The 71,081-nt window shown below is 40.9% G+C and overlaps 1 protein-coding gene across 4 annotated transcripts; it reads left to right on the forward strand.

Moving 5' to 3' along the window:
- Positions 1-1,131: 1,131 nt before the first annotated feature.
- Positions 1,132-55,678, forward strand: ZNF143 (zinc finger protein 143; the record flags this gene model as incomplete). Of its 4 annotated transcripts, none has more annotated exons than XM_084235630.1 (16): positions 1,132-1,254; positions 15,661-15,775; positions 16,090-16,182; positions 16,921-17,004; positions 17,493-17,576; positions 19,184-19,380; positions 20,511-20,585; positions 31,921-32,040; positions 33,511-33,586; positions 36,618-36,743; positions 38,455-38,634; positions 42,864-43,091; positions 46,031-46,179; positions 49,377-49,538; positions 54,298-54,444; positions 55,595-55,678. In XM_084235630.1, 16 exons carry the CDS (start codon positions 1,132-1,134, stop codon positions 55,676-55,678), a joined length of 2,043 nt encoding a protein of 680 aa, XP_084091756.1. The 4 variants fall into 4 exon arrangements, with proteins under 4 accessions (XP_084091756.1, XP_084091757.1, XP_084091758.1 ...); XM_084235631.1 differs by having other exon boundaries at positions 1,163-1,258; XM_084235632.1 differs by lacking the exon at positions 1,132-1,254 and having other exon boundaries at positions 15,664-15,775; positions 17,496-17,576.
- Positions 55,679-71,081: the final 15,403 nt, after the last annotated feature.

Raw genomic sequence — 71,081 nt, forward strand, 5'->3', positions numbered from 1 at the left:
GATTTAACCTCTTGGCCATTGTAAATAATTCCATAACCACCTGAACTGCAAAAAAACAGTACGTCATCCAGCTCTCTCCAGTTCTTCTAGAAAACTAGGACACAAATTTGTCTACAACGAGCCAGCCTCCTCATTCTTAGTTATTCCCCAATTCTACACCTGTAAACAAATCTGGACTCTGCACACTTTATCTCATCTTTACTCAGCCTGGCCACCAAAGCAAACGAATACTCCTGAAATAACTACTGTCTCCAATGGTTCAGAAAAAGTTGGGAGGATAGCTGCAATAAACATTATCTAAACTTCACAGCTAATTTGTATCCATGCTTAATAGATTTGGGGACGCCGAATCTATGCTTTTCCTATTCTTTTCACTTTCCTTTAATTCGCGACACACACAAAAATAAAAAAGGCAACCACACCATTATTTTTGAACCTAAACATATCGCAAAAGCACCCGCGGGGTCTATCAGCGAAGCCTTAAGGCCACCGCCCAGGGGTTCACCCTCCCACCGCATGGAGATGCCGGGGCAGCAGGAGAAGCGCCGGCCGACTGGGCCGTCAACGATCGGCACCCTCGGGAAAGCGGAGGGCTCGACCGGGATCAAGGCCTCAGCAGGCACCCAGAGCCCCGGGGAGCGGTTAGGTGTCCCATCCTTTCCTATCCCCCCCTACCAGTTCCCTCCCAAAGGGTCGGCACTCGGCAATCTCTAGGAAAAGCCCAATCGGTCTCCAGAACGCGCTCCAGCAAGCCCACCGGGAGCGCCCGGGCCACCTCCTAGCCCCTGTGGGGAAAATGGCGCCCGTCACCCCCTTCTCCCTCCTGGCTAGTCACAAGGGCCAGCCTCCCTCCCTCGCCACAAAATGGCGCCTCCCGCTGGGGCCCCAGAACCGGCATAATTCACTTGTCAAAGAGGCGGTGTCGATCTGGGACGAGCGGTTGCATGACCCAGTCAGACGCAGGGCCTTGGACTCCGCACCTTGCACAAGCCACTCAGGCGCTGGCTGTCAGGGCCCGCGAAGTTGACGTCAAGAAAGAGGGTGGGGTTAGGGCGGTCTCCTTTCCGCATCACCTAAATGTGAGCCAATGGCAAGCAGGAAGCGTCTAGTGAGTGACGTAATGGCAGCCCAATGGAGGCTGGGGGCGGGCCTCAGACAAGCTATGCGGGTTGCGGGGCCTGGGGGCCGGGCGGCTGTTTCCTGTCCTGGTGCATGGTGGTCGGACGAAGGAATTGTTGGAAAATTTTCTCGGAGGTTCGTATATAAATGTGTTTTTACCCAGTGTGCATTATTCTCCGCCCGGCCGCCGCCCTCAGCGCGGCGGCGCGGGCCCACTCGGGCCCGGACTCTCACTCGGGCTGCTCAGCCTCTGCCGCAGGCCCCGCCGAGCCCACGGCCGGACGCGGCACCGGCGCCCGGGCAGAATCGGAGTTTATTAATAACCCGCGGCCGCCACTCTGGGCGGCGGAGCTTTTCTCGCTGAGGACGCTGCCCCCCCCCCCCCCGTGTCTTTGCTCGCCGCGCCCCGCCTGCTCCCTCAGGGGACCGCCGAGGGGAGGGAGTGAAGATGGGGAGGGTGGAGCCCTTGGGAGCCTGACGGCGCTTCTCGGCTTGACCTCGGAGCGGAGCGGCTCCCCAGGCGCCGCCGAGGCGGAGCTCCTCCGTCGGGGACGCCCGGGCCGCGGGCCGCACCGGGCCCCAGCTAAGGCGCCCGCGGCGGGCTTGGCCCAGGGCCCGCTAGGGACCCCTCCTGCAATCGCACCCAGACTTTCCTGCTGCCCGGATCGTGCACACATTGCTTGTTTACCTTTTTTTTTAACAAAAAAACAAAAAACACTGATGAGGTCTGATACCGAGTATTAGAAATTGTCGATTTTACTGCTTCCCATTTTCTCTCGGTTTTGGCCAAAGAGCGAAGAAATCTTTTAGTGGCTTTGGACTGTTTTGATGTGGAACGTGAACGAATTTTTAGTCCCTCAACTTTTGCTTTTTAACATTTTTTCTGCATTAATGAAGTTAGGCAAAAAGTAGGGAAGAATGAAATTGTTACTAAACCCATTATTTGCTTAAAATCAGTTTCATCCTTGGGTGTTTCTAAGCGGTTGGTATGATCAAGTGGGGCTATGGTGAAAAAGTATATTCTAGGTTGTGATTGAATTTGTCTTGAATCTGGAAGATGCATGTGTTTTTTCTGCAGTTAAAGTTTGTTTAGTATTTTATCTTGTTGAATATGCTAGTTTTAGTTCGTTGTTAAGTGTTTAGTGGAGAATGTGTGATGAGGTCACCCCGAAACTCATAACTAATGTTATCCCAAAGTATTTTGACTACTTTGGAAATTCACTAATTAGCTGTCTACAAATATTTGAATGTCTTTTCCTTAGCACCCTCCCTCCTATTTAAAAAAAAAGTAGCTTTGTTGGTATAATTGACATACCTGACAACTCACCCCTTTAAAAGTGTATGATTAGATGGGTTTAGCATTCACACAGTTGTGCAGTCACTACCACACAAGTTCATTGCTTCAGAAAGAATGCCATACCATTAATAGTTCCTCCCCAATTTCCCCTAGCATACCCCTTCCTCTGTCACTCATCTACAGTTTGCCCACTCTAAACAGTTCATATAAATTGATGACTTAGTATGTGGGCTTTTGTGATCGCCTTCCTTTAAGTTTCATTCATGTTATCACATATATCAGTACTTAATTTCTTTTTATTGCCAAGTAATATTTCATTGTACTGACATAACACCATCTTTTGATGGGCTTTTGGGTGGTTTTCACATTGTCCATTCTGCATCATGTTGCTATGAAGGTTCATGTACAAGTCCTTGTATGAATATTTTCATCTCTTGGATGTGTACTTGAAAGTAAAATTGCTCCGTGTGGTAGTAAGATCACTAACATTTGTGAAACTGTCAAACTTTTCCACAGTGAGGGCACCATTTTATATTACTGCAAGCAGTACATGAACATTACTACTTCTCCACAATCTTTTTTTTTTTTTTTTTTTTTTTTTTTTTGTGGGCGCCTCACCGGTAGCCGTGGCAGGGGATCGAACTGGCGCTGCAGAGGCTGTGGGCAGCCTTGCAACCCAGCGCTCAACCACTGCGCCACCAGGGGAGGCCCACCTAACTTCTCCACATTCTTGTCAACATTTATTTTCAATCTTTTTGATGGCTGCCATCCTAGTAGGCATGAAATGATATCTTTTGTGATTTTGATTTGTATTTCCCAGAGGCTTAATTATGTTGAGCATTTTCTCCTGTGCTTGTTGACTATTTGTATGTTTTCTTAGGAGAAATATCTATTTGGATCCTTTCCTCATTTTAAAATTAGATTAAATTTTTATTATTGAAATGTAAAAATCTTTCATATAAAAATCCCTTCTCGAATATATGATTTTAAAAAGTGTCTATAGCCTTTTGTGGCATGTTGGGGTATTGCTGTGCAGTAAGATTGATTGTGTTTATGGAAAGTTAAGCTAGCTATCAAGCAGTTCTTTCCCCCCTACTGTTACCTTAGCTGAATTAGAGTTATTTATAACATCTATGCAGTGTATGGTCATTGGAGGAGCACCTACTCAGTCCTGAGATTTTCATCATTATATTTTGAGATTCTTTTAATTTTTTTTTTTTTTAATCTGAAGTCTTACCTCCTCCTGTTTGCTCTCAGCTTTACTTCAGAACAGTGATGTTTTAAAAGTTGGGTTTGTCATTTTTCTTTTCTATGCTTAATTTGTATTTTAAGGAACAGCCTTTGTGAGATAGTTTTTGAACTTTATTTTACTGTCATACAAGCTGACTTTGTTTTTAAGATGTATTTAGACTGAGAAACTTGAGTCAGGGAAAATAAAAAATTGAAAACAGCATACGTGGCTCCCTTCTTTCCCATAAGTTTAATCCAGTTTTTTAAAAAAATGCTGTAGTGGGATCTGAGCCTGTAGGAATACTTTTCCATTAATATCTGTTCACAGGCATTTAACTCCAAACTACATTTTTGTGCTTAAAGTAATGCTTTATTCAGTTCTTAATTTTGGCTAGGCATTGAGTTAAGTGGTTTGTTCAGTGGTTTACATATATACCTAAGATTAGAATCTTCAGTACAAACCTATATCAAGTACTAGTTATCCCTGTTCTGCAGATGAAATTTAGAATACTTAGCCAACTATTCTATGGCAAAGTTGGAACTTGAGCCTGTGACTAGTTGTCAACTGAGTTATTCAATAAGCTACCAAGTATCTTCTTTAACTTTTAAAATACAGGATACATGTAGTTTGCAGAATGATGGAGTGTTTTGAATAATGTACCTAATGTGTCACAGCATGCTTGTTACTGTACTAATTGTACTCAACTTTAAGTTGATGAGTATATAAGCCAAATGATTAGTACATTCGGCTTTTCACTGAAAATACAGAGATTTATATAGTTATGGATGTAGTAGTCATAAGTTTAATCATTTAAATTAATGCATTATATACACAATACAGAATACAATGCAGAAGCATGTTGTAAAAAGTGAGGCACAATGAAAAGAGCATTGGGATAAATGAAAATCTGGTCTTGAATCTTCTCAGGCAATTAATTAGCTGTCATGTCAGACAAATTGTGTCCATTCATTTAATATTTAATAAACGTGTACAGTGTGCCAGACATTATTACAGGCACTGGGAATTCAAGGGTGAACAGGGCAGGTGACCCCTGCCATTATGGAACTTAGAGTTCAGTTAAAAATCCTGATAAGTAGGGCCTCCCCTGTGGCGCAGTGGTTGAGCGCTGGGTTGCGAAGCTGCCTGCAGCCTCTGCAGCGCCAGTTCGATCCCCGGCTGCTCCCTGGCCACCAGAGGAGGAGGGTCCTGCATGGCGCGCATACCTCTCCAGCGCCAGCTGCTCCCCTCAGCAGTGTACTTTGGTCCTTCTGCCTGCTCTGCTCCCGGCTCTGGCTCTGGTGAATTCTTTCACCCTCCCGCGCTTCTGACTGTACCCAGTGCTTGTATAAATAAACAAATAAATAAATCTTTAAAAAAAAATTCTGTAAGTGCTCTGAAGGAAATAGAGCTCTGTGACAGAGAATATGGGGATGGTGGTAGAATGTATATATTTTAGATAGTTGATGAAGAACAATATGTGCAAAAGTAGGAAGAGTTAGGTGTGTTTTAGGAACTAGAATGTCCGCATGACTGGATATATATAATGAATGACAAATGTAAGCACCTGCAGTATGATTTATGTTAAACTCATTTCTTGAACATAGACGCATAACTGTCAAGATCCAAAGACCAATAGGACACAGTATGTACATTAAAAGGCTCATGGTCTAGTTGGGCAGAGTGGATGTGGGCATTAAAGGACTGGTGAGAGGAGCATTTGAATATCAGAAACCTTTCAGCAAAAACAAGGTTCTGTAAACCTTGCTATCCTCACCCATAGAAAGAAAACTAGTATGCTTTGAGTGGATCTTGAGTAATGAGTGCTTTACCTACATTATTCTTCAAACAGCCCTATCAGGATCTGGGTAGCAAGGCAGAGGCACCATGAAAGAACCCTATGCCTGGATTACTCTTTCTACTCTCCTTACCCTAGCAAATATATAGTTTTATGCCCAAGCTCACATGTCATCATCTTTGCATCCCTGAGGCAAATTTAGGTGCTTCTTACTCTAGTAATGCTTCTGTTTGTGGTAATTTAAAAAAAAAAAAACCAAAACTAGTTTTATGGTAAAAAATTTTTTGACTTAAGGAATTTACATAATAAAATTTAAAATCCCTTTTCTACTCCACTCTCATCTCCAAGTTCTATTTCTGGGTGGTAACCCTTGAAATTTTTTTTTTAATTGAGGTAACACTGGTTTACGATACTGTATGATTCGGAGGTTTGGGCTCACATCTCTTCAGATCTGTGTTATTACACCACACCCACCATCAAGGCTCCCATAGTCTATTGGGCCTTCTACACTTTCCACCCTCCCATGCCCTTCTGTAACCTTAGTTCTACGGTCAAATACTTAGGGTTTATTATTGGTCTGGTTGTGTCTGACCTTTTGTGGCTTACCACTTGAATTTTTAAATGTATATTCAAGGTGAGGCTCTTATTTTCCATCCCTTGTTGGAACCCTACCCCTAAGACTAAACAGAAGGACAATCCAGAGAATGGAAGAAAATATTTACAAAGCCTGTATCTGACAAGGGATTAATGTCCAGAATATTTTAAGAACTCTTAGAATTGAACAATAAAAAGGCAGCCCTTTTTTTTTTTAAAATATGTAACGCTTCATGAATTTGCGTGCCATCCTTGCATAGGGACCATGCTAATCTTCTCTGTATCGTTCCAATTTTAGCATATGTGCTGCCGAAGCAAGCACGACAGCCCATTTTTTAAAAATTGGTATTTCTCCAGAGAAGGTATATCAAAGGTCAATAAGCACATGAAAAGATCTTCAACAATATTAGCCTGAGGGAAACACAGTTCAAAACCACAGAGATAGACCTCTTCATAGCCACTAATGACGATACTCAGAAAGATTGATAACACCATTAGCTAGAATATTGAAAAATTGGAACTCGCAGCCATTGTTAGTCGAATGTAAAATGGTGCAACTGCTTTGGAAAATAGTTTGATAGTTTCTCCAAAACCTAAGCATAGAGTTCCACTCCTTGGGTTCCTACCAAAGACAAGCGAAACATATCTACACAAAAACTTGTACACAAATGTTCATGGTAACATTATTCACGATTGCAAAAAATAAAAACAGCTCAAATGTCCATGAACAGATGAATAAATAATGTACATTCATAAAATGGTATCTTTTTAATTTTTAAAGATAATTTTTAAATTTTAATTTACATAATGGAATTTTATTTGGCAATAAAAAGGGATGAAGTATTGATACATTCTACAATGTGGATGAACCTTGACAACATTGTGCTTGAGCAAAAGAAACAAATCACAAAGGACCACATATTATATGATTTCATTTATATGAAATGAACAAAATAAACAATAAACAAATCTATAGAAATAGAAAACATGTAAGTGGTTGTCTAGGGCTTCGGAAAGAGGGACATGGGCCTTCTTTTGGAAAGTGATAAAAATGTTCTGAATTTAGATTGTAGTGAGGTTTGTACAATTCTGAATATACTAAAGCCTTTGAACTGTACCCCTTAAATGGGTAAATTGTATGGTATGTAATTTATATCTCAATAAAGACACGTTTTTAAAGAGTAGGCAAGAGGAAAATTCCTCTTGAATAACATACCGCCAAAGCCTGTTTTTGCTTGCTTTCTACTCAGTACCCTTTTATAGTAGAAGGAGAAAATAGTGAATAAGATAAGACATGGGACACTATAATCTCTTCTTAATTTGCTTTTTAAAATTCCTAAAAAGTTGTAAATATACATGTACTACCATGTGCTAGTCTAAGTGATTGATATTTATCCTCACAATAGCTCTGTGAAGTATACTCTGTTTACAGATTGGGAAACTAGAACAGTTGAGTAACTTACCCAAGGTCACACAGATAATATGGTAAAGGGGATTTTGAAGCAGATGTCTGACCTCAGAGTCCTCATACTAAAGTGTAATGTTATAACTACCTCTTTTAAGCATTCCTTTCCAGGTATAACCCACACTTCCTAATCTACCTAAAGGGGTATCCTCCTTAGATGCTTTGTTCTAGTAGTTATATATATAGCTTCTCTTGAGAAGAGCAAGTACAATAATTAAAGTAAATTGTGATAAGGGTATAGGCAATATCATGGGAAATATATCTAAATTCTGACCCAATTTGGGGAATTAAGGTAGAACTTTTTGATGGAATCTGAGACTACTGCAATAAAATATCTGAACATATATTTCTCCAGAGAAGGTATACCAAAGGTCAATAAGCACATGAAAAGATCTTCAACATAATTAGCCTGAGAATTTAGCCAAGTAAAGAGAAGAGGCAGAATAATGTAGATGGTTCAAGTAACAATGTTTAGAGGACCAGATCCCAGAGACACCTTGGACTATTTTGGGAGTGGCAAATAATTCAGTAGTTTGTATCAGATTATTGAGCCAAATATCAATGTCAAAAGGTAGGACCTCCCCGGTGGCGCAGCGCGTTGAGTGCAGCGCTGTGAAGCTGTCCGCAGCCTCTGCAGCGTGGGTTCGATTCCCAGCTGGCCAGGGAGATTCCCACATGGCGTGGCATACCTCTCCTCAGCAGTGTATTTCGGTTGTCTGCTTGTTCTGCTCCCCGTTTTGTCTCTGGTGAATCCTCTCACACTCCCACGCCTCTGGCCTGTACCCCAGCTCATATATATATAAAAAAAATCTTAAAAAAAATAATCAAAAGGTAGACTTCACCTATACTTCATGTTGTGTCATTTAGGGCAGCTTTTAACCTCAGTTTCATTTCCTCATCTACAAAATTGGGATAAAATAGTACTTAAGTCATAGAATTGCTAGGTGGATTACATGAACTAGTAGTAATGTGTGGGATATAGTATTATAGAAGATAGTGTTTTCCATTTATGCATCACTGCTCATTTTTTCATATAAATTTTATTATGAAATTATATTGGTATCATCAGCTGTTTAATTATGACCAAGATTACTGGGGTGTAGAATATGAAGAGGTTGTATCTAGAAGACTGAAGGGTTGAGTGACCAGCTTGTCTTGATTTTTCTTATATCCTAGTTTAAAAACAGAAAATTTCCCCCTTCCCTAACTTTCCCTCCCACCTCAAAAAAAAAAAAAAAAAAAAAAAAAAAAACCCTGAGAGTTTTGAAAAGGATTAATTAGGAAGTGGAAAGCACCAGGAACAAGTGAATGTCACAGAGACCAAGGCAAGAGAGTATTCCTAGAAGGACATAAAGGCTATAGGATATACACGTGTTGATTTTCAGTAATGCACACCTGAAACTTACATACATGCAATGTTACTTCAATTAAAAAAATAAAAAGGATATAAAAGAGGTATCAAAACAAGTAGATAATAGACTGAAAAATATCCATCACAATATTATAATGTTCAACTGTTGTCAACATTTGGTCTTTCAAGAAACTTTAAGCGGTGTAATCTTCAATGAGGTATATATAATCTTGAGGTATAATTTTCAGTGTTCAGTTGGGTTAGTTTGGGCAGTTGTATAAACCCAGATGCTCTTGACTCAAAAGAAGAAACAAAACATTTTCATCACTACAGAAAAGTTCCTTGTTCCCTTTGCTAGTCAGTCCGTCAACCTTGCAACCCACACATTGATTTCTGCTACTGTAGGTGGATTTTGCATGCTCTTGGAATAATATGTATATTTTGTGCTTGGCTTATTTCCCTTAGCATCTTTCTGAGATTCAGCAGTGTTATTGCATATACAGTAGTTTATTCCTCTTTACTGCTAGGTGATATTCTAGTGTATGAATTTATCGCAACTTCTTTTTTTTTTTTTTTTTAAGATTTATTTATTTATTTATACAAGCACTGGGTACAGTCAGAAGCGCGGGAGGGTGAGAGAATTCACCAGAGCCAGAGCAGGGAGCAGAGCAGGCAGAAGGACTGAAGTACACTGCTGAGGGGAGCAGCGGGCAGCAGGAGAGGTCTGCGCTCCATGTGGGACCCTCCTCCGGTGGCCGGGGAGCAGCTGGGGATTGAACCGGCGCTGCAGAGGCCGTGGGCAGCTTCGCAATCCAACGCTCAACCACTGCGCCACCGGGGAGGCCCTATCGCAACTTCTTTATCCATTCTTTTATTAATGTACATTTGGGTTCTTTCCAGTTCGGAACTATTATGAATAAAACTGCTATGAACATTCTTGTATTACAGGGTTTTTTTTGTAGATGTGTGCTTTCATTTCTCTTGGGTAAGTATCTATGAATAGCCTTTGAACCTTATGTTAAAGTGGAGATTCTTTGACCAGCCAAAGTCGTTTCAATAGAGGTAGGACAGAACTCAGATAGATGGTAGTGGGCAATTAGTAACAACTGTTAAGGCAATGTAGTTGTGATGAGGAAAGTAAGACTAGTAACTGAGTTGACGGTAAGATTTTGTACTAATTTGATACTATTTTTGTGTTAAATTGTTATTTTTATGTTAAGGAAATAAGAGAGAAAGGGGGGTTGTGTATATTGAAAGGTCCCTGAGACCCTTAAAGAGGATTGGCAAATGAAATGCAGAGAACAAGTTGGAGGGATTAGTCTTACCCTGTAAGAAGGTTATATGGTGGAAGAGAAGGAAGAAATAATTTGTGGAAATGCCATCAAGTGATGGGTTTCCTGACAGAGTTCCTCTCTGATGACTTTCTTATTTTCTGCGAAGTTGCCAACTGATTAACCTGCTGAAAATCAGGTGCTGAGGGCGGAGAAGGAGGATGGCAGGAGGAGTACAGGAGTGGGGGTAGAGATTGATACAAATGGAAAGTATTTTAAGTAGTCAGTATGAAGAAACAAAGCTGCTGAGCAGCTTTGGTAGATTGGAAGAGCCCAGAATATTATATGCCCTTTCAGGACTGTTCCATTTAATACTATCAAATAAATTATTAAATCTGAAGAATGCTTTGTCTATCTGAAACCTACACAAAGCTACCTACAAGAGGTGGCTCTCTCCAGGCTGACAAAAAGGGCACGCAGCAGAACTCAGTGCAGACACCAATGCTTTTTCAAACTTTGTTTCCATTCTCAGAAGTCTGCTAAGTAAGGTGGAAGTGTATGCTATCTGACCATGGCTTAACAATTTCTGCACATCTGGGCGTGAGGTTAATTTTGCAATCTTTGCAGCTCAGTTCAAGATGGAGAATGCAGTTTTTGTCCCCAGTATTCAAACTTAAAGTAGCTATAATTCTAGATTCAGAAACAGCACACTTTAACCTGATTGTCTGATGATTTTTTTTTTAAAGTGGGTTTTACAAAGAGAAAACAAAACCTTCCTGGTTGTCCCAAAAGATTTACAGTTAGTGTAAGTGTCCTGGCTTTTTTACATATGCCTGGCTTTTCTGTGTTTTAATTCAGGCAGGCATTTCTGAAAGGTAGAAGTAGGCAGATTGGGGTTTGCAGATTCTTTTCCTGAGTAGGCAAAGAGACCCCTGTCAGCCCAGCATTGGTATTGGAGGATTTAGCTACAGGAAGTTGTTGTTTTCTTGGGAGCTGTTTAGTCTCTCTGCTATTAGAAGTGAGACCCACAGGAATTGACATTATCCTATACTATGAGCTGGGTGAGCTCTCGTTTTATAACATGACTGAGAAATCTCATATATATACTTTTACTGAACCTCTTAGGCTTTCTTCCCCCGTAGAACCTGATTTTGAACCTCAGAATTTGTATAGGAACCAATTGTAAATGAAAATTTCTTGACAGATACAAAAAATTTGAGCATTTCAGGCCCAAAAAATAACCTACCAAGTCATACTAAATAGAAAAGTCCTGTTTTCAATTAGCGGGAGGGAACCTGTATTAAAAGACACTCACACTCCTACTAACTGTCACACAAGAACGTTTGGCTTTAGAGGCTCATTTGTATGAACTTTTTCAGGAAGCAGAATCCAGACTGCAGGTTTAAAGAGAACATGGCAAAAGAGCCCAAAGCAACCTAGAAAATATTTCCAATAAATACAAATGGAGGACTTTCCTTATATATAAAGGAAGGCCATGTTTATTAAAAAAGAAGAAGAATATCCTAGGAGAATACTAAGCAAAACACAATATATACAGTCACCAAGGATATATGAAGGGCCAAAGAATATTGGGGTGGGGGGAACCACTCAACTTCATTACTATTCAGAGAAACGTAATTTGAACAATGACTTTTTTTTAATCCATCAAATGGGCTAGGTTTAAATAGACTGCAATCCCTTCCTCCCCCCAATTGGTGAGAGTATGGAACAGCAAGCAATATAAATTGGTACAATCCCTTGGTAGTGGGGTTTCACATTTTTCTTAGCATTTTCAATATCATCAAGAAATAATGAGCTTTTGGGGCCTTCTTGGTGGCACAAGGGGTTAAGCACCGCACTGTTAAGCTATCCACAGTCTCTGAAGCACGAGTTCGATCCTTGGCCAGGGAGCTACACACATGGCGCAGCAGACCTCTCCTATCTCACCCTCTGCTCCCCTCAGCAGTATATTTCAGTCAGTCTACCTGTTCTGCTCCCCTTCAGTCTTTTTTTTTTTTTAATTTTTTTTTTATAGAGGCATGTTTTTATTTATTTATTTGTTTGTTTGTTTATACATGCACTGGGTACAGTCAGAAGCGCGGGAGGGTGAGAGAATTCACCAGAGCCAGAGCGGGAGGCAGAGCAGGCAGAAGGACCAAAGTACACTGCTGAGGGGAGCAGCGGGCGGCAGGAGAGGTCTGCGCGCCATGTGGGACCCTCCTCTGGTGGCCGGGGAGCAGCCGGGGATCGAACCGGCGCCGCAGAGGCCGCGGGCAGCCTCGCAACCCAGCACTCAACCGCTGCGCCACTGGGGAGGCCCAGTCTTTTTTTTTTTTTAATAAATTTTATTTTTATATTCCCCATACAATTGCAACCCCCTTATTTTGACCCCAATCCCTCCCCTCCCCGCACCCCCCCCCCATAAAGTGTCTCTGGTTCATAGTTTTTTGTTGATTTTGATTTTCACTTTCTTATTCATTTTCCGGGTCCTTTATTTAAGTTTTCTAGATTCCTGCTATGAGTGAGACCATCTCCCCTTCAGTCTTACCCTCCGCATCTCTGGCCTGTTCCCCAGTTTTTTTTTTTTTTTTTTTTTTAGGATTTATTTATTTATACAAGTACTGGGGTATAGGCCAGAGGCACGGAAGGATGAGAGGATTCACCAGAGACAGAACGGGGAGCAGAACAGGCAGACAGACAGATAGAAAACACTGCTGAGGGGAGCAGCGGGCAGACAGGAGAGGTCTGCCGCACCATGTGGGTATCTCCCTGGCTGGCCACAGATTGAACCCGTGCTGCAGAGGCAGTGGACAACTTTATAGCATTGTGCTCAATCCGCTGCGCCACCAGGGAGGCCCATTCCCCAATTCCTGTATGCATAAATGAAGAAATCTGTTTTTTAAAAAAGAAATAATGAGCTTTTAACTTAGACATGATGCTATTGTCATTTGAATAAAATCTCAGTGTGAACAATATGGAAATATATATACACATATGCACATAGTTTTCATAAAATATCACTGTATCTGCCCTAATTCAGGTCCATATGTTTCTGCTACCCATTTTCTTTCTTTCGTTTTTTTTTTTTTAAAGATTTACTTATGTATACAAGAATTGGGGTACAGGCCAGAGGTGTGAGGGGTGAGAGGAGAGGTGAGACAGTGAGAAACAGAACTGCTGAGGGGAGCAGTGGGCAAGGCAGGAGAGGTCTGCTGCGCCATGTGGGTTAGCTCCCTGGCCGGGGATCGAACTCCTGCTGCAGTGGCTGTGGATAGCTTCATAGTGCTGCATCTTAACCCCTTGCAACACCAGGGAGCCCCTGCCACCCATTTTCTCTTTACATTGCATTACAGTTGGATCCTTCTGAAACTAAAACCTACTGCCACTTTCTTGTTTAAAACCTTGAGGTTGGGGCCTCCCCTAGTGATTGAGCGCAGGGTTGTGAGGCTGCCCACAGCCTCTGCAGCGCCAGTTCGATCCCCGGCCACCGGCGAGGGTCCCACAAAAAAAAAAAAAAAAAAAAAAAAAAAAAAAAAAAACCTTGAGGTTGCTCCCATTCCAGTGTAGGCTCCTCAGTGAAGCATCAAAGCTCTCTGAGATCTGTCAATGCCCACCTCTCCTTCCATGTCCTTCCTGTGACACAGTTTTGGTTCATGTTATATTTAGTACTTGTGATCTTTTGTAGCTGTTTGCCTTATTTTTTTACTCGTTTGCTTGGAAGTCCTGAGCACCTGCCCTCCTGGGTACTCTGTGACCTGCAACCTTATACCTTGGATCTAGGATTTAGTGTCATTATTTCATTTAGCACAGAGTCTAGAAATCCTAATCTTCCCCCTCCTTAGAGTATAAACTACACATCAGGGTCTGTCTTAATTTTTGTATCCAGGATGCTAGCAAAGTATCTGCCTGGTGGATAGAATGCCTAACATTTAACTTTTTTTTTTTCTTCTTTTGTCTTACTTGTTCTGATCCTTAGTTTCTTTATCTTTTATTGTTTGAAATGTTCTAAATGCTTTTAGAAAAGAATTTTGGTAATTATACAGATAGTATACTCGTATCACAACTTGAGTATACTTTTGAACTATAGTTCATCCCATAAATCTTAGAGACTGACTGTAGATTCACACTGACTAAAAATACATAAGAATTTATCATTTAACGAATGATAGGAGAGGGATGTGATTTAACTTTTCCCTTGATTTCTGCATTTAGTTCAGAGCAGAAGCAGAGCGATCAGTTAAAATGCTGTTACATTAAAGTGAATGATACATGGAAGTAGCTTGGATCAGGAAAGTCATGATGAAGGTTGTAAGAAGTAGTCACAGTCAAGATAGATTTCTGGGGGCCTTCCTGGTGGCCTAGGGTTAAGTCTAAGTGCTATCACCAACACAGCCTGAGCTCATTCCCCGACTAGGGACCTAACCTGCATATGGTGTAACAGATCTCTCCTGTCTCACCCACTGCTCCCTTTAGCAGTGTATTTCAGTAAGTCTGCCTGTTCTGCTCCCTGCTCTGTCTTTGTTGAATCCACTCACCTCCCCACCTCTGCACCTCTGGCTTATACCCCAGCTCTTCTATGCATAAATAAATAAATCTTTTTTAAAAAAAGATTTTTGGGTCTCCCTGGTGGGTCAAGGAGTTAAGCATAACCTGTGAAGCTATCCACAGCCACTGCATCATGAGTTCGATCCCAGGCCAGGGAGCTACCCACATGGTGCAGCAGACCCTTTCCTGACTTGCCTGCTGCTCCTCTCAGCAGTGTATTTCAGTCGATCTGCCTGTTCTGTTCTCCACTCTGTCTCTGGTGAATCCTCTCTACCCGACCCCCCCATCTCTGGCCTGAACCCCAGTATGTGTAAATAAATAAATCTTTTTTGGGGCATCCCCGGTGGCGCAGCGGTTGAGCGCTGGGTTGCGAAGCTGCCCGCAGCCTCTGCGGCGCCGGTTCGATCCCCGGCTGCTCCCCGGCCACCGGCGGAGGGTCCCACATGGCTCGCAGACCTCTCCTGCCGCCCGCTGCTCCCCTCAGCAGTGTGCTTCGGTCCTTCTGCCTGCTCTGCTCCCTGCTCTGGCTCTGGTGAATTCTATCACCCTCCCACGCTTCTGACTGTACCCAGTGCTTGTATAAATAAACGAATAATAAATAAATAAATAAATAAATCTTAGTAAATAAATAAATAAATCTTTTTTTAAAAAAAGATATCTGAAGACTGAGTCAACTGAATTGCTGATGGGATCAGTGGACTCTTCAATCATGTTAAACCCAAAACCTTCTAATTATGAGGATTTTACACCGCACAAAGCTGAGTGATGGGCAAGAGTTGCCATTGTGCTCAGTGGTGCACAGATGCATGATGAAAAGAGCTGTCCTTGGAATTTGGGTTCACACCTTCCACCTTGCACATGGAATGAAATTTCATTTTATTACAAAGACTGTATACTTCCTAAGCAATTATGTTTCATAAATATTCTTTGTAGCTTTTATTTCTTATACATTATTCTTTGTTCTCAAGTGCCTACGTTTTTCTTCAAGGTAGAAAATGTTGTTAGCCCAAATAAATCGAGATTCTCAGGGAATGACAGAGTTTCCTGGAGGAGGAATGGAGGCTCAACATGTTACCCTGTGCCTGACAGAGGCAGTGACTGTGGCAGGTGAGTAGTCTTACAAGAAGAGATCCTGTGGGTTTGGAAATATCGTTTGTCTTAAGGGAAAAGGAAAACTTCCAATAATATGTTTGCTTCCCTCCTCCTCATTTAGCCAGAGGCAACACAAAGCTAAGCCTTTCTGTGAGCATTTCTACCCTATGCTAGATACAGTAGTGCAGGGAAATATTATTTTGTAAATACTGAAAGAAATCCTACTCAAATCTACATCTGAGACTTTTTGCCTAATCTTTATTTTAAAAATTAACAGCATGCACATGTGATAGTTACCTAAAGAGAGTAACTTTTTTTTTTTTAAATAGATGGTGACAACTTAGAAAATATGGAAGGTGTAAGCTTGCAAGCAGTAACACTTGCAGATGGTTCTACTGCTTATATACAGCACAACTCTAAAGGTATGTGACACTTACACAGCCCACTGATTAATGCCAACAGTTCATAGCCTCAGAGTTGGAGCACTCAGCAGCTATAGCCCTTCTCAATACCTCCTGAAGTTTTGCATGTGATAAGTTTGAAATTATTCACAATTAGTGGGGGGGGGAACTTCTTTTGTTTTTATACTTATTTACTTAAAATTATTATTTAATGCTTTTTTAAAATATGCGTAAAACTAAAGATACTTGGTTTTGCTTTTATAACATTGTCTCTGACTCAGTGTTTCACTTTGCTCCAAGAAATAGCCCAGTTCTCGAACTCCTTGTTTTTCTGGAAACCTACTGAGCATAGTAGGCAAGGGACTTGTATAGTCCCTGGGAAAGAGAATGACAACTGGTTTCAGCTGCACTGACATATCTCTCTTCCCAGTTTCAGTTTCCCTATAGTCAGGGGCACTGTTCCTCAGTGACTCTGAAGTGTCAGAGGCTTGACTTGCGTAGTCTGCTGTGATGAGCCACTCTTCCTCTTGATCTTGTGTAATTGAAAATTGGAGGGGAGGAAGGATGGCTGAGGGAGGATTTTCTGCTTTCTGTAGGACCACTGGATGTGTTATTGAATTGCCTCAGAACATTGAGGGAAGAATCAAGATGAACATGATCTTAAGTAGTGTATGTTTTTATAGTTGATATTATTTTGAAATTGTAAAGTTTTAAAAATTTTGCTTGTGCTGATTCATTGGCTTAAATCTTTTGTTCCAGATGGAAAACTCATAGATGGACAGGTCATTCAACTGGAGGATGGTTCTGCTGCCTATGTTCAACATGTACCCATACCTAAAAGTAGTAAGTATTTGATACTTACTTTCCATCCTGGTCTTCAAGCTTTAGGTCATGCTGCTTCCAGCTGCCTTTTACTCTCTAAACTTGGTCCTGGTCTCTATCCTCCTTCTGAGAAGATCTAGAGACCATGTTACCTTAATTGAGACTTTCTCTCAAAGATTATAGAAATTACTAGACTGTACACTGGAGATAAACAGGCAGCAGTTATCAATTCTGTTATTTGAGCTAAATCCTTCATGTCTCTCATTTCCTTCTCCCTCCCCTTACCCCTTCAATACTTATACCTGCTATGTATTCCTAAAACAAACATTCTAATATCTTATCTTTAAACACTTATCAGAGAACCCTTAATGAAATTACTTAAATGTTCAAGGACCCATAAAGCAAGTATAGATTTTTATGATGTGTTTAATGGTTTATTGACTGTGTGGTCAGAGTTATCAGAATGTTCTTAGAAGACATGGGATCTAAATGTAAGCCTTGTTCTTGAGCAGGGGACAGTTTGCGATTAGAAGATGGTCAAGCAGTGCAGTTAGAAGATGGAACTACAGCATTTATTCACCACACCTCCAAAGGTAAAATGGCTTTGGAAATAGGAATAAAATAAGGGAGAAGTGGGGCACAGGGAATAAAAAAGACCTGGGTTTTGTTTCTGAAGTGCTTTCATGTCAGAGGAGAATGATGCTTGTTCTCTGAAGTACAGGATGGCAGATTTTGGCTCAGGCTAAGGAAAAACATTCTAATCATTTCAGCTGTCCAATAGCAGGTTGGATAAACAAACCCCTAATTCCGGAAACTTCAAATGGAGGCTGCTTTTAAAATAAAATATTTAACATTTGAAGGTTAAATTGCAGATTTTCTTATCCTTATTATAATTTCTTTAGCAATTTCCTTTGCCTGTTATGTTGGTCTTTAATTAAAATGAAGTAAAAAGAATTTAGAAAAAGAAAAAAAACAATAACAACAAAAAAACAAAAAAAAGTTAAAACTATCTAAAGCAAATATGGCAAAATATTAATGTTTATTAACTTTGTGTAGGGAGGATCAGAGATTTGAGTGGAGTAACTAGGAATAATGAGAACAGCTCTGCAGACAAACTATCTGGGTTCAGATCTGGGTCGCCTGTTTTTAACTGTGTGACCTTAAACAACTTACTTAACCTCCCTGTGCTTCAATTTCATGATCTATAATGTGAAGATTATAATAAGTTTCCACTTCATAGGGTTATTGTGAGGACAGAATGTAAACCACTTTGAACAATTTTGTCACATAGCAAATGCTCAATAAATGGTAGCTATTGTTATTTATACAGTATTTTATTACAGAATGATGTAACATGGTTTAGAGTGATGTAACACATTTTTCAAGGGAGAAAGAATTAATTTAGAATATTCAAATTTGTAAATAAACATGTTTAAAGTTGGAAAAAGTTATGAATTTTTTTTCTTTAGCAGTGAAAGTTAATCATGGGTTCATTGCATTTAGATAAATTTATGATTTCACATAAATATCTGTATTTTGATATAGTTATCTATAGGGGAAAAAACATGGACTTCAGCATCATACCGACATGAAGTCAGATCTTGGTTTTTCTACATATTGACTTTAACTGTTAACTGATAGTTTTTTTTTTAATTTCCTGCATCCTAAGGAAAGTGACTTCACTTCCCCAAACCTCAGTTTCCCATTTGAACAATAGTTCATCCTTCTGTGGATGATAGCAGTCTTACATAACCTCACAGAATTGTTGTAAGAACTGAATTAAATAGCACCTGTAAAAACAAGTGTGCCACCACACCAATAACTACTGGATAAAAGTCAATTCCTTTTTTCTTTTAAGCATGTTACTGTGGGGCCTCCCTGGTGGTACAAGGGGTTAAGTGTTAGCAGCACTATGAAGCTGTCCGCAGCCACTGCAGCATGAATTTAATCCCCGGCCAGGGGACTGAACCCACATGGTGCAGTAGACCTCTCCTGTCTCGCCCACTGCTCCCCTCAGCAGTGTATTTCAGTCCCTCCGCCTGTTCTGTTCCTCACTCTGTCTCTGGTGATTCCTCTCACCCCCCCGCACCTCTGTCCTGTACCCCAGTTCTTGTATGCATAAATACATTTTTAAAAAACAAATATGTCACTGTGTATCACATTACCTTCAATTTTGTGCCATTCTCTTCCACTCCCTCAGATAGTTATGACCAGAGCGCGTTACAGGCAGTTCAGCTGGAAGATGGCACCACAGCTTACATCCACCACGCAGTGCAAGTCCCACAGTCTGACACCATCTTGGCTATTCAGGCCGATGGGACAGTGGCAGGTCTGCACACTGGAGATGCCACAATTGACCCCGATACCATCAGTGCTTTGGAACAGTATGCAGCAAAGGTATGGCATTTACCATCTCACAAATGTCCTTGATATAGCTTCTTTATTTTTTTACTAAAAGGAAAGAACAAAAGTGCATACTTTACCAAATAAGAAACTACTAATTCAAAGTAAAAATCAGACAGCAATAAGATCAGCATTTATCTGAAAAAAAGTATAGACAAAAATACCGGAAGGAAAAAAAAGACATAGGGTCAGAGCTTATAGAAAAGAATTGGAAAAGAGGGGCCTCCCCGGTGGCGCAGCGGTTGAGCGCTCGGTTGCGAAGCTGCCTGCGGCCTCTGCGGCGCCGGTTCGATCCCCGGCTGCTCCCCGGCCACCGGAGGAGGGTCCCGCATGGCGCGCAGACCTCTCCTGCCGCCCGCTGCTCCCCTCAGCAGTGTACTTCGGTCCTTCTGCCTGCTCTGCTCCCCGCTCTGGCTCTGGTGAATTCTCTCACCCTCCCGCGCTTCTGACTGTACCCAGTGCATGTATAAACAAACAAAACAAAATAAATAAATAAATAAAAACATGCCTCTATAAAAAAAAAAAAAATTAAAAAAAAAAGAAAAGAATTGGAAAAGATATTGGAAAAGGTGAACGGTGTCTAGTTAAGTTTTATATTTAAAAGGCTGGGTGTTACCCTCTGCTTTGAACGTATGTCTTGCATATGGTATTTTTTGTGATGAAAATTTTCACGTAAGTGATGAATCCTGAATCCCCTGTGTACTTATCACTCAGCCTAAAAACTATCAAATTGTAAAACTTTTTTTCTCTTTTATTAAATTTATATATTTTCTTACATTGTTAATTTTCGGGCAGTATATGATTTCTCCCCTCAGCTGTAGTCCTTGTTGTTCGCCCACTACTTTAGCACCTGTGATCCATCACCATAGTCCCCGTGCCCTTCCTTCTCTTTCCCTGCTGTGTGCTTCAGATCTATGGTAAACTTGTAAGTTTTATCTTTACCCTGACCCTTTGTTCGATGTCTCTATATTCCACATATCAGTAAAACCATCCAATATTTATCTTTTTTCTTTTGACTTATTTCACCAAGCATAATACCTTCCTGCTTCATCCATGTTGCCACAAATGGCATGAGTTTATCTTCAAAGTGTAAAACTTTTTTAAGCTTTATTTTACTCTTGTAGGTGTCTATTGATGGAAGTGAAAGTGTAACAGGTACTGGAATGATTGGAGAAAATGAGCAAGAGAAAAAAATGCAGGTATGTAAAGCTACCTTTTTTATATAAACTCTTTCTTAGCATTTGTGGACCTTCCTTGGATGATAGCAAAAAAAGTCAACTCATTACCTCTATAAAAAACTCTTACCAATTCAGAAAAAAAAAGTATGTAGTAGGCAGCAGCTTTCTCCAACTCCCTCAGGTCTCAGGATTCTTTTTATGGGTGCTGTGTAGCTCTAAAGAAATAGAAATAGCACAGAAATCCAGATAAAGCTTGTGTTCTGAAACCCAGGGCAGTTTTGGAGAACAGGTGATCTTCTGACTGCCCCCTGCCATGGTGGCTTGTGGATCCTTTTTCTCAGACTCTGTCATTACCATGACAAACTAACCTTCACTTGCAGTATTTTTTGCTACGTCTGTTTTTGTTTGTTTCCTCTGTTTCAAACTGATTTCCCTCCATATTTCCCTTTTCAACTTTGGAAAGATGGTCCAGCTAATAATCATTATTTCTACTAAGCAGAGCTTTTGTACTTTTTATATCAGATGCTTCTTGGGCTGCTATGTCCTGTGGATGCCTGCCCGTCATTCATATGCTCACCCTGGTCTGGTCATTGACTTTTCTGTAACCCAACAATAGCCTAGAGCAGCAGTGCCTCTCAGAGTGTTACAATAAGTCCAAAGTAGTTGCAGATGCATTCTGGAAGATAAACATTTCAAAAATTCAAAACTTGCATAGTTCAAGACACTGTTTTGGATTTGTGTGTTTTTGGAGGGGGTGGTTCTCTGTGGGAGGGTGTTCTTGCAGCCTGTATCATCATTATAACATATTTTTGCATTAACTTGGCTCTTTTTTTCAGCATTTATCTTTAATATTTTGCTGACTAATCCCTCATAGCAGTTTTTGCATTCTTCTGAGAGTCTTATATTTTACTCTTAAAATTATTGCTTCAGGACCAAACTTTTTAAGCATTAGCATCACTACTTAGTAATATTGGGTCATCAAGAAGGGAGATTTTACAATATAACAGTAAATGATAAAATAATAGGAATCACTGAAATAACTGGTAAAAATTTGGTGCCTCTAAACATTGCTAAATAGTCAGTATTTCTGCTTAACAGCTGAAGTGCTCTGAAGTGACAGTACTATAAATACATTGCAGTTCACTAAACCCATTGGCTTTGAAACTATGTGATTCTTAGCAGATTTTTCAAGTCCTTGAATTCATATTCATGAATAAATCTTCAAGCCTCTGAATGCATAAAAATGACACTTTTTCCAGCACTATATAAAATCCACCAAAGTAAAACTACTAAAATGCAAACACATTGTAAATATACATAAGAGATGTAGGTTAGTGCCTTGAAATGACCCAGTAAGGGTTTTCTCTCTTATATGCGACTAACAAGTTTTGTTTGTTTTATTTTATATTTTTCACATCATTCTTCATTTTTGTACAATGTATGCTTTCTCCTCTTAGGTGTAGTCCCCAAGAAATTCCCACCACCAGTTCACCCATGCACCATCACCATAGTCCCTTGTACTCTTCCCACCCCTGTTTTGATCCCTCTTCCTCCTCCTCCCCTGCAGAATGTCTCTGATTTAAGTTGCCTGTTGATTTTGATTTTTAATTTATTATAATAACTTTTTTTTTCCTGATCCCATATTTGGTTCTTCTACATTCCTCCTATAACTATCCGATATTTTTCTTTTTCTTTCTGGCTTATTTCACTGAGCATAATCCCTTCCAGTGCCATCCATGTTACTGCAAATGGCATGAGTTCATCTTTTTTGATTGCTGAATAGTATTCCACTGTGTATCTATACCACATCTTCTTGATCCAGTCATATATTTTTGGGCATTTGGGTTGTTTGCAGCTTACCTATCATAAATAGTGCTGCAATAAACATAGGGGTGCAGGTGTCCTTTTGAATTAATGTTTTTGTGTCCTTTGGGTAGATACCTAGGAGTGAAATTGTTGGATCATATGGAAGCTCCATGTTTAGTAGTTTGAGGAACCTCCACACAGCTTTCCATAGTGGTTGGATCAGTTTGTATTCCCACCAGTAGTGTAGGAGAGAGATCCTTTTTCTCCTCATCCTCGCCAACATTTGTTGTTGCTTGTTTTTTTAGTATGTGCCATTCTCACTGGTGTAAGGTAGAATCTCATTGTGGTTTTGAGTTGCATTTCTCTGATTACAAGTGATATTAAACATTTTTTCATGTGCCTGTTGGCCATTTGCATTTCCTCTTTGGAGAAATGTCTTTTAAGTTCTTCTGCCCATTTCTTGACTGGATTGTTTACTTTTGTAAACAATTGCTTTTGTTGAGTCGTGTGAGTTCTTTGTAGATCTTTGTGATCAGTCCCTTAACATTAGTACTATGGGAAAAAATTTTCTCCCAATCAGTGGGGTGCCTGTTTGTTTTGGTTAATGTCTCTTTTGCTGTACAGAAGCTCTTTAATTTGATGTAGTCCCAGCTACTTATCTTTTCCTTCACTTTCTTTGCTTAGGTGATGTGTCTTTAAAGATGTTATTGAGATGTATGTCGTGTAGTGTTTTGCCTTTATTTTTTACTATATATTTTATGGTTTCAGGTTTTATGTCTAATTCTTTAATCCACTTTGAGTTGGTTTTTGTGCATAGTGTGAGGTGATAGTCTAGCTTCATTCTTTTGCATGTAGCAGGCATGACTAACAAGTTTTTGAATAACAGAATATTTGTTGAAGAGAGTAATAGTAATTACATTTGTGTTAAACTAATATAGAATGGGTCTATAAAAAATGAATGAATTTATCATATATTGGAATACATGGTACCTTGGGATGTACAACATTATAATAAACTATTATCATAAAAGCCTATTACCATCAATTAATTTCTGAACCCAGAAACATAACTAGGAGGAATTCAGAACTGTTGAAGCAAAATGTTATAAAAAGCTCCAGTACCCTTATATGCAGACATATAATCATTTGGTATTGGTGCCAACAGACAAAGAAATAGGGCCTCTCCAGTGGTACAGCAGGTTGGGCGCAGCAAGGTGAAGCTGTCTGCAGCCTTTGCAGCGCAGGTTCGATTTCCAGCTAGCCAGGGAGATACCCACATGGTGCGGCAGACCTCTCCTGTCTCACCTGCTGCTCCCCTCAGCAGTGTTTATAGTCCGTCTGCCTGTTCTGCTCCCTGCTCTGTCTCTGGTAAATTCTCTCACCCTCCCATGCTTCTGGCCTGTACCCCAGGTCTTGTATAAATAAATAAATCTTTAAAAAAAAAGTAAACAAAGAAATAAAAGAAAGTAACACAGGATTTTTTTTTCCTAGCTTTTTCTCCTTTTCCCTTTATAACTCTCCCTGAAGGACTAGCTCTGGCTGTCCAGTATGGTAGCCTCATGTGGCCATTGAACACTTGAGATGTGGCTGGTCAGAACTGAAATGTGCTGGGAATAGCATACATACCAGATTTCAAAGACTTATGAAAAACAATGTAAAATATCTCATTCATAGTTTCTCGTATTGATTAAATGTTAAAAGATAATATTTTGGAAATACTGGAAATAATATTTGGAAATACTAATGAATAAAATGATTACTAAAATTAATTTTACTTATTTGTTTTTTGCATTTTAAATATGACTGCTAGAACATTTTTAATTATTTATATGTCTCACATTTGTGACTCACATTTCTCTTCATTAGGGCAGAATCAGAAGCTCATTAATTCTCTAACCTCTAAAACAATTGAGTACCATATTTGAGGTTGAGGACATAGTACATGTTATTAAAAAGTCAAAATATCACCCAGAGAACCACTGCAAATAAATAGAGCCCATAATTTCTGAGCTTGTCTCTTGGTGCTCCTTCTACTTCCACCAGAGTTGTTTATTAAATTGTATCTTAGTACTAGGCTGTGCTTTATTTTTTTTTTTAAATATATTTCCCAATTTTATTTTATTTTTTTAAAGATTTATTTATTTATTTATACAAGCACTGGGTACAGTCAGAAGCGCAGGAGGGTGAGAGAATTCACCAGAGCCAGAGCAGGGAGCAGAGCAGGCAGAAGGACCGAAGTACACGGCTGAGTGGAGCAGCAGGTGCAGGAGAGGTCTGCGTGCCAAGTGGGACCCTCCTCTGGTGGCTGGGAGCAGCCGGGGATTGCACCAGCGCTGCAGAGGCTGCTAGCAGCTTGGCAACCCAGCGCTCAACTGCTGTGCCACCGGGGAGACCCTAGGCTGTGCTTTAAGGGAAAGAGATCTGTAGCTAATGAAATAGATTTTTTTTTTAACAGAGCCTTGTTTCAAGGCTCTAGATCTTTTCCATTGTGATGTTCACAGTTTAGACATTTTACTTTCATCTGTAACATAAACATACTAGTTGTGTAGCTGAGCTGACCTCTTACATGAAACCAGATTTCATAGGACAAGAAAGATCTAGAATATTTAAAGCAGCTGTGTTCTTGGGGAGGCACTTTTACCCCCCAGAGGATATTTGGCAATATCTGGTGACAGTTTTGGGAGGACATATTTACTGGTAGCTACTGGATAAATATCCTACAAGGTCCCCAACAGGAAAGAATTATCCTGTTTGAAATGTTATGGTGCTGAATTTGAAAATCCTGATCTAAAGTATCCTATTTAAAAACTGTATTGATGATGGGTGTCTGTGTTTGTGGAAAGCTGACTACTCTCATAGCCATCATGCTACGTCATAATTAGTTAAGTAGAAAACAGCCTGGTATTAAAATAATTTGTAATAGTAAAAATCCATGTTTAGATTCCACTGTGCTGGGTAATAGCTGTGTGACTCTGAGATTTTTTTATCAGTTAAATGAGAATAATATTTAAATCTTCACTTTACCCATCTCATGGGATTATGAGAACCAGATGAGACTTTCATTTGATTATTATTTTGCATTGCATGAGAACATAATTTGCAAATGTGTAAGCATTATACAGCATTAATGACCCATTGCAAGTTCTGTTGGAATACCAGGTCTTTTTTCATAGTTTCCATTCGTTTTGACTTCATTCAAAACTAATTTTATCTGTATTGGAGATCAAAGTTCTTTGGCATTTTTAATAAGAAGTCTAAGAGCTGGAAAGCCAATAAAACTAGATCAAGAAAAAGAGATTGTAAGGCTATTAGCAGAGTTTACAAGAAGCCAAACTCCTGAACAGCTGAGCTTCACAGGAAGCAGAACTGCAGAAGCTGAAGGCCAGTCCCACTCATGTTTCTTCCTCCCACCCTCCATGGCATCTCTGCTGCCTTCTTTCCTCTAGGCAAGCTTCCACTGCATCTTCATTGAGTTTGCATGTGGCTCTTGCATGCTTTCTCAGGTTTATCAGCCACAACCTTTTATCTCTTAGGTCATATTTCAAGGGAGGAGAATTTATGACTCTGCTTGACTTTTTTTTTTTTTTAAGATTTATTTTTATTTATGCACATAAGAGCTAGGGTACAGGCCAGAGATACAGGGGGTGGGAACATTCACCAGAGACAGTGGGGAGCAGAACAGGCAGGTTGACTGAAATATACTGCTGAGGGGAGCAGTGGGTGAGACAGGAGAGGTCTGCTGCACCATGTGGGTTAGCTCCCTGGCTGGGAATCCAACTCTTGCTGCAGATAGCTTGATAGTACTGACACTTAACCCCTTGCTGCTACCCAGGAGGCCCTGCTTGACTTTTTTTTTTTAATATTTTATTATTATTATTATTATTATTATTATTATATTTAATTTATTTGTACAAGAGCCAGGGTACAGACCAGATGGTCAGAGGATTCACCAGAAACAGAGCAGGGAGCAGAATAGGCAGACTGACGAAATACACTGCTGAGGGGAGCAGCGGGCGAGACAGGAGAGGTCTGCCATGCCGTGTGGGTTGCTCCGAGGCTGGTGGGGATCGAACTGACACTGCAGAGGCTGCGGACAGCTTCACAGCGCTGCACTCAACCGCCTGCGCCACCAGGGAGGCCCTAGCCCTGCTTGACTTTTTAAACCAAAGGCAGCTTGCAAGTGAAGCATATTTTATGTATATTTTTTGTACTTTCATCTAGCTGAGTGATCTTGAACAACCTAGCATTTGTAAGCCTCATTTTAATCTCTTTAGGTAAAACAGGTAAAACAGGTATTAGACAAATGGTTATTGATAGGGAAAACACAAGATTGAGCTGTGGAGCACTTAAATTCCAGAGATTCTGATCTATAGGCCAAGGATGGAACCCAGAATTTTTTTTTAATGATATTTTTAGTAGGTTATTTTTTTATTTTATTTATTTTATTTTATTTTGTTTTTAAATTTTCTAGAGGCATGTCTTATTTATTTATTTATTTATTTATTATTTGTTTGTTTGGTTTATACATGCACTGGGTACAGTCAGAAGCGTGGGAGGGTGAGAGAATTCACCAGAGCCAGAGCGGGGAGCAGAGCAGGCAGAAGGACCGAAGTACACTGCTGAGGGGAGCAGCGGGCGGCAGGAGAGGTCTGCTCACCATGTGGGACCCTCCTCCGGTGGCCAGGGAGCAGCCGGGGATCGAACCGGCTACAGAGGCTGCAGGCAGCTTCGCAACCCAGCGCTCAACCGCTGCGCCACCGGGGAGGCCCAGTAGGTTATTTTTTTAATTGAGAGAAGTACAAAGGAAAATAAAACCAAAATTGCCAATAATCTTAGTGTACATATACAGGCATATAAAATACACTATTGTATACTTTTTTTTTTTTAAGATTTTTTTATTTATTTATACAAGAACCGGGGTACAGGCCAGATGCGCAGGAGGGTGAGAGGATTCACTGGAGACAGAGCGGGCAGATTGACTGAAATACACTGCTGAGGAGGGCAGCGCCTGAGACAGGAGAGGTCTGCTTCGCCATGTTGGTTGCTCTCTGGCCAGCCGTGATTGAACATGTGCTGCAGAGGCTGCAAATTGCTTCATAGGGTGGTGCTTAACCCTTTGCACCACCAGGGAAGCCCGCTATTGTATACCTTTTGAAAGACAAGGTTATCATGTTTATTTTTCAAAAATCCAGTGATATAGGTAGGTAAAAAATAAAAAGTGCAGGACCACCGCCCAACAGTAATTATTGTTAGAAATCTGTAGGGGTGTGAGGGAGTTGTTTATTTTTTAAAATCTTCGTGACAATGCTAATGTGCCCCTTAGTTCCCTAGGAAAGGGAATTATTACCCTTTCTTAGGGTATAATTCTTTACCTAATGGAGAACATACTTTAAATTGTTTTTCAAGTTGCTTTGATTTTATCCTCCAAAAGTATAGATTATTTATATCCTAATATACATGTTTACACATATCAGATAGCAAAAGTTCTCTCTGCTATGTGCATTATACCTTTATAGTATTTTCAGTACTGAACCTGACAGTAAAATGTACTGATTAGCTTCAGACCAACCAGGTTTCTCTATAACTAAAGACAGTCTGCCAGTTAGTTATCACTGGACTGTGGAAGCTTGAGACTAGAGCCAGTCCACTTTAAATCTTTCATCAAAGCCTTTGACCATGGGCAAGTTACATTACCTAACCACTCTGAACCTCATTTTTCTAATTTCTAAATCATAGATAATATTTATTCATTGGGTAGTTGTGAAGGGCCAATTAGATAGCACGTGCAAAGCACCCACTATGGTGCATCCATAAATGTGACTTCAATAAATGTAGTTGACCTCTTTATTATTGAGATCACTTTGGAATTCAATCTTAGATCCAGTCCTTTATTTGCCACCAGAATTTGCACCTCCTCAGAGTTCTGAAATGTTAAAGCTAGAAGGTCCTTGACTTATTTACATTGATTTTAGAACTACTTGGGAGGGTATCCTAGGGTTTGTTTGAGGTCCCTTGGAAACTAACAGCCCTGAGCCACCCACACCTGCCAGGGCCACCAGCAGTAGCAGCAGGAAGCGATTATCAGTTCTATAACAATGGAATGCTCTGTGTCCCAGGGGATTGGCCTCTTTTTGAAGAATTGTTAAAAAAGGAAAAACATCACTGATTTAGTACAGTATGTCCTTTAAACTAGCAGGCAAACAGGCCCTGTATGACTTGCACATGGTCACATGGTAAATTTATGGCAGAGCTGAGGTTATCTCTTACTTCTCAGCATACATTAAGCATAAATAGTGATTAAGTCATTTTCTGTAGTTGATTTTAGAAACTGATTAGTATTTCACTGGTGTTAGCTTCGAAACTGCCCTTGAGACATTTCCCTTGTGATGATAACATCAGGTTATTTTTCCTTTGACAAAGACTACATATACCCAGTACTGTGTAACCCTGAAATACCTGTTAAATAGCCTGAGCCTAATAATTTAGCTATCGAATTTTAGATCCTGTTCATTTTTGCCCTTAACATATTTGCAGAATCATCTGTTGCTTTCTACTCCATAGCCATTGTCCTAGGCTGATATCCATCACCTTCCTTCCTCCTTATTTATGATTCTACAAACTTCTTTTTGTCTCCTTGCCTCTTTCATTGTTCACTCTGTTCTGTGCTATTAACAGAGGTCGCTTTCTAAAACACAGATCTAATCTAGGTCAGTCCCTTTCTTTAAGATTTTTAATGTCTCCTTTTATTTTCATTAACTAGAATGACATCTAAAGCTTTTCCCAAACATGGTCCTGAATTTCTCTTTTTCATGTTATTCATTTATTATTTCATATTATTCAGATGAGATATGACACTCTCATATTGTTTCCATTTCCTCCAGACACATTTCATAACATTGGCTGTACTCTTCCTGTTACCTGGACAACCCTTCCCACCACTTTCCAACCTTCAAATTTCACCTCTAGACAATTTGCCCTGAACTACAGTTCTCCCCAGAGAACTTCATATGAATTACTGGGCTAGTAATGATTACTTTCTTTTATAATCTCTTGCTAGTTGGACAATTTCACTGGATATAATAGAAACCTTATCAAAGCAAGGGCCATCTCGTATTTGTTTTGGTATGAAGTAGGTACTTAAGCAATCATTTGTCAAGCATTATTTCAAAATGTCTGCCACAGTGGGAGTGAAGAGGAGATTAGATTGGAACTAGGATAAGAGAAAGTGGTAGACAGAAAGCAGGTTCCAAGTAGAATAAAACAATTTATTGGAGAAGATAAATGTGAGTCAGGATTAAGAGATAAGGGCTTTACAAGGAAACATTTCCATTAAAAGGGGAGATAATCTCATCCCACTCATTCTATATATTGAGATAAAAACACAGGGGCCTCCCTGGTGGCGCAGCAGGTTGAGCGCAGTGCTGTGAAGCTGTCTGCAGCCTCTGCAGTGCGGGTTTGATTGCCATGGGTTCGATTCTCACATGGCGCAGCAGACCTCTCCTGTCTCGCCCACTGCTCCCCTCAGCAGTGCTTTCGGTCCATTTGCCTATTCTGTTCCCCACTCTGTCTCTGGTGAATCCTCTCACCCTCCTGCGTGTCTGGCCTGTGCCCCAGCTATTGTATAAATAAAAAATAAAAATCTAAAAAAGCAAAACAAAGCAAAACCTAAGTGACTTTTTTAACTGTGTGTCCCTTAGCTTCTTGGAGATTTTCCAAATATTGTATGCTGTACAGCATTACAATTTCAGTGCTTTTCTTTTACAAGGTTCCTTTTGCTAGCTGGGTATTGTTACTGTAGGTTCTCATCATACTGTCCCTTGTGAGGATGCCTTTGAGTCAGGTCTGCTTTGGATAATTAGAGCTAGTGTTAGTAGATGTGTTGCAATTGCCCTTACTAGTAATTGTCATAACATGTCAAATGCTAGTGACTTCAGCTGATTTAGAAATTAAAACTTCTGTTTTTACTACCTCCTTTCCCCCATGCAGGTACAAACTCAGAGTCCCAGTAGTTCTTCCTAACCTGGAGCGTCTGTGCCTTATATTACCACCCTGAGCTCCTGAAGTATACAGTGTGTCTCGGAATGGGAGCAAAAATAACTGCATTTCCGGGAAAATTTTTCAATACTTATTCTAGGTTACAAATTCAATCTTATTTCTTTGTTTTGGCTTAATCAAATCTGATGCTAAGCCCTAATGTGTATTTCACACCAGAATTAAAGTATCTTATAAATTGGCCTAGAAGAGAGCAACAGAAAAGATTCACATGTGTGCCTCACCACCACCAGGTCCGCAGATGTGCCCTCATGGACTTAATCTGTCAAACCTGGGGAGATGGTGAGCACACTCACTTCCCTGGTGCTCTTAGGATAAGAGTAACAGGAACTCTTGTGTTCTGATTAGGAGTCCCATTTTCTTTTCTTTTCTTTCTTTTTAAGATTTATTTATTTATTCATACAAGAACTGGGGTACAGGCCAGAAGTGTGGGGAGTGAGAGGATTCACCAGAGGCAGAGTGGGGAGCAGAACAGGCAGATTGAGTGAAATACACTGCTGAGGAGAGCAGCTGTGAGTAAGGAGCGGTCTGCTGCGCCATGTGGGTTGCTCCCTGGCCGGGGATCGAACTCATGCTACAGTGGCTCCGGATAGCTTCATAGGTTGCGTCTTAACCCCTTGCGCCACCAGGGAGACCCAGGAGTCCCATTTTCAATTACTGTCTGCCTTTAGAATTCATATAAAGCCTAAGTCCAGTTCTGCTAAAATGCAACCACACACCAATATATGCACACTTTATAAACATACTGAATAGAAACACGCCGGATGTTAATAGTTTTCTCTGGATGGTGGAATTATAGCTCACTTGACCTTTTTCTCTTTACTCTCTGCAGTGATATCCAAATTCCTCCAAGGTGCATATTTTAGAGTCATAATCCGAAAAAGCAATAATAGTGAAGTTTTAAAATAATCAGTTAACTTAAAAGAGTCCATAAAAAACCTTTGCTTCCTGAGAGATAAACAGCAACTTTCTTATTCCAATTATTCATCATGATGATCTTTTCTCTGTTGTTTTGAAATTTATCAATATTAAAAAAGCTTTAGGCAGTCTTCTTTTTGAGCTGTTGTGACAATCTGCACAGATAGGATGTCTTAACAGTGTCACCACATGGCCCACAAAGCCAAAAGTCATTCTTCATTTCTAAAATATGTGGTCATCTTTTTTTTTTTTTTAAGATTTATTTTTATTTATGTTTGCAAGAACTGGGGTGAAGGTGCGGGGTGGGTGAGAGGATTCACCACAGAGAGGGGAGCAGAACAGGTGGATCTGCTGAAATACACTGCTGAGGGGAACAATAGGTGAGACAGGAGAGGTGTGCTGTGCCATATGGGTTAGCTCCTTGGCTACCATGTGGGTTATCTCCTTGGCCAAGGATTGAACTCATGTTGCAGTGGCTGCACCATATATATTCTATATATATCCTATATAAATATATATTCTATAAAAACAATTTATATTCTATATAAATAATTTAAATCATACTTCTGGTTTCATTTAGATTGTCTTACAAGGCCATGCAACAAGAGTAACTGCTAAATCTCAACAGAGTGGAGAGAAGGCATTTCGATGTGAATATGATGGATGTGGAAAATTATATACAACAGCTCATCACCTTAAGGTATACGTAAAAAAATGATGTATCAAGGTATGGGAATACTTAGGACATTAATGAATCTGAAATACTTGTAGCATTCCAAATACCACTGTTTTCCGCCACTTAGACACAAAAAATTTATAGATTTAGGAAACTGTCAATTCTTTGAGAGTCTGGACAATGTTTTCTCCATGTCTGTCTCCCTGATGTCTAGCATAATAACTAGTACATGGTAGGTACTTTATATATTTGAATACATTTTTGTCAAATATGAAATTTATAAAATTGTATGAGAGAGTTTATGTCATCACTATGAATAATAATTTGCTGGAATCTAGCAAAAGTTGATGTTAATTTGTCCTGTTTTAAATATTTAGGCCAAGTATTTTGATTGCAGGTAAATATAACACACCATGACTCATAATAATAGTAATAGCTAATATTTACTGAATAATTTGCAAGGTGTCAGGAAGTATGCATTTAGTATATTTGTAATAGCAGCCCTGGAGCCCTTATCTATGTTAAACATTAACATGTTGCTGATCTCTTAGTGCTTCATTTTCCTTATCTATAAAATTGGACAATAAAAGTTGTGAGAATTAAACCAGTAAAACACTACATGTAAAATGCTGAAAAGAATAGCAAAGGTTCAGTAGATAATGGCCTTTGTCATGACTATTCACTTATCACAGTAATCATCTGTGGTAGGTACTATTATGTCCCCACTTTACAGACAGGATTTCAACACTTCAAGAAGGCAAGTGCTAGGCCCTACCAATCAAGAGTCATGAAACCTTGCTTCAGATCCAGTCCCCTTTAGCGCCAGCTCCCATGCTCTTAACCTCACAGTGTATATCTCCTCCCTACTCTACTCCTAGCTCTCCAGGGTGTATTCCATACAAACACCTTTTTTTTTTTTAAGTTTCATTATGTCTGAGAGTCCTTTTTTTCAAGATTTGTTTTTATTTATGCATACAAGAACTAGGGTGTAGGCCAGAGGTGAGGAGTGGGGGTAAGAGGATTCACCAGAGATAGAATGGGGAGCAGAACAGATGAAGCTACTGAAATACACTGCTGAGAGGAGCAGCAGATGAGACAGAAGTCTGCTGTGTCATATGTGGGTTAGCTCCCTGGCCAGGTATTGAACTCAAGCCACTGTGCTGGCGATAATTTGACAGCTCTGAGGCATTAACCCCTGTGCCACCAGGGAGGCCCCATATACATACATACCTTTTAACACTCTAGCAAACCTCAAACCTCCGATATCCCTGTTCCTTACTTGAAATGAATACTTCTTGACATACAAGATTTAAGTCTATATTCAGAAATACTAGAGTACAGCCTTTGAAAAAAGAAATTATCTTCTGTTTTTCAAAAATAACATACAAACAACAAAATAATTCAACAATGAAAAAAGGAAAAAGGCCTGTGTTGAATACATGTTCCTAAGGAATGCCAAAAGGCAATGGGATCGTATGTGTGCTTCAATGGCAGGTCCATGAGAGGTCACACACAGGAGACCGGCCTTATCAGTGTGAGCATCCAGGCTGTGGGAAAGCATTTGCAACAGGTAAATACATGCATTTCCTTTATTTCTTGGTTTTACTATAGGCAAAGCAGAGAGAGACCAGAGGCAGGAGCCGACTCCTTGCCTTTACCTGAATTAGCAGACACACATGATCATTTTTTTCAGTTTTTCTTAACTGCTGCTTATCCTGCTTGCCTTGTTCTCTCTTTCTGTTCTCATTTTTTGCTAAGAGCTGCATCTGCCTACAGTGTTCAGAGATTTCACTACGCAGTATGCTTTGTATTATTTCATTTATTTTAAAGTGAAAGAATTTTTATTTAGTTAATATTGGTTTATAGCCTAAGTTTCAGGTGTACAGCATTACAATTTGACATCTGATTACACTGCAGCATGCTCTCACCACACCTCTTGTTTCTGTCCATCACCATACAGTAAACCCGCTTCACCCATTTTGCCCATTCCCAAGCCACTCTGGTAACCACCAGTCTGTTCTCTGTATCTGAGTTTGGTTTGGTTCGTTCATTTAGTAAGTCTTAATTTTTCATCAAAGTAATACATGCATATATGGTTTTTTTAAAAAATCAAATAGTACAAAAGAGTATATTTTATATAGTAGTAAACCCCTCCCCATCCTTTTCAACTCTCAGTTCCTCAACCCAGAGGCAAAAACTTTGACACTTGTCTGTGTCGCGCTTACCTCCATTTTTCTTAATAATGTGCTCTTATTACCATTTCTTCACTTGATGACATAAGGTATTTTCTGCTGCTTTCCTGTTTTTCCCCCTTCCCCTCACAAGGTTGTATCAGCAGTTTTAACTCTTCTGCTGGCTACCATGTTCATTTTAATAATATAACCCCTAAACCTGTCCTAGTCTTTTAACTAGAGACCATATGTGGACTTCCTACTGTATAAGAATAACACCACTACTCCGAGCCCTCTGCTTCACCTGCTGGCTTGTTGACTGTACTTGCACCCTGTGAAGTGGGTAGCATTCCTGCCACAATGAAATCTTCTCTCGTTTGCCTAGATAGTGACTCTAAAAATGAAAAGCCATAACATTTTCATCTGTCATCACTATTTAATCCTGTTCACTGAAAAGCAGAGTTGAATGCTGTGATTGGATTTACTTGTCTGTGACTCCCAAGTCCTGATCCACCTGCCAGTGTTCATGCAGATTCCCTTTCTTGGCAACTGTTCAAAACCAGGCCATGTCTAAGGTGGCTTCATATTTGAAGCACGCTTCCCTTGTATGACTTGAAACTGTTTGCTTTTCCCAGTAGTTTCTGTTTATCATGATTTTCTCTTTGGGAATGAAAAAATGTATGCCTTCCAGGTCATGTAATTAATTTCCTCTAGTTTCTGAGTTTATCTGGTGTTTGGAATCCTTCTATTCAGTTGGAAGTTTCTTCATTTCTTACTCTAATTTGGAAGATTCATGTTCATTTTGGACCATTCTTGTACAGCTCATCTTTCCTAAGTTGTTAGTAACCTTTCCCTTTTATTTTCTTCAGGGCATCCATTACCCCCATAGTCATTTCCTAATGTTTGTGCTGTTTTTTATTTAATGGGTAAAAGGACTTCTACAATATTTGAGGATTTTTAGATTTTTAAGTTCATTTCTGTTCCTTGAATTACCTGTTGCCTTGGGAATTAGCGTTTTCATTCTTAGTCTTTCTGCAAATGTTTTCTATCTGCCCACTAATTTTTTTTTAAAGATTTATTTATTTATGCATACAAGAGCTGGGGTCTAGGCAGAGATGCAGGGGTAAGAGGATCCACCAGAGACAGCGTGGGGAGCAGAACAGACAGACTGACTGAAATACACTGCTGAGGGGAGCAGCAGGCGAGACAGGAGAGGTGTGCTTCATCATGTGGGTTTCTCTCTGGCCAACTGGGGCTCAAACTTGTGCTACAGAGGCTGTGGATTGCTTCACAGTGCGGTGCTTAACCCCTTGCGCCACCAGGGAGGCCCTGCCCACTAATAATAAAAGATGAGTCAGTGACAAAGTAGACTGGCAGAATTGGACTGGTTACTTTGCTTTTGCTTTCTTTAGCAGGAAAAACATAAATTGGATCTTGAAAGCTGACACAGAATTTAACATTAGGACAGATCTTAGAGAACCGTAGGGAACTGCGTCATAACAATAAGATGGGGTCTTTCCATAGATGCATCTAGCAGAGCCAGGATTGGTCCCAGGCCTTCTAACTTGCAACCTATTCCTCATCCCATATCTTGACTCTACTTCCAGCTTTTAGGGCATGAGTTTGAACATTTAGTAAGATTTGAGCACTTTGAGAAAAGAACACATGCAAGCTCTTCTAGACAGAGATGAAACTATTGAATTTTCAACCTGACAGTCCTGAACTACTCAGACTCTTGTACATTTTATTTTTTTTTAAGATGTTTTTATTTATTTATGCAAGAACTGGGGTACAGGGCAGAAGCACAGGAGGGTGAAAAGATTCACCAGAGAGAGAGCAGGGAGCAGAACAGGCAGATGGACTGAAGACACTGCTGAGGGGAGCAGCGAGCAAGGCACTAGAGGTCTGCCACGCCATGTGGATATCTCCCTGGCTGGTGGGGAATTGAACCGGCACTGCAGAGGCTGCAGACAGCTTCACAGCACAGCGCTCAACCTGCTGTGCCACTGGGGAGGCCCAAACTCTTACACATTTTAAATAATTGTTCTCATATATTTGGTGTTTACTGTATTTTTCAGTAGTGTAATCATCATGTACATTTTATTTTTTTAAAAGATTTATTTTTATTGATTTATACATATAAGAACTGGGGTGTAGGCCAGAGGTCGGGGGTGAGAGGATTCACCAGAGACAGAGTGGGGAGCAGAACAGGTGGATCTACTGAAATACACTGCTGAGGGGAGCAGTAGGCGAGACAGGAGATGTCTGCTCCCATGTGGGTTAGTTCCTTTGCTGGGGGGATCAAACTCATGTCACAGTGGGTTGGAATAGCTTGATAGCACTGAGACTTTAACCCCTGTACCACCAGAGAGGCCCATGTGCATTTAGAGGGATTTTGTGTAATTAAATTCTTTCCAATTTTTCCTAAAGGTTATGGATTAAAAAGTCATGTCAGAACTCATACAGGAGAAAAGCCATACCGGTGTTCAGAAGATAACTGTACTAAATCTTTCAAAACTTCAGGAGATCTACAGAAACATATCAGAACTCATACAGGTACTGGTGTGAGCAGAGTATCATGTCTATGACAGGAATACTTAGTCCAAAGAGCAGACTTGATGAAGGAGTCTCTGAAAGAGTGTCAGAGGCTCTCTTAAACTCCTGGAATTCCATGTAATTTTCCATTTGTACATGTATGCTTTCCAGGGTGATTGCCCACAACTTTGCTAGACTCTTAAAGAGGTCCATGTCCCAAAAAAGATTAACAGTGGCTCTGGACTACCAGCTCTCTCCATTTTCAGGAATTATTTGAGCAACACTCTTATTTACCTAGGATTGCACATCTATTCAGTAGCCCACCTGACCAGAACCTAAGGCACCAATTCCTTCTGGATTTGGTATGACTTCCCATGCATTAAGCTGCTGCTGAAAAGTGTCCAAAATCTTTAACAGACCCACAGGAAGAAAAACTTGTTACTTCTTTATAATCACCTCTCTTCCTTTTCAAATGTACTGCACTCATTTCCTAAATGGTACTTCATACTATCACTTCTTCTCTCACTTCCCTTCCTTGTATTTGATAACTTATGGGATTGATATTATAAAGGTAATTATTTGCTTTGGATCAGAGCTAGAAGAATTTCTGAAAGAGCTATTATAAGCTCTTGACTAATGTAAGATAGTTTAGTTTGAGGTTTTAGTACAGATATTTTAAACATAATGTAATAATTTTGCCCCTAAATATTTCTTAGTATTCTGAAATATTTTAGTAAATTTCTATTAAAGATTCTTCCAGTTATCAAAGTTTAACTTGTAGTTCGACTATGATCTCAAACTGACTTTACAATGCTCAGAAGCCAGAGCTGTAGGTCTCTGCTTCTAATTCATCCCTGCACTTATTTTTATCCACTGTTTCAGAAGTAGATGTCTTCAAGTTTCTGCAAATTCTGTTTGGATTCACTATGTAAAACCAACTTGTTACATAAAACCATAATGTAGTTCCATTAATATTTGATCAGAAATGTCATAATTATGATGCTTTTCATGTGCTTATTCTGCAGGCTACATATTCATACACCAGTTTTTAAATCATGAGTATTTTTATAGGTGTAAATGGAGTTGAGTAAAGAGCTTCATGGACTTTTATTACAAACACAGCTGACTTCAGAGCAAAAACAAAGCAAGATGCTACAAAGTCAGAATATTAGTTATTGTTCTATGGAAATTGTTGGAATATTTGGCTCCTTGTCATAGCATGTCGGAATTGTGAAAACTTTAAGGATCATCTAGGCCCAGAAAGGAGAAGGGACTTGCCAAGATAAACTCTGTTCTCTTTAAGTTAACATATTCAGTGAAACACTCACTAATGAAGAAATCAAACATTTCTGCTCCTTTTAAAATGATTTCATACTTAAGGGCAGAAATTGGTTTCTACCAACATGTAAAACATAATTTCATTTGACCAAAAAGAAACAAAAAAACAATATTTTATTTACATTTCTTCCTGACATTTATTTCCCTACCTCTTTTTAGCTCATATACCCATCTGGATTATATCAGGGTTGAGTTTTGAATGCCCTTCAGGTTTTCCTATGTAGATTTAAATTTGGGATAGAAGATGCTATTTATAGGAAAAAAGAAATACCTGAAAGGAATTCTCAGTACAAGAAGCATCTTGAGCATGATCCTAGGCAGAATTGAAAGATGAGGCATTTCAATTTTCTGTACATTTTCCTACCATTTCATTTACTTGCTTCTGTGTTTTCAGGAGAAAGGCCCTTTAAATGTCCCTTCGAAGGCTGCGGTCGGTCTTTTACAACATCAAATATCAGAAAAGTACATATAAGGACACATACAGGAGAAAGACCTTATTACTGCACAGAACCTGGATGTGGGAGGGCATTTGCCAGTGCAACCAATTATAAAAACCACGTGAGGATACATACAGGTAAGTCTCTGATTCTTGGTCTGCTATCTTTTTTAAGATTCAGTTGTTTTTTAAAGATTTATTTATTTATGCATGCAAGAACTGGGGTGCAGGTCAGAGGTGTGGGGTGTTAGAGGATTTACCAGAGACAGAGTGGGGAGCAGAATAGGCAGATGTACTGAAGTACACTGTTGAGAGGAGCAGCAGGCAAGGCAGGTCTGCTGTGCTATGTGGAGCAGAACAGGCAGATCCACTGAAATACACTGCTGTGCCATGTGGGTTAGCTCCCTGGCTGAGGATCAAATTTGTGCTGCAGTGGCTGCTTATAATGTCATAGTGCTGAGACTTAACCCCTTGTGTCAGCAGGGATGCCCTTGGCTTAACATTTTTTTTTTAATTTTTTTTTTTATAGAGGCATGTTTTATTTATTTGTTTGTTTGTTTGTTTTGTTTATACATGCACTGGGTACAGTCAGAAGCGCGGGAGGGTGAGAGAATTCACCAGAGCCAGAGCAGGGAGCAGAGTAGACAGAAGGACTGAAGTACACTGCTGAGGGGAGCAGCGGGCGGCAGGAGAGGTCTGCGCGCCATGTGGGGCCCTTCTCCAGTGGCCGGGGAGCAGCCGGGATCGAACCAGTGCCGCAGAGGCCGCGGGCAGCTTCGCAACCCAGCGCTCAACCACTGCGCCACCGGGGAGGCCCTTGGCTTAACATTTTAAGGAACTTTTTTCAAAAGTGGCTGCACCATTTTATAATCTCACCAACAATATGTAGAGGTTCCTTTTTTTTTTTTGCAGATCCTAGCTATCTAGCTAACATTATCTGTCATTTTAACAATAACCCCTTAGTATGTATGAAGTGGTATCAATATCATTGTGTTCTTGATTTGCATTTCCTGATTGCTAATAATGTTGAGCATCTTTCTATGAGCTTATTGGCCATTTGTTTATTTTCCTTGGAGAAATGTCATTTCAGATCCCTTGTCCACTTTTTTAGTTGGTTTTTCTTTTTATCTCAAAGTTATAGAAATTCTTTATCATATTCTAGATAAGTCCCTTATCAGATATATGACTTAGAGATATATTTTCCCATTCTGTGGGTTATCTTTTAACTTTCTTGATGGTGCATTTGCAACACAAAAGTTTTCAAATTTGATGCTCCTCTTTGTGGATGAATGACGTGTGGGGATGAAATGGCAAATCAGGCAGAATGTGCATTTGTTTTACCATACAAATATTTTTATTACTGATATTGAGTAATCTTATGATAATTCAAAGTTAAAAGACAGGCCTCCCTGGTGGCACAAGGGGTTGAGTCTCAGCATTACCAAGATAGAACCAGCCACTGCAATACGAATTTGATCCTCAGCCAGGGAGCTGACCCACATGGTGCAGCAAACCTCTCCTGTGCTCCCCTCAGCAGGGTACTACAGTGGATCTGCCTATTCTGCTCCCCACTCTGTCTCTGGTGAATCCTCTCACTGCCCTGTGCCTCTGGCCAATACCCCAGTTCTTGTATGCATAAATAACTAAAAATAAATCTTTTTTAAAAAAAATTAAAAGACATTTTACCTCGTGAAACTTTGGCTAATGATCATCAAGTGTATGATACAACAAATGCCCACATTATGCTGTAAGTGAAGTATAAAGAGTCAACCACGTAAAAGCAGTCCATTTGCAAGGTTGGTCAGATGACCCAGTTGTGCAGTAAGGATATCAAAAGTATAATTCTGATCTGATGATCATAATTATGATCTGATGCCACCTAGTGGCAGTTTTTGCTCAACCTAAATATCAGTAGGGCCAGTTTTCTGGGTTGGAATTGCTAGCCATTTCCCTGCTTGACCACATCCCCCACAGCCATCATCCACCAAGAGAAGAACTGTAGCCTGCTCTGTTTTGGGTTTTTTTTTTTTTGTTTGTTTGTTTGTTTTATTTAGTAAATGAACTGGGTGTAGACCAGAGGTGCAAGGGGTGAGGGATTCACCACTGACAGAGTTGGGAGCAGAACAGGTGGATTTTACTGAAATACTCTGCTAAGTGGAGCAGCGAGTGAGACTGGAGAGATCTGCTGCACCATATGTGGGTTAGCTCTCTGACTGGGGATTGAACTCAGGCCACAGTGGTGATAGCACTGAGACTTAACCCCTAGGCTACTAGGGAGGCCTATAACTTGCTCTGTTTTTGAGAATGGGGACTGGACAAAAGATAGAAAGTAATCTCAAAGTACTTTATGTCAAAGACTTACAGATTAGTTTGTGCGATTTTACTATCTATGGATAGTTTTACTGTGTTTAAAACCACAGGGAAAGATGCAGTTACCTAAGGAAGGTGTAAAATGAAAATAAAGTTTGAAATGCATTTGTATACACACATTTATATGCACATTTTAGAAGTAATCTGAATTCATACCAGTATATCCAAGTCCAGTTGATCCCACAGAGCTCTTTATTTCCTTTCGCCAGTCCATATTGGTATATCCCTCCTTCCACAGCAAGAGCTCTGGTTTCTCACAGCATTGACACGTTTATTCACTTGCTCAATCTTTTATTAGATTTAAAAAAGTTTCAGAAAGCTTTGCCATTTACTACCACAGCATCAAAGCCTACTAAAGATTTGTTCAGAGTTTTTCCCCACCCCCAACCTAGTTCAAGACTGAGGTTATTAAATATGTTGTATATACATATTACTTTAGTTTATTCTTTCTCTTCCCTCCTTCCCCATTCAGTATGGTTTAAAGTATTCATTTAAACCACAATTGGGTTAATTTGTTCCAATTTGCTTTCAATTTTAAATCCTACCACCACATGCTAACACTGTCTAGATATTTTATGATATTAAAATAATGGTTAATGTTGATTTTCTTAAGAAAAGGATCCATCAGGTTATCCATCTATAATCTAAATTATTTATTTATATCTGGAGCTGTTTCAAAATACTCCAGCATAGAAGGAAGGAGGAAATGTGTAGTGAATAAATGAAACAGTATTGGCTATGAGTTGGTAGTTGAAGCTGCCTGATTGGGGCTTATTACATGCTAATCCTATACTTTTGAGAATGTTTGAAATTTTATGTAATAAAGAGTTCTGGAGGCCTCCTGGGGGCGCATGGGATTATGAAGCAATCCGCAGCCACCGCAGCATGAGGAGCCAGGGAGCTAACCCACATGGCTCAGCAGACCTCTCTCCTGTCTCTCCCACTGCTCCCCTCAGCAGTGTATTTCAGTCAGTCCACCTGTTCTGCTCCCCAGGTCTTGTATGCATAAATAAATAAATCTTTAAAAAAATAGAATTTCAAAAATGTATGTACTGTCTATATTGTTGGCAAGGGCCTCCCTGGTGGCACAAGGGGTTAAGCACCACCCTATGAAGCAATCCACAGCCTCTGCATCACAGGCCAGCCAGGGAGAAACCCACATGGCGAGGCAGACCTCTCCTGTCTTACCCGCTGCTCTCCTCAGCAGTGTATTTCAGTCAGTTTGCCTGTTCTGCTCCCCACTCTGTCTCTGGTGGATCCTCTCACCCCCCACATCTCTGGCCTGTACCCCAGCTCTTGTATACATAAATAAATAAATCTTAAAAAAAATATATTGTTGGCTAGTTGTTTCATGGAAAAGAAATACAAACTACCCTTTGTATTACCTAGTTGTTTTTACACTTGATCTTAGCCAAAAGGCCGAGAAGCGATGTATTACCTAGTTGTTTTTAATGAATATTCAGTAGTTTTTAATTGGATTCAAGAAGTCAGCTAAAGTTAATATAAAATTTGTATGTCTCTTTAGATTTACTGACATATCCAAACTCTATCCAGCAGATTTTTTAGAAAATTCTTTTCTATTATCTTTATAAAACCCTTAAGGCAAGTTTCATTTATTTTTATTACTAATATAGTATTATAATGATACCTTGATTATCTAGTTATAGTTACCAATAAATGACATTTTCATTAATACTTAGCATTAAACTGGGCAACAGCTCCATCCTTATTTCTCTCATCCCTTGAAATTAGGGAGAAGTGGTGACATTCAGGCAAAGAATAACACCCAGATGCAAACCTCATGAGCCAGCTCAAAACCATAAGTCATTTCTTGTGTCCTGCCCTGTGGCAGGCTAGAAAGGGATTTGACAACTGGTTATTTTCACCACTGGGGACTTGGTTATTTTCCCATTAGGGACCTATGTAATTAATGATCATCCCTTCATGTGTAAAGTTTTTTCTCTCTCTCTCTCTCTCTCGCTCGGTGGTGTTCATAGGGGAAAAGCCATATGTTTGCACAGTCCCTGGGTGTGACAAAAGATTTACAGAATATTCCAGTTTGTATAAACATCATGTTGTTCATACGCACTCCAAACCATACAATTGCAACCACTGTGGCAAGACATACAAGCAGATCTCCACGCTGGCCATGCACAAAAGGACAGCACACAACGACACGGAGCCCATCGAGGAGGAGCAGGAAGCCTTCTTTGAACCTCCCCCAGGTGAGGGTTTTGCCAATGTCGAGCTCTCTGTTTGGGACATGATTTGTGATTCATAGCATCTTCTCAGATCATAGTTTCATTCACATAATCACACAAACATTTAATTTACAACTGTGGTAAGTGCTGTCAAAAAAAGCTGCTGGGTGCTCTGGGATGTAGAAGGCGGAACTTAAATCTAGTCTGGGAGGTCAGAAAAGGCTCCCCTGAGAAAGTGAATTTTGGGGTGTTATAGAGGATGAATTGGAGTTAAGTAGGTAAAGAGGCAGAAATTTGGTGGAAAGGTGGAAATAGGCAACAAAGGCAAGAGAATATCCAAATGGAAGAAACAGCCCATGCAAAAAGACCTGAAGTTGAAGAAAGTATGTAAACTGTGGAGAGACTGAAAGAAGTCTGGTGAGTATGGCCCTTCGGCCCATGAGGGTACAGGACGTGAGGCTGAAGAGCCAGACAGGGGCAGCCAACTGTTTGGTACTTTAAGGATGTTGATGTTGACCCATAAACATGGTGAAGCACTCGTGAGTAACTCTTAGCTGAGTCATGTGCTAGAAGGTAGTGTTGTGGGTGATAAAAGCATTCATTTCAGTAAGAATAAACTCTTGAAAAAGGTATTTTAGAGAATTACATTATGTGATTTCATTTAAATAATTTCCCATTGGTAAATAGGGATTTACCAATGAAGCAGATTTTTCTAAAACAAAAATCTAAACAAAGTTTAGTTTCTTTTACTGTGTCAGTGAGCATCTCCTAAATGAAGTGCATCTGAGAATTAAAAAAACATCTTTTCCCTTTCTAAACAACTGATAATCATTGAAAACATGTAGGTGGACAAAGTTGGAGACTAAGGCAAAGACAGACCTCTCACTACCAACTCCACTGATTGCTTCTAATTTGTCTTTTCAGAGTATTGGCTATGTAATAATAAGAACATAACAGTTCTTTCAATGTTAAATGCTATGTTATTTTCTAGTCAAAGTTCTGTACATGTGCATGGTTAGATATTACAGTCTAAATCCTTGCAGTTAGAAAGCAGGCATCGATGATGTCAAACTGAGGTTTTAAGGCCTTCCCTTTTTAAGCTTCCCCAGACTCTTCCTCAAATGTTGATATTTCAGGATAAAACCTAATGCTGCCCTCACAATAGGACAGCAGTCTTTCTGCCCACCTGTGACTATGCAGGTGCTTCCTTTCACCCACTCTCTCCCTCCTCAGGGCAGCAACCTTCCTGCCTGCCCATGACCCATGCCGGGGCTTCTCTTCACTGACCTCCCTCAGTGGAGGCAGCTCTCCTCAAGGCCACCTGCCTGCAGTCATGCAGGCGCCTCTCAGCAAGCCTGTTCCTTTCAGCACAGCTCTTTCTGCCTGCTTGTGTCTATGCAAGTGTCCTTTACGCTTCTGTCCCTTTTCTAATCAACCTGCCCTTTCAAATATTAAAAAAAGGAAAAGGTGATATTTCAGATTGTCAGAATTTCTTGTATTTTAGAAAATAGTCTCTCATATATCATTTTGCTGAAAAAAAAAGAAGATTGTTTTTACGAGCATGGGGATTTGTACCTTTTTCCTCATCTGATCGCCATTGAAATAATACTATGTAAATAGCTATGAGACAAAAAAAAAAAGAAATGAAATAATGCCTGCCGTAGGGACTACACCCTCAAGACCATCCCTTCCGAGTGCATGCACCAACCACTAACTTTGAAAAGTACTTTAAACTCGCAAATTAAGTCCTTCTTTGAAAAATAAAACCGTATTTACCCTCTCTCTGGTTTTGTGGGAGATGGAAAGTCATAGAAGAAAAGGATCAATGCTCTTCCTGGTTGCCAAGTGATGGACTTGTTGAAACTGCTGTTTACTTACTGGTTCTTTATGAAATAAAGAAGGAGATAGGGGTTCTTGTTTTGTCACTTATTAAATTATTAACCTTACCCCCAGATAATTGCTATTTATTGTCTTTACACAATGATGTCATTGTGTGCTAATGTCTTGCAATCAGTCACTTGTGTTAAAGAGTAAGTAACTTAGTAGGTTATGTTGACACACCATTCCAGTTTGTGAGGTTAATGTTTATGAGGATTGTCTTATCATTTTTTTAAAATCATTTTTAACAGCTTCTTAAGTGACTACAAAGATGTAGTGCTTACTGGCCATATTGAAAGGTATTTGCCCCTCAGTCTTCCTGTATATTCCCCCCATCTCCTGCCCCAACATGCACAGTATCACATAATTACTCCAAGAATAAAAGAGGCCTTCCAAAATTAGAACACTTAAATTTCATATGGAAAGATTTGGTTTGTTCTTTTTTGATTTATTTTAGCTCTGCAAAAGTGGAGGTAAGGGAGGGCCTTCCTGGTGGCACAGGAAGGGGTTAAGGGGTTAAGACGTAAAGCAAGTCAGAATGAAAAAGACAAATACTGCAAATTTATATAGTGAATGGTTTAACAAAGTAAAATCCTTTTAAAAATTAGTGGATATAAATAGATAAGGTTTCTGAGACTAGGAGGGGAAGGGATTAAGAGTCAAAGAGTATGTAAGGAATGATGGTGGGGGAAAAAAAAAAAAAAAGACGCAACCTATGAAGCTTGCTGCAGGCACTGGGAGCAACCTCGGCCAGGGAGCAACCCATATGGTGCAGGAGACCTTTACTGACTCGCCCGCTGCTCCCCTCAATAGTGCATTTCAGTCGATCTGCCTGTTCTGTTCCCCACTCTGTCTCTGGTGAATTCTGTCACCCCCCACACCTCTGGCCTGTACCCCAGTTCTTGTATGCATAACTAAATAAATCCTTTTAAAAATAAATAAATGATTTTTAAAAAGTGGAGTTAGGGGAATCAGAAGAAGGTGCTTGAAACCATTTTCATTTGTGTAAATTTCTCTGTAATTTTAAACTCTTTTCTAAGCAGCTTGCTGGGTTGGCAAGTAAATGATTCATTTTTTTTAAACAGGTCAAGGTGAAGATGTTCTTAAAGGGTCCCAGATCACGTATGTTACAGGTGTGGAAGGGGATGATGTTGTATCTACACAAGTAGCCACAGTAACCCAGTCTGGTTTGAGTCAGCAAGTTACACTCATATCCCAGGATGGGACTCAGCATGTAAGTATTTACTAAAAGCCAAAGAGTTAAATCATTTTTTTTTTTTGAAACTTGACTTGAAAGGCAAGTTGGGTCCCAATGGAGGGAAGCTTTGACTATCAGGGCTCAAAGTTTGAATTTGAGCTTGTAGGCAGTGCTAGATCTCCTGAAGTTTTTTTCAATAGTTTGCTGAAAGGGATGACATGCAAACAGATTAGTAGAGAAAGTTTGAGAGTATAGAATTCAGATTTTGGTATAATTCAAAGCTGAGTTGGTGAATGTCAGAATCACGGTGAAACTGAGAGTTTGAAAAGTAATCATCTATGTGAAATACTTCTCAAAGAAGGGATGGCATTAGAGCTAGGAGGTGAGATTGAGAAATCAGCAGAAGCTTGATTGAGGTGATGATTAAAAGATCCTAGGAAATCACTTATGGGGAAACCTGTAAAATCTCCAAAGGGTGCTTTCTCCTTAGGTGGAACCATGGGGGTTCCACTCAACTAGAATTTCACAGAGTTAGTAGAACAGTTATCTTGATTTCCCCAGGAGGAGTAATGGTAGTTCTCTGACAGTCAAAGTTTTCATGGTTTTCTAGATGCCACTATCCTAAAATAGTTCAGATTTGACTTAATTTTTAAGTTCTAACTTAGTACCTGGTAGAAATAGGCATATGGGATTCTTTATCCTCTTTTATCTACCTTTTCCACAGAGAACCCCCTCCTTACCCATTTCTCAGAGCTTTACCTTCCATGATTAATCTTCCATGAATTAATCCTTTTTCTTATTGACATGCTGATATTAGTAATTAAGAGGCAGAACATATTCAGGATTGGAAAATACAAAGCACTTGTACCATCCTGTTCATCCCCTCCCTTTCACATTTGACATTACTAGTTCCACACAGTACTCTGTCTACTGATTGGCAATCAAGATGAAATATTAAACATATTTACTGGGGACCTCCCTCATGGCGCAAGGGGTTAAATGCAGCACTATGAAGCCATAGGCAGCCACCACAGCATGAGTTCAATCCCCAGCCAGGGAGCTGACCCACATGGCTCAGCAGACCTCTCCCATCTCACCCACTGACTGCTCCCTTCAGCAGTATATTTCAGTCAATCTGCCTGTTCTGTTCCCCATTTTGTCTGTCTCTAGTGAATCTTCACATACACATACACATCCTGTACCTCTGGCCTGTACCCCAGTTGTTGTATGCATAAATAAATAAATCTTTAAAAAAAAAAAAGAGGTGGGCCTCCCCGGTGGCGCAGCAGTTGAGCGCTGGGTTGCGAAGTTGCCCGCAGCTTCTGCAGCGCCAGTTCGATCCCTGGCTGCTTCCTGGCCACCAGAGGAAGGTCTCACATGGCGCGCAGACCTCTCCTGCTGCCCGCTACTCCCCTCAGCAGTGTACTTTGGTCCTTCTGCCTGCTCTGCTCCCCGCTCTGGCTCTGGTGAATTCTCTCACCCTCCCGCGCTTCTGACTGTACCCAGTGCTTGTATAAATAAATAAATAAATCTGGGGGGGAAAAAAAAAAAAAGACAAGTATCAACAAAATTTCAAAAAAAAAAAAAAAGAGGCAACTTGTTCCATTGTTAGATAATTCTAGTGTTTATCAGACTAGAACCTACTTCTATGTCATCTGCTCATGACTCCTCTCTGACCATATGAACTGAATGTACTCCCCTCTTTACACGTTCTAACACAGCTATTTTCCCCCCTCCCAATGTTATGTTTTCTCTAGACATAACCATTCCATTTCTTTCAGGAATTAGATTTCTCTTCCATTCCTTTAGTCAACTAACCAACATTTATTGAGCACCTTCCCACCACAAGACATTTTGGTAGACTTTGTATGGGGAGTACAGGAAGGATGGTATTATAGTCCAGTAGGAGAAAGACATTCCTAAAATAAACAATTATTTCTCATAATGATGGGCATGCAATAAGAATATGTAATGTGGAGCCTCCCCGGTGGCGCAGTGGTTGAGCGCTGGGTTGCGAAGCTGCCTGCAGCCTCTGCAGTGCCGGTTTGATCCCCGGCTGCTCCCCGGCCACCGGAGGAGGGTCCCACATGGCGCACAGACCTCTCCTGCCACCCGCTGCTCCCCTCAGCAGTGTACTTTGTCAGTCCGCCTGCTCTGCTCCCCGCTCTGGCTCTGGTGAATTCTCTCACCCTCCTGTGCTTCTGACTGTACCCAGTGCTTGTATAAATAAATAAATAAATCTTTTTTTAAAAAAAAAAGAATATGTAATGTGCTGTGGCAGCCTGGAGAAAGGAGTAAATTCTCCAAGATTCTCCCTAAACGAATCTTGGATGCCCTTACAGAGAATTGCCATTCCTTTGGATCCTGAAGAAATGTGAATATGCCAGGAAGGTCCAAGTCATGAAGATATTAGCAGAATATGACACTGTGGGACTGCAAATGATTAGTTGTGGCTGGAGTTCCTGGATACTGGTTGGAAATAGTGGAAAATGAGTCTAGAGAAACTATTAAAGGCCAGATCATGAAAGGTCATGAATGCTATGTAAGAAGTCTGAACTGTGGGGATGGGGAATGAGTCACTAAGAATTTAAGCATGGAATATAAGGCAGTTTATCTTGTTTGGAGGTGTTGCACTAGAAGATGATTAGAGGGCCTCCCCAGTGGCGCAGCGGTTGAGCGCTGGGTTGCGAGGCTGCCCGTGGCCTCTATAGTGCCGGTTCGATCCCCAGCTGTTCCCCGGCCACCGGAGGAGGGTCCCGCATGGCACGCAGACCTCTCCTGCCGCCCGCTGCTCCCCTCAGCAGTGTACTTCGGTCCTTCTGCCTGCTCTGCTCCCCGCTCTGGCTCTGGTGAATTCTCTCACCCTCCCACGCTTCTGACTGTACCCAGTGCTTGTATGTATAAATCAATCAATCAATAAATAAATAAATCTTTAAAAAAAAAAAGATGATTAGAAAAGGATTAGACTGGATAACTGGAAAGAAGTTGTATTGTGGAAAGTCAGATGTGAGAGAAAAAATAAGCGTCTGAATTGGCTGTAGAGATAGAGAGGAGGAAAGGCATTTAAAAAGTACTAGTTATTCTGATGACCTCTGCCTGAGTTTATTTCATCATCAAATGCTTATTTGCTTCTACAAAGTACATTTACACAAGAATTAGGCCTTGTCCTGAATAAAGATTCCCAAGTATAATAAGATAAATCGACTGACTTGTGAAAATGCGTTATATTGCAGGTCAACATATCTCAAGCTGATATGCAAGCCATTGGCAATACGATCACAATGGTAACGCAGGATGGCACTCCCATCACAGTCCCTACTCATGATGCAGTTATCTCTTCAGCGGGAACACACTCTGTTGCTATGGTTACTGCTGAGGGTACAGAAGGGCAACAGGTAATTACTTTTTTCTTTTACATCAATACATATATCAGTATCAGAAGTGTTACATAGATGTACCATGTGATATGGCAGTTAAACACACAAATTTAGGACTGAATCCCAATTTACAGCTTCTTTGTCATATAACCATCTGATACTCAGTTTTTCCTCATCTGTAAAAATAGGAGTGGTTGCTACATCTACCCGATAAGACTGACAAAAGTTGGGTGGCCCCCTTTTGTGGCGCAAGGCATTAAGTCTCAGCACTATGGCAACCACTGCAGCACCAATTCTATCCCCAGCAAGCAATTCTATCCCCAGCAATTCTATCCATGGCGCAGCAGACCTCTCCTGTCTCGCCCACTGCTCCTTCAGCAGTGTTATTTCAGTGGATCTTCCTCCTCTCACCTCTCCACACCTCTGGCCTACACCTCAGCTCTTGTGTGCATAAATAAATAAATCTTTTTTAAAAAAAGACTAAGTATTGAATAAGATAATGCACAAGTATGTATTTAGTGTTCATTAATGGTAACTCTTCCAATCATCATCATCAGATACTTAGGAAAATTACATTTGCAAAATTTATATAATTTTTTGAATCTGTAATCATATGCTTCAGAAGTCAAAAAGTATATACAGGTATGCAATGAAAAGTCTTCTTCCACCCCACCTCCATCCGTTTCAGCCCCTATAGATAGAATCCGCTATTATTAGTTTCTTGTGTATTCTTCCAAGAATTCATTAAACGTATACAAATGAATCCAAATAAATAGTCCTCTCCCTTCCCCTCCTTTTTCAGGGTAGTAAACTATACTGTTTTGTGTCCTTTTTTTTTTCTTTTGAATTTAATAGTACATCTAGAAAACCTTGCATTATGTAGTATCCTCATTTTCTTTTAAAGCTGTATCATATTCCACTGATGGACATGTTATATCCTTAAAATCTTTTGCTGCTTCAAACAGTATATAACCATGTGTGGGAGTTTATCTGATAGATAAATCCTGGAGTACAATTTCTGGGTGAAAAAATATATGTGTTTGTAAAACTGTAGTAAGTATTGGGGCCTCCCTGGTGGAACAGGGGTTAAAGTCTTAGCACTAGCAAGCTATCAGGGAGCTAACCCACATATCGCAGCAGACCTCTCCTGTCCCACCTGTTGTTCCCTTTAACAGTATATTTCAGTGGATCCACCTGTTTTGCTCTCCATCTGTCTCTGGTGAATCCTCTCACCTCCCACACCTCTGGCCTACATTCCAATTCTTCTGTGCATAAATAAATAAAAATAAATCTTAAAAAAAACAACTGTATTAAGTGTTGGCCACACCTCACTTTTGGGATTGACAGTGCTTCTTCCCCTTCAAGCATAGTCAATATATTGATAGCATACTTTCTGATTTTTGCCAATCTGATGTATCTCATTATAGCTTAATTTTTCATTTCTCTTAAATAAATTGCATTAAATACATTCAAAAACTGTTCTAGTACTATGCTAAAAACAGTGTTGAGTTTCACTGCAGCTACCATACCGTATTCAGTGTGGCTAGTTCTCAAGTGAAACCCCCACCCCTGTTGTGAGGTCCCTAGCTGCTGAAAGTTGCCCGGCTTCATTCCAGCCCTAAAAGCCTCCTTTCCAGAGAATTTTCCTACACCACAGGTTATAGATAAGCTACATAAGAATGTTTGCTTTAAGGCAACTATCATTCCAGACCTGCAGCTATAACTGGTATAAGGTATATTTATCCAAGCTGGGCTATAAACCCATCCAGGAATCCTAGAGTCATGAAAATAACTGCAAAACTGATTAGGTGAGACCATTCTATAAGACAGACTGAAAACTAGTGCTTGGGTTGCTTTATTGAGGGGAGTAGGGGGATAAGGTATAATTAGGTATATAGCCAGGAGAATTGAAAATAGACACTCTCTAAAAAGCTGTTAAAGCTAGTTAAAATAACTAGTCTGAATATTTAGGGCTACAAGTTTACCCTGCTATTCAAAAGTAGAATGCTTCTATTTGTTCTAATTTGGTAAGTTATTTTTGGTATTGGGAACATTATTACCATTAATTTATACTGAAATTTTTTCAAGCATTTCCAGACCCCCAAAATAAGCTACTAAATCATACTAAATAGAGACATTCTACTTTTTGGGTAGTGAGGAAACCTGTCTTTAATAAATCTTTTTTCTGTGTGTGTGCATGTATAAACAAAGTTAGGATGATAATGTAATTTTCTGTACTTGTCAAACACCTAACGCTACATTCTGAACACTTTCTCATACCAATTATACGTTTCTTAAAGGATTTTTTAAAAAGATTTATTTAGGGCCTCCCTGGTGGCGCAGCGGTTGAGTGCTGGGTTGCGAAGCTGCCCACAGCCTCTGCAGCGCCAGTTCAATCCCTGGCTGCTCCCCGGCCACCGGAGGAGGGTCCCACATGGCGCGCGGGTCCCACATGGCGCGCAGACCTCTCCTGCCGCCTGCTGCTCCCCTCAGCAGTTTACTTCGGTCCTTCTGCCTGCTCTGCTCACCGCTCTGGCTCTGGTGAATCCTCTCACCCTCCCGTGCTTCTGACTGTACCCAGTGTTTGTATAAATAAATAAATAAATCTTTAAAAAAACAATAATAAAATAAAATAAAATAAAAGGTAAAAAAAAAAAAAGTATTTATTTATGCATACACGAGCTGTAGTGTAGGCCAGAGGCATGCGGCGGGTGAGAAGATTCACCAGAGACAGAGTGGGAAGCAGAACAGGCAGATTTTCTGAAATACACAGCTGAGGGGAGCAGCGGGCAAGACAGGAGAGGTCTACTGTGCCATGTGGGTCAGTTCCCTGGCCGGCATCTAACTCAGGCTGCAGTGGCTGCAGATGGCTTCATAGTGCTGAGACTTAACTCCTGTGCCACCAGGGAGGCCCCCTTTTAAAGGATTTTTAATATTTACAAAATAATTATCAAATGGGAACATCATAATTTATTAATTTATTCTACATAAATAATTCATTGTACAAGCCTCTGATTATCTTCCTAGAAATGTTCTAGTCATGGAACTGTTAAATTAATGGCATAAGTTATTTTAAGCTTCTTTTTTTTTTTTTAAGATTGATTGATTGATTGATTGATTTATACAAGCACTGGGTACAGTCAGAAGCACGGGAGGGTGAGAGAATTCACCAGAGCCAGAGCGGGGAGCAGAGCAGGCAGAAGGACCGAAGTACACTGCTGAGGGGAGCAGCGGGTGGCAGGAAAGGTCTGCGCGCCATGTGGGACCCTCCTCCGGTGGCTGGGGAGCAGCCAGGGAACGAACTGGTGAATCCTCTTATCCTCCCGCGCTTCTGACTATACCCAGTGCTTGTATAAATAAATAAATCTTTAATTGCTGAGTAGTATTTTATTGTAGAAATATACCAAAATTTGTTCAACATTTACCCCTTTGTTGAGAATTTGTGGTGTTTCTAGCTTTTGATTATTATGAATAAGGTAGCAGTAAAAATTCTAGTACAAGTTTGTAGACAAATGATCTTATTTCTCTTAGATAAATACGTATTCATGGAATTGCTAGGTCAAAAAGAAGAGGTATATTTAACTTCTATGAAAGTGCCAAAAAGTTCTCCCAAGAGTCATACCAAAACCAGAGTCACACAAGCACTTTCAACCCCTTCGACTTTTAGATCCCATGGAGTCTAAAATAGAAAATAAGTAGGAGGCCTCCCTGGTGGTGCGAAGGGTTAAGTTTTAGCACTATGAAGCAATCCAGAGCCACTGCAGCACAAGTTAGATCCCCAGCCAGGGAGCTGACCCACGGTGCAGCAGACCTCTCCTGTCTCACCAGCTTCTCCCTTAGCAGTGTATTTCAGTAGATCTGCCTGTTATGCTCCTCACTCTGTCTCTGGTGAATCCTCTCACTCCCTGCACCTCTGGCCTACACCCCAGCTCCTATATGCATAAACAAATAAATCTTTTTAAAAAAAGGAAAATTAATATAGCAAGATATGTTGCTATTTCTTAGTAATGGGACTGATCCTATCAGTTTTCCAAGTTAGAAGGAAACCTAATTTTATTTATTTATTTTTAGAAATCTAATTTTAAATGCAACCTGTAAATAGGAGAAAATAGGATATTGTTTACCATTGATCCAAACTCAGGAATAAATAGACATCTGAAATGTGAACTAGTCCACATGTGTAATTTCCCAAGCAGCCACTAAAAGGTAATATAGAATCTCTAGGTACATTCTTGTTTACTTGATTAATGGAATCTGGTTTAGCAGATCCACTTCTCCAGTGGCCACTGCTCTATTTTACTTAATAACCTAAATAAGTCTCTTCTTTCTGAGCTCAACTTCCACAAATAAAAAAGTCTCTTTCTCGTTTTTTTTTTTTTTAATTTATTTATGCATACAAGAACTGGGGTATAATCCAGAGATGTGGGGGTGAGAGAATTCACCAGAGACAGAGTAGGGAACAGAACAGGCAAATCTACTGAAACACACCACTGAGGGGAGCAGTGGGCAAGACTGGAGAGGTCTGCTATGCCATGTGGTTTAGCTCTCTGGCCAGTGATTGAAGTCATATTGCAGCAGTGACTGGAAATAGCTTGATAGTGCTGAGACTTTAACCCATGCACCACCGGGGAGGCCCCAAAGTTTAGGCTTCTTCACATACATGGTCTAAAGGGAATTTTTTCTTTTGCATTGGAAGATACAAATTTACGTTAAATGTTTTAACCTTTTTAAATCTTACTTTTAATTCTTCATCTGTGAATTTTTTGTTTTGCTTCAGGTTGCAATTGTGGCTCAGGACTTGGCAGCGTTCCATACTGCCTCATCAGAAATGGGGCACCAGCAGCATAGCCATCATTTAGTAACCACAGAAACTAGACCTTTGACCTTAGTGGCAACATCCAACGGCACCCAGATTGCAGTTCAAGTGAGTATAACAGCAACTGCTCTGTCTCTAGCTCTAAATCCTGTACACTGTGCTTCACACATAACCTTTACTGAATAATCTTTATCACCTAGCTACTTAAAGGAAATTGCTGTGTTTTGAAGGAAGTAGACTCAAAGAGCCTAACACTTTGTTCTCTATTGTCTTTGCACACTCTAGGGTAATTTATAGCAAGAAACATAAAGCTTCTGCCACATATTCCTATGTGCACCTGACCAGCCATTTTTACTCTCAAAGTAAAAGTCAGTTAGGAAGGATTCTATAATGCTATTAAGAGCTATTCCTTGAAAATTAACCTAGCGTAGAGATACACCCTGAATGAGTCCTCTAAGAATCACTGTACAGCCCTATTTTACAGTGGGGAATGTCAGAAGACTAAGAAGAAGCCTTTATGTGGGAAGTCTTTATATTTAAGCAGAGAATCTAGAAGCCTAGATGCTAGGTGTAGATTACCTCTTTCTGAAGAAAGTTGTTGCTCTCATATTCACTTGAAAAAGTGTGATAACATGCTCAAGAAAATGCCAATCATTGGTTTTAATATAGTTTAGTTTATGGGCATAGACATTTAAGACTCAGGAAGCTCTTTAAATATCTCCCTTGGCCAAGATGAACGTCTTTTGTCTCTTGAATGTGTGAAGATTTTCAAAACCCTGAATAAAGAAACTGCATTATTCTCATCCTGTTGGAATTTGATTTTGTGCTCTTAATGATGGATCAGCCATAGTAGGTTAACAAGCCGAGGTGTCAGAATTACAGAGGGAAATTTTACTTCTGACATAGATAGTAGCCCCTATATCTGTGGTTCAGTCAACTGCAGTCTGAAAATATTATGTAGAATTAAGATTATGTTGAGAGACCATGTTTATATAACTTATTAATTACAGTATATTGTTAAAATTGTTCTATTGATTATTATTGTTGTTAATATCTTATTGTACCTAATTTATAAATTAAACCTTATCATAGATATGTATGTTTAAGAAAAAACATAGTATACTTAGAATTTGGTACTATCAGCAGTTCTAGGCATCTAGTAGGGTTCTTAGAACATGTCCCCTGTTGACAAGAGGGGCAACTGTAATATTTCTTTGGCATTATCTTGACTATGGCTTTGTATATGTGCCTATTTCAGCTTGGAGAACAGCCATCTCTGGAAGAAGCCATCAGAATAGCATCCAGGATCCAACAAGGAGAAACACCAGGATTGGATGATTAATCCTCAGCACAAGAGAGCAATAAAACAAGAGAAGTCTTTCATCTTCAGGCAGCAGAGACCCATGGCACCTGGGCCCAGGACAATTCGAAGCTTTCCATTCCTAACACACTGTACACATTTTTATGCAAGAGTGGAGAAATTTTATTCTTGACACTTTTGTGTACATAATCCTTGGAGTAGAGTCCCAAATTGATTCGTTGTGTACAAGAAAATATGAAATTAGGGCAATACAGTAAATTTTCATGTTACTCTTTTATCAGATTGCAAACTCCTACAGTTGACATGCAAGATCAACAAAGTCTTACAGAGTCTTATGATGGATTTTTAACATGCTATGAAAGAAATAATAAAGGCTAAATCTAAAATGTCAAAGGTTCTATACGTCAGGCAATCAATTCCAAAAGCCATCATGGATAATAAAGGATGTAAAGCCTTCAGATATTTCCCTGTTAGTAGAATGTCTGCAGTTTTTGCTCTACTGTATACTTGCCCATTTTTATTTGTATCTCATGGTTTGAAGACTATTCATCATAGTTTCACATCCCTGTTAAATACCAACTCTTGAAGCTGAAATGCTAATTATATTAGCATTATGTTGGATTATGTATAAAATTACAAAGTTTGGTTATTTAAAATTAAAAAGTTAAATCCAGTGCATTGGTTTTGTTAAAAATTTTACTTAGTGTTCATTGTTTTGTTACTGTTTTTTTAAAATAATGAACTATCAAAGTTTGACCACAGGCTGGAGCCCAGGATGACGGTTCTGTAATTAGAAATGTCTTTACTCTGAAAATTAGGTTAGTGGGTTGGTGTAAATTATTTATTTTGCTTATGTACTTTTGTTTTAAAGTTTATTTACTCTAAAGTTTTATTAATTTTGAATACAGCAATTTTTTTAAATGTTACCTTTATATTTGTTTTTTTAAAGTGGTATGGGGTTGGAGGAAATGTTGCAGAAAATAACACAAATCAATGGATTACAACTCAGCACACCTACATTGAGAGTATATAGTGTACTGAGCACAAAGCAAGCACTTTCCTGTCTAGTTTTATGTACTCAACAATCTTGTAGGATATATGGGATTTACAATCCCCATTTTTACATAAGGAAACGGAAGATCCAAAGAGGTTAAGTATCTTGCCCAAGGCATAGCTATGAAGAGGAAAGATGAAGAGTTGGAAATTCAGACTTTCTTACTCCCAAATCCAGTGTTTTTTTCACAACACCACTGACTCCTCGGATGATAATGTGGCGGAGATGATGGACATGAGTACAGGCAATTCTTGATTGCTTAATGAGCTGGCCACTTGAAAAACCTGTCTAAAATCAGAAATTCAGCATAGGGTCCAACAAGGTGAAGGTGGGGGGCTGGGTGAGGGTCAAGGGTTGTCTTGTAACACTTTCCTCCAGTGGTGTTCACTGTATTTTGTTTGCCAGAGAACCGAAATGTGACTATCCTTTCAAGCTTTACAGTAGAAATGAAAATGTGTTGAGCCATTTTACTTAATATAAATGTTATCTTTGATCAGATTCTTCAGTCTTTGCTGAAAAGGGTCATGACTTTAGTCACTGAAAATGGGAAACTGTTCAAGCTTAGGCATGGGGTCCATTACTTCCCCTTCAAAGGCCTTCATAGATACATATACATTAGGAAAGGTCTTGGGCTTCCTTGGTGGCCTAGGGGTTGAGTCAGCAGCGCTACCGCTGAGATGGCCCACTTCCAATACCTGGGTTCAATCCCCAGCCAGGGAGCTGACCCACTTAGCATGGCAGACCTTTCCTGTTTCACCCCCTGCTCCCTTTAGCAGTGTGTTCAATGGATCTTCCTGTTCTGCTCCCCATTCTGGTGAATCCTCTCACTCCCCCACACCTCTGCCCTACACCCCAGTTCTTCATGCAAAAATAAATAAAATCTTAAAAAAAAGTCTTAATCTCCCACAGATCCAATTTTCATTCTTGACAGACCTTTAAATACACACCTAAGTCTCTTGAGGCTCAGAGAGGGGCTGGCAATGTGGGGTAGGGGAGGAACAATGAGTGAAGTCGGGGTGGTACTCCAGCCTCGCAGCCCTCTCCTACCAGCCGACCAGGCGCTCCACTGGGCCTACCAGACCAGCTGTGCTTCCCAGACGTAAGTTATTGACCTGCTCTTACTCAGATTCCAGGATATTTCTCCCTTCATCCAGATCTTTGCCAGATGACTTGAGCAGGGCTAAGCTGGAATGTGCTGGTAGGCCTGATTATCCATCAGATCAAAAGAACATGCTTTCCTAGTGCCCCAGAAAAAAAGGGCAGAGGCAGGCTGCTGGTTTGTTCCCTACTTGTCTTTCTGGAATGGGACATGAAAAACCTAAGGAGGTGGCATATTTCCTTCAGGGAAGACCAGCTGATGTGCTGATGGTTGCTAGTAAAGCTAGTCTGGGGTTCTAAAGACTAGTCTAGGGTTCTAAAGACTAAAGAACGTTCAAGATTCAGGATAACTGCGTGAGTAGTTAAAATGAAAATTATCTGGCAAAAGCTTTTTCTGCTCACTTTTCTGCATTCAGGTGAAAGAAAATGGGGTTTTTGCTCTATTTTTACCTGTCTTCTGCAGGATTTTCCCAGGACTCACAGGTTTCCAAAAGCTCTCCACAAGCCTAAGCACCTCCCCCAAACCCTACCCTCAGCCCCAGCCTAAGAAAGGGATGTGGGAAACAACTCTAACCTGGGTTACAGAATCAGTCCCAGCACCCTCCAGACAAATGCTACAATTTCTATGAAAAAGCAAAGAGGTAAAATCTCTGAGGCTCAGAGGGGGTTGCCTTATCTTTAAAATGCGAAAGCTCTGCTCCTGGGCTTTTGTGCTGAAGAGGGCAAAAAAAGGCAATAGGTCCCTGCTGGGAGCATCTTGTACACTTACCAGATGTTTTTTCACCCAGAAAAAACTGATCAGGCAAGTGGTTTCCCTACTGCCTTAAGGCTTTTCAGATATACCAAAATTGCCTCATGTTCTTTTAAACAAAAAACCAGGAACAATAGAAAAGCGGATTATCGTGAAGCTAGTGAAAATTTGTGGGTACTTTTCAAATCGTAAAGGAACTAGCTAAGGAGCAAAAGGCGCTATGAAAGATGTTGGGGGCAGGTCACCAGCAGGAGGCACCATGGAGTTTCAGGAGCCAACCACAACACATATCCCTGGCTCCATCACCTAAACCAAATCAACCAGCTGTGCCTGGTCTCTCTAACCCTGAAGGAAGTCATTTCATGTTAGGAGGAAACAGGGTAAGTTATGGGAAGACCTGATGCCTACTCAAGTCTGTGGGATGACACTAAGGAGGGAATGCCCACAGCAGATCTGGGACCCTAGTTTTGTCCAGTCTGACAACGACTTTTGGTTTTATAACAAGCATAAACCAAAGAAATACTTCTGAGGGCATCTTAGATTCAGTCCTAAGATGCCTGCTACAATTCTTGTGACTATAGGGTGGAACTAAATATTATTCTCGTACATGGACTTATAGGGCAAATCACTCTGCCAGGCCTAAAAAGTCCCAAATCCCAGCCATTTATTCCTAGTGACATTCAACACTTCTAAGCTCGGTCCTAATGAATGGGCAGGTGGCTGGCAGTATTTGGTGTTCTGCATTATACTCTACAGTTTCATGGTAAAGGCTATTGGTTGATTTGGTGGCATAGGCATTAAAGACAGAGCTATCAAGCTTTCGCCAGCCACTGCAGCACCAGTTCGATCCCCAGCCAGCCAGGGAGCAACCCACATAGCACAGCAGACCTGCCTTGCCCGCTGCTCCCCTCAGCAGTGTATCTCAGTCAATCTGCCTGTTCTGCTCCCCACGCTTTCTCTGGTGAATCCTCTCACCCCCCGCATTGGGCCTACACCCCAGTTCTTGTATGCATAAATAAATAAATCTTTAAAAAATCGCCATTAAAGTCAGGAATTAGACAAGGACACACACCACCTCTCCTAGTACTAGCACCATACTTTAGCCAACTGAGCTAATTGGCCATTGAACACCTCTCCTGTTATTTAGTGTTGCTCTGGAAGGGGAGTGAATGCATTTAGATAATGAACATAATAAGAGCCAGAAGTACTAGGAAGAAGAAAATAATTATTATCAATTATATGATGGTATACCTAGAAATCCAAAATAATCAATAGAAATATTGTTAGAAATTATACAAGAGCAGAGAATACATTTTATGAATCTTTTTTTAAAAAGACATTAATTTATGCATACAAGAACTGGGGTACAGGCCAGAGGTGGGGAGGTGAGGGGAGTCATCAGAGACAGAGTGGGGAGCAGAACAGACAGATTGACTGAAATACACTGCTGAGAGGAGCAGCGGGTGAGGCAGAGAGTTCTGCTGCGCCATGTGGGTCACCTCTCTGGCCAGGGACCGAACTCATGCTGCAGTGGCTGTGGATAGCTTTATAGTGCTGTGACTTAACCTCTTGAGCCACCAGGGAGGCCCTGTGTATCTCTCTAATATTTGTCATTTTTCTGTGCTCTTGTGTTGATTCTAGCAATTGGTCTACAGAGCAGCAGAGCTTGGTTGTAGCGGGTGGGAATCAGGATGCACATGAAATACTTAAGTCTTGGTTGCTTAAAAATGACCTAGCAGGGAAGGCAGGTGATCTAGTCGCCATTGGCAGGTGCGTGGTGAGCAATCCTACCCCTCAAACTGTGTTCCTGGCTAAGTTATTGTTCTGAAGCTGGTAACCAGGGATAAGAAGCCTTTTATGCTGCACTTAGAAGTTCAAATTTATTATATCTTTTTTTTTTTTAATTTTCTAGAGGCATGCCTTATTTATTTATTTATTTATTTATTATTTGTTTGTTTGGTTTATACATGCACTGGGTACAGTCAGAAGCGCGGGAGGGCGAGAGAATTCACCAGAGCCAGAGCAGGGAGCAGAGCAGGCAGAAGGACCAAAGTACACTGCTGAGGGGAGCAGCGGGCGGCAGGAGAGGTCTGCACACCATGTGGGACCCTCCTCCGGTGGCCGGGGAGCAGCCGGGGATCGAACCAGAGCCGCAGAGGCTGCGGGCAGCTTTGCAACCCAGCGCTCAACCGCTGCGCCACCGGGGAGGCCCCAAATTTATTATATCTTAATGTGTTAGGTACCCTTTCACTATGTACATGTATATATCGCTACTCATCTTGCAAACTCTCATTACTTACTATTTAAATGGACATTTGGGTGGCTTCCAATTTTTGGTATTTTAAGTAAGCCTTAAACATACTACTGCCAGATCTCCAGCTGGCTGATTACCACCCTTCATTCAGGTTCCTGCTCAAAAACCACCTCCTCAGAAAGGCCTTCCTCTACCACGCTATTTAAAGTAGAACTTTTTGCCAATCCTTTACTACTTCTCATTCCATTAACCCCCTTTTTAAGAGCACTTATCACTACTTGATATATTTTGTACATTCAATTCCTTAGATATTGTCTGTCTTCACCAGAGAACTCAGATATTTCATTCGCTTCATTGCTGTGTTGTGAAGGTTTAGAAGGGGGCCCGGCCCACAGGGGAATCTCATTAACTACTCTTTGAGTGAACTAATACAGTGTTAAGCATTCATATTCATATATATATATTCATATTCATATATAGATATAGAAATATAGAGGATTATATATATAGACAGATATATATTATATTATATTATATTATATATATAAAGAGAGAGAGAGAGAGAGAGAGTCTTACATTGCTGTGAATTTTTTGGCAATATTTGATTTCTCCCCTAGGTGTATCCCCATAATTCTCCTACCAACATAGGTCCGGGATCCATCAGCACAGTCCCTTGTGCTCTTCCCTCCCCTGTGCTGACCCCTCTCCCTCCTCCTCCCCTGCTGTACGCCTCAGATACACAGCCAGCTTGCTAGTGTGTTAAACATTCTTTTACATATTTTTGCAAACTGCACCAATGGTTAAGTACAATTTCTAGGTCAAAACATATAAACATTTAAATTGTAACAGAATATATTGAAATGATCATTTAAAAATACCATTTTAGGGGCCTCCCTGGTCGCACAAGGGGTTAAGCACTGCACTATGAAGCAATTCACAGCCTCTGCAGCACGAGTTCGATCCCCTGCCAGACAGGGAGCAACCCACATGGCACAGCAGACCTCTCCTGACTCACCTGCTGCTCCCCTCAGCAGTGTACTTCTGTCAGTCTGCCTGTTCTGGTCAGTCTACCTGTTCTGTTCCATGCTCTGTCTCTGGTGAATCCTCTCACCCTCCCCCCCACATCTCTGGCTGGTACCCCAGCTCTTGTATACATAAATAAATAAATCTTAAAAAACAATTAAGGGCCTCCCCTGGTGGTACAGCGGTTGAGCACTGGGCTGCGAAGCTGCCCGCAGCCTCTGCAGCACCGGTTCAATCCCTGGCCACCAGCGAGGGTCCCACATGGTGCGCAGACCTCTCCTGCTGAGCCCGCTGCTCCCCTCAGCAGTGTATTTTGTCCGCCTGCCTATTCTGTTCCCTGCTCTGACTCTGGTGAACTCTCTCACCCTCCCATGCTTCTGATTGTACCCAGTGCTTGTATAAATAAATAAATAAAACCTTTACCAAAAAAAAACCCCAAAATTAAAATACCAATTTACATCCACCCTCATAGTAGACAAAAATACATTTCTCCATGTCCTCCATAACACAGGATAATGTCAATCTTTGTGAACATTCCCCTTAATTTTAGAATTTTTTTTATCCTCCCTCCCTTTAGAACTTAAAATACATGTGGGCTTTATGGTAAAACAAAAACATAAACGTGCAAGTTTAACTCTCTGGACCTACTCCCCTTATGCATAACATAAAGCATGTCCTGCTGTCCTTGCAGACACTGGGTACTAGTCTGGCACACCAACTGGGGGCAGCAACCCTGCCTTCATCAAGTCTCCCAGTTAGTTCTCACCCTCACCTCATCTCATTCTTCCTGGGCAGAACTAGCTAGTGTTTTTAACAGTAACAATCTCAGAAACACTGTCTCAAGGGCCTCCCTGGTGGCGCAGGGGTTAAAATCTCAGTGCTATCAAGCTATTGCCAGCCACATCAAGCTATCACTAGCTACTGGGGCATAAGTTCACTGCAGCATGAATCCATCCCCAGACCCGGAGTTACCCACATGGTGCAACAGACCTCTCCTGTCTCTCCCACTGTTCCCCTCAGCGGTGTATTTCAGTGGATCTACCTGTTCTGCTCCCCACTCTGTCTCTAGTGAATCTCTCACCACCACCCCCACATCTCTGGCCTATACTCCAGTTCTTGGATGCATAAATAAAATAAATCTTTAAAAAAAAATTACCTTCATTAAAAAAAAGAAAACCTCTCTTTTAGAGGCTTCCTGTAAAGATTAAACAATATATAAAGCATCTGGCTTTACACTGTATAAAGATATAAGTGGCACTATATCTTTCTTACTTCCCTCAAAAGCACCCAAGCTCTTTGTAGTACTTAGGACATTTCTTATATTTGGTCTTGTATTTTTGTTGTTGTTGAAGTAAATGCAACCTCAAGTTGTTATTGTCCTCATAATAAACAAAAGGGGATGCTTAGAACAGGACCACTTGGCCTGAATTTCTTTTTTTAATTCCTCCCATTTGCATTTGTTGATTGGCAACTTTCTCTTAGACCTGCAGTTGGCCCCAGTATATTTAAGTCTCAGCACAATCTTCTTTGTAACTATAGCCTATTCCCAGGAAATTGGCTTAGTTTGCCCACCAGGGCCACTCTGATTCCCATCATAAGTCTGTTTTCCCTGGGCATACAGAGAATCATGTTGTACTGTGTCACTTTGTGGGATTGATGATTACCACACTTCTTATACAAAATCCAACAGGTTTTAGGAAAATTCACCATGTTTACGAGAGCGCTGGCAGCACAGAGAAAAAGCCCTCATCTGTATTAAGGTAAGAGGTAGCAGGTAGGATGGTGGACGTTGATGTTATTTAACATAGCATGCGCTCTGTAGATGATGCCAAGTAGGGCTGATTTCTGCACTCAAGAACTAGTTCATCCTCCCCAGTATGTTTTTCTTTGTACACATTTACACCACCAATCAGCTGATTGTATCTACACTGCTGGGTGTTTTCTACCCAACCAGCTGCTGGATGAGCTCATCTAGCAATTTTGTCTGAGCTGAACAAGGCCTTTTACAGAACTTTAAAACTGACTCACCACTGAGTCATCACAACATAGCAATAACCAAACACATGCCTGTTGCTACACAAAAGACCAGCATGGGATGTCTGCCTTATCTCCTTTCTCTTCCCTAATGAGACAGAGCTCCTGACCTCATGGGGGAAGCGTCATCACATCTTTTGTGATGCAGTAATCTGAACAAAGCTGGTTTAAATAATCACCTGGTGGCCAGCAAACAACTGGCAGTCTTCCTGGTCATCCAGGTTATTTCCTGTGTAAGCCACTAAACCCAAGAGGTGAGGCAATTAATCAATTACCAGAATGTATATTGAGCACTGGCATTCTGTTGGGCACTTACTTACAATTCTTCCTGTTTACAACATTTTTATGAAGTGACCTTTGCAGTGAATTACTGAAACTGATGACGAATATAGAGACAAGTAGCCCTTTGTGTCTCTGTAAAGGAGAAAAAAAAATGGAATATTGGAGAAAATGGGGCTACCTGGTTCTGTTCTAGTAGAAAGGCGTTATGAAAAAAGCAAATAAGAAGCATTATGTTTTGGTTAATTGCTTTACAGAGCTATAAATTTTAATATATTGGTTGAGAACTCCTCTCTTATCTAGGAACCACGTGGACAGTACTCAGTATTATTTTTTAGGATAGTCTAGAAGTTGGTATCATTTGCACGGGCCTAACTGCAGTAGACTGTCATGGTAAAGATTGAGATAACTGAGTAGACTGAAGACTTCTTTCACTAATAAGGCTGGCTATGGCCATGGTTTTATGTGTGCAGAGACACAACTTATTTTTTTTTAAAAAGATTTTGTTTAGGGGCCTCCCCGGTGGCTCTGCGGTTGAGCGCTGGGTTGCGAAGCTGCCCACTGCCTCTGCAGCGCCAGTTTGATCCCCGGCCGCCTGGCAAGGGTCCCACATGGCGCGCAGACCTCTCCTGCCACCAGCTGCTCCCTTCAGCAATGTACTTCGTCCATCTGCCTGCTCTGTTCCCCGCCCTGGCTCTGGTGAATTCTCCCACCCTCCTGTGCTTCTGACTGTACCCAGTGCTTGTATAAATAAATAAAATAAATCTTTAAAAAAAAAAAAACCCAAAAAACAAAGCCTATTAAAATGAATTTAAAAAAAAAGATTTTGTTTATTTTTGCATAGAAGAACTGGGGTACAGTCTAGAGGACAACTTTTAAGTACCTTAGCATGATCTCTTGTAGCTGAAGACCCCAAGCAGAAATTGAATAAACATTTTAGATCCTCAAACTTTTTATTCATGATTCATAGCATTGCTGTAGTCATAACTAAAGAATACGATGAAATCTGCCCTTGATCTACCTTACATAAATGCTAGAAGGCTAAATAAAAATACTATTTAACAGTCCTTAACGATTAATTAGGCATGACAAGAAATGATGTCTATTTCACTAAAATACAAGCTTTTGACCAGTCACTTTCTCTGAATTATACTTTTCAAGTTCTTATTATATTGATACTATCTGTTCTGATTTGATTATCCCCCCTGTTGTACACAAACTCAACTGTCATTAAATTAAACTTATGTTGGGGACATAAGGAGTCATTTATTCCATTCACTGACTATAAAGTCATCAACAAGTGTGGATTATTCTCAAGCAACATTGCTATAATTAGAAGTACATACATTTATTATCACTCCTGTAAGGGACAATACTAGTCTTATATTTAATCCTCTAAGAAAGAAATGGATATGATTATACTGCATTAGGGTGAGCTGATGAACATGTGGTGAAACGGTCAAACAATGGTTTTCATCAGAGGGTATTAAGGCAAGTGACAGGGTAGAGAAATCTAATCTATACCTGAGTGGTAGGAGTTACCACATTCTAGCTTGAGATCTGGATTCCTGGGGCCAACTGGCAGTTGATAACAGAGCAGGGTTGAAGTAAGGTGAGTTTTGCTGAGAGAACTAGCATTAAGGGAAAGGGAAAGATAGCAGTGAAGATGAAGAAAGACAGTTGAACTTATTTTAGCATATTATTTGGTATTTAAGTGAAAAAAAATTGACCAACATGTCTTTTTTAAAAAAAATATTTATTTATTTATGCATACAAGAGCTGGGATGTAGGCTAGAGGTGGGGGGAGGCGAGAGGATTCACCAGAGACAGAGTGGGGAGCAGAACAGGCAGATTGACTGATATACACAGCTAAGGGGAGCAGTGGGAGAGACAGAAAAGGTCTATTGCTCCATGTTGGCTAGCTCCCTGGCTGGGGATCAAACTTGTGCTGCAGTGGCTGCAGATGGCTTCATAGTATTGAGACTTAATCCCTTGCACTACCAGGGAGACCTGACCAACATGTCTTTTAAAAAAATTAATTGCTGTGCACCGCACTATGAAGCTGTGCACAGCCTCTGCAGCGCGGGTTCAATTCCCACCCGGCCAGGGAGATTCCCACATAGTGTGGCAGACCTCCCCTGCCTCGCCCACTACTCCCCTCAGCAGTGTCTTTGGTACGTCTGCCTGTTCTGCTTCCCTCTCTGTCTCTGGTGAATTCTCTCACCCTCCTGCGCCTCTGACTTGTACCCTAGTTCTTGTATAAATAAATAAATTTTTTAAAAAAATTAATAGAAATATATCAGAGTAGGCTCTTGTTTGGAGAAAGTTATTATTGCTCCAAAATCAAAAGCATGAGCTAGGAAAAAATTCAGTTTTGGATAAAGTCTGGCTAGTCTTATGAAAAAATTCATATAGACTCTATATCACAAATTAGTTCCTAGTTTTGAAGGACCACCTTTCACTCCAAAGTGCACAATTCATGTACATAAGAACAGGCACGTATATTCATGTGCTCTATAAAGTATTTGAGAGGGTGATTCAGGAATTGCAAGGACAGGAATCTTGCTTGTTTTGCTGCCAAGGGAGGTGAATGGGCTGACAATGGAGTTATTAACCCTCTTTACTTGCTAAGTCATCTGTCTAAAGGGAATAAACAGTTCAAGTTTGTCCTCCTAAAACTTAGAGGCAAGATTTTTACTTAGTTACTACATTACCACAAGCCTGTGGATTCTGCAAAAGTTGCCTAGCAACATTACAGTTAGGAACAACACAGGAAATTTGAATTAGATATGCCCCAGGGCAGGTGGGCGTAAACCCATCTTTCCAGTATAGCAAGGAACATGAAATTTAAAAAAATCAGAACAATCATTTAGAATTTCAGTTAGGACATTACCCCAGTTAAACCATAACACTGTGCCATGCTCTCAGATGGAGGAGACAGGACTTGGGCTTCTTACTCATTTTAGCATATTTTTTGTTTTCAAACATCAGATTTTTTACTAATAATTTCAGAAACATTTATTTATTAATTTTTATTTTATATATATATTTTAAAGATTGATTATTTATACAAGCACTGGGTACAGTCAGAAGCGCGGGAGGGTGAAAGAATTCACCAGAGCCAGAGCAGGGAGCAGAGCAGGTAGAAGGACCGAAGTACACTGCTGAGGGGAGCAGCGGGCGGCAGGAGAGGTCTGTGCGCCATGTGGGACCCTCCTCCGGTGGCCCGGGAGCAGCCGGGGATCAAACCAGCGCCGCACAGGCTGCGGGCAGCTTTGCAGCCCAGCGCTCAACCGCTGCGCCACCGGGGAGGCCCCTATTTATTAATTTTTTAAATTTATTTTTATTTATTTATTTATGCAAGAGCTGGGGTGCAGGCCAGAGGGGTGTGTGTGTGTGTGTGTGTGTGTGTGTGTGTGTGTGTGTGAGGATTGGATTCACCAGAGACAAGAGTGAGTAGCAGAACCCGGGATTGACTGAAATACACTGCTGAGGGGAGCAGCGAGAGAGACAGGAGAGGTCTGCTGTGCCATTTGTGGTTTAGCTCCCTGATAGCTTGATAGTGTTGAGACTTTAACCCCTGCGCCACAAGGGAGGCCCCAGAGACATTATGCATCTTCTCAGAGGCCAACCAACTTCATCTGGTTGCTAAAGTTCCAAAGACAAAACTTGACTTATGCCCTGGGTGGAAAGGAACCTCTCCATGCCCGTGTGGTGGAGAGTCTGGAGCAAGGAATGTTTATTTTTACCTGGAAGTGAAGAAAGCCGAGGTGAGTCTTGGTAAAGGAAACAGTTCTCACATTAGTCTTGTTTTCAACTTAAAAAAAAAAAATCTTCTCTTTCCCACAGACATTTCATACACTTTTTGGATGAGTACCTGGATACTAAAAATTCAAAGTACTAAGGCTGTGGACCAAGCACTTTTCCCTTCTCATCCGGAACCCATTCCCTTTTACCCAAACTACTTCAAGGATCTTTGACTTTAGGGAAACAGACAGATGACAAAGTTAAGAGTTGACCAAAAAAAAAAATATATGGGGTTTCCCTGGTGGGCAAGGGTTAAAAACAGTGCTATCAAGCTATCGACAGCCACTGCAGCATGAGTTTGATCCCAGCCAGCCAGGGAGCAACCCACATGGCGCAGCAGACCTTTCCTGCCTCATCTGTCCGCTGCTCCCTCAGCAGTGTATTTCATTTGATCTGCCTGTTCTGCTTCCCACTCTCTCTAGTGAATCCTCTCACACCCCTGCACTTCTGGCTTACATACCAGTTCTTGTATGTATAAATAAATAAACCTTTAAAAAAAAAGTTGAAAGTGTTACCTTCAGGAAGGAGATTTCGATTAGGGGTAGAAAGCGTAGGTGGGAGACTTCTGTATCATTTGAATTTACATTGAGAGAAAAAAAGACCATGGAGGAAAAAAAAAAATGAAGTATGATGCCTGATAACCTCTACACACTTCACTGAATAGAGTAGAAATCTTCTGTTCAAAATCTTCAATAGGAAAATTTATCTGCAAAAATGGCAGTTCAGGAAACAAACCAACAAATATTTCAGTAAGGGTTTTATTATTACCATTGATAGGTGTTAAGCACCTGTGCCATAGGTGAAAAGTGATTTTGTAATCAACAAAATAGAATAGGTCCCTACACTGCTTTTCTAGGAGATAGTGATAGCAAATAATCAACATTGTTTGAGACAGATAAAAGCCAGCTAAGGAAATAAAGCATTGAAGGGGGGAGGGGGATAGCTTGCAGGGATAGCAAAAAAGACAGAACTGCTAGATAGAAGGGGCTTGGAAGAGCAACAATCTAGCTGGGGAGAGGAGTGTCTATAGGAGTGTTAAAGTTCCTCTTTACTTAGAAAGTACACATTTTTACACACAACTCATGATACAAATCAATAAAGAGTACAGGTTTTCTAGTTTATTTACACTTCACATAAAATTGAGAAAATGTCAACTATCTACATCAAAGAATTATATGTCACCAGGAGTGAAGAGGTGTTAAAAACCACTCTTGGCTTTGGCCACAGAGGATCTTCTTGAACATATAAAAGGGTAAAGTTCCTGGTTCCCAAAAGCTTAAACTCAAGTTTCAATTAACACACAAAAAGACATACTTGTGTGTCTTTTTTTGAATTAATATACAAAAAGACTGCTAGCAAGTGCTTGGAGAAACAGCTGTTTACTCTTCACTGCATCTTTAGGTGTGTAGTCTCAGGGAACTTTCCATGTAATAAATACTAAGATGTGTTTCCACTATTAAAAATCTAGCTTGAGGGCCTCCCTGGTGGCCCAGCGGGTTGAGCGCAGCGCTGTGAAGCTGTCTGCAGCCTCTGCAGTGCTGGTTCAGTTCCTGGCCAGCCAGGGAGATACCCACATGGCACAGCAGACCTCTCCTGTGTCTCTCACTGCTCCCCTCAGCAGTGTTTTTAGTCTGTCTGCCCATTCTGCTCCCCACTCTGTCTCTGGTGAATCCTCTCACCCTCCCACATATCTGGCCTGTACCCCAGCTCTTGTATAAACAAAATCTTTTAAAAAAATCATTATAAAAAATATCTAGGGGCCTCCCTGGTGGCCCAAGGGGTTAAGCACTGCACTATGAAGCGATTCGCAGCTTCTGCAGCACGAGTTCGATCCCCAGCCAGGGAGCAACCCGCATGGTGCAGCAGACCTCTCCTGACAGCCCACTGCTCCCCTCAGCAGTGTACTTTGGTCGACCTGCCTGTTCTGTTCCCCACTGTCTCTGGTGAATCCTCTCACCATCCCCAACCCCCCATCTCTGGCCTATACCCCAGCTCTTATATGCATAAACAAATAAATCTTTAAAAAAATAAAATAAAAAAAAATCTAGCTTGAGTTTAGCTTCTGAAGTGTTAGAACTAATAAATCTTCGCTGAAGGTAGCCCGTAGGTTCTTGGAAACGGACTGGACAGTGTAATAAAAACAGGCCTTTAAATATGAAGCAAAACAACAAAAGCGATGTCAGAATTCAGAGGACTCGAATGCGCTGCCTTGAGAACGTAAACTGCTTTTCGTCTGGAGGGCAGTTCCGCAGTTTATATTCTTGGACTCAGCAGTTCTCACTTCTGTGAATGTATCCTAAAGGATGAAAAACAAATAATCGGAGGAAAAAAACAAGGGGCTGAAAACTGTTCAAGGGGGGACTATTCACAACTGAAACAACTGCTAGCCTTGCCTTGCGGCAGGGAAGCCCCGGCTGAGGGCCGGGCGCGCTCGTGTCTCGCGCAGAGTGTGCAGGGCCCGGCCAATCGGCCGCAGCACATGCCCACGTGCTGGCGGGCAAACATAAACACCGCGGCCGCGGGGTGGGCGCCGGCTCCGGTGGGCGCGCGCCTCGGGCCGGGGGCCGGGCCGCCCGCCCGAGGCCACTCGCGGCCGGCGCTCCCGCCCCCGGCGGTCCCCGGGGCCGGGTGTGGGGGCGCAGCCCGGCGGCCGTCCCCGCGCCGGAGTCGGCGCCTGGAGAAACGCGCGGATTTCGGGGTCCGGCCCAGGCGATCTCCTCACACCGCGTGACAAGACCCCGAGGCCCAGGTCGCCCTTCGCGGCTCCGACCTCCCCGCGACACGAGCGCCCGCGGCCCCTCCGCAGCCGCCCAATGGCGGGCGCCGGAGGCCCCCGCGGCCGCCGTCTCGCCCAGACCTGCAGGGACTCCGAGCCGCTCCCGGGCTCAGATCCCCGCGGGAGCAAGAGGGGGCAGGCGGCCACGTCCAGGCCGGCTTTCGGCTCCGCCTCTCCGAGGGGGGCTCCCTCCCACAGCGCGGCCGCGGCTCTGCCGCGCGGCCCCACAGAGCGGCGCCCACCCGCTCCCGGCCGGCGGCCGCGCTCCTCGGCGGGCAGAGCCCCCGCCCGGCGCCCGGCGGGGGAGGCGGGCGGAGCCAGCGGGTTCGCGCCAAAATCGCGTAGTCG

This window comes from Talpa europaea, assembly GCF_964194135.1.
Source record: "Talpa europaea genome assembly, chromosome: 1".
Classification (NCBI taxonomy): domain Eukaryota; kingdom Metazoa; phylum Chordata; class Mammalia; order Eulipotyphla; family Talpidae; genus Talpa; species Talpa europaea.